This window comes from Culex quinquefasciatus, chromosome 1 (genome assembly GCF_015732765.1).
Source record: "Culex quinquefasciatus strain JHB chromosome 1, VPISU_Cqui_1.0_pri_paternal, whole genome shotgun sequence".
NCBI classification, from domain to species: domain Eukaryota; kingdom Metazoa; phylum Arthropoda; class Insecta; order Diptera; family Culicidae; genus Culex; species Culex quinquefasciatus.
Window position 1 is genome coordinate 109,968,787 of NC_051861.1, and position 60,948 is coordinate 110,029,734.

A 60,948-nucleotide genomic window follows, 5' to 3' on the forward strand; every position below is an offset into this window, starting at 1 on the left:
ACTTTTCAACAAAAAAGGGAAGGAAAGTGTCCTTCTGAGCTCCGTACTTAGCTTATAGAATCATAAAATCTCAAAAATATATATATTTTTTAAATTGAACATTCAGACATTTAAAAATAAAAAAAAAAATCAAATCCAAAAATTAAATTTTCTAAATTATCAAATGTTTCAAATTATAAAAATACTTTTAATTCCAGGATTTGAATAATATAAATTTTCGAGAATTGACACTTCCCCATTTTAATAAAAATAAAAAACCGAAATTCAACAATAAAGATAAACAATAAAAGTTCTACAAATTTCTAAATGTATATTAGGGTGGGTACGGATTTTGAAAAGTTCTCAGATCAAGTTCTGGTGTGGTTTCCCTTGTAGGGCATACCCATATGGACTCTCACAACAAATTTCAGCTCATTTGGTTGAAAACTGACTTGTCTCAAACGAGTTCAAGTTTACAAGGGATTTACTATGGGAAATTTTGAATTTTCGTTCTTTCGCTTCTACAGGCCTGGGGAAAACATGTAGAAACTTCTAGGATGGCCAGAAATGAGCGGAATCGTCTGGAGAACAACTTTCCCTAAGAGACCAGGTCGATTCGGTCAACCCCCATCGAGCTCAACGGCAAAACATCCGGGGTTTTCGGAACCAACGGTTTTCCCCAGAAAAGCATCAAATTTTCCTTAGCATGCTATGAATGTTTGATGAACACCGCGACGCCACATGTCAAACAGCTACCACGTGGTTGTAAAATTTGCACCATAACAGTTTTTTTTTTATTTGGAGATTCAGAATACAGCTAAATAGTATCAGGATCACCATAAATGATAATTGTATAGTTCAAAAAGTAATAAAAAGTTATTCTTTATAGGCGATGTTAGTCCACGTGGTAGCTGTTTGACATGTGGCGTCGCGGTGTTCATCAAACACTCAGCATGCTAAGGAAAATTTGATGCTTTCTGGGGAAAACCGTTGGTTCCGAAAACCCCGGATGTTTTGCCGTTGAGCTCGATGGGGGTTGACCGAATCGACCTGGTCTCTTAGGGAAAGTTGTTCTCCAGACGATTCCGCTCATTTCTGGCCATCCTAGAAGTTTCTACATGTTTTCCCCAGGCCTGTAGAAGCGAATGAACGAAAATTCAAAATTTCCCATAGTAAATCCCATGTAAACTTGAACTAGCTTGAGACAAGTCAGTTTTCAACCAAATGAGCTGAAATTTGGTGTGAGAGTCCATATGGGTATGCCCTACAAGGGGAACCACACCAGAACTTGATCTGAGAACTTTTCAAAATCCGTACCCACCCTAATGTATATGTTTAACAATAAAAAAAAAAACAATTCAAGAATCAAACATTAAGAAATTAAAATTTTCAGAGATTGAGAAATCCAGAAATACCCAAATATTGGTATTTCTGGATTTCTAAAATTTAAATTTCTTAGTTATTGAATCCTGAATTGTTTTTTTTTATGGTAAACATTTACATTTTGAAAATACACTTTGATTTTTTGTATTTTTTTAAATATATTTTTATTATTGAATTCGTTTTACTCTGAATTATTCGAATTAAAATTTGGAATTTTTCAGTTCTAGAAAAAAATATATTTTTCTTATCTTGAAATTGAAAGTATTTTTTAATTTGAGACTTTTGATACTTCAGAAAATTTAATTTTAGAATTTCGAAATTTCTTAATATTAAATCATTCAAATAAATAAATTAAAAAAACACACAAATTGTATAATTTTGAAATTCAAAAAAAAACAAGATTTTCAAACATTTGATAATTGAGAAACTTAAAAATCAAAAATACAAATATTTAGAAAATCGAATTTCAGAATTTATAAAATTCAGAATTTCTAAATTTCTGAAGTTCTACATTTCAGAGCTCACGAAAAGAATGCGCAACTTTTTTCGATCGCTTTCCTTCCGAGCTCCGTACTTAGCTTATTGAATAAAAAAAGACAAGAAACATATTTTTTAACAAAATTAAAACATTATAATTTAATTTTATGGCGAAATAACATCTGATGTAGGGAAAAACTAACATTTTAAAACTTTTAGAAAAATATTGAAAATACGAAAAAAAAAAACGGGAAAAACCTGAGAATTCCTATTAAAAAGGGTTTCGTGGCCACCCTATTGTAAACCAGATCAAATTGCTTCCCTATTACGGACTTCAAATTCAAGATACATACCTAAAGTAGATCAATGGTATAAGATGAGTATCGACATCGACAAAGTAAGTGTTTCCAGAAATAAATTCGTGAAGTGAAAGTGTTTTAGTATGTTGGGCTTCCCGATTACGGACGTATATATAATTAAAACATTTTTTTCAGTCAATTTTCAACACTCTCTTTGAGTTGATCAAAGTCAAAAAATTTGCCTAATTTGACTAAATCGATTTTTTCGACTCGAACTGACATTCTTCAGCCAACCCAACTGTGTAACGTTACACGTTCCTGGACAATTTTTACACCTCTTCCAGCAATCACGTCGGCATCGCCGTTACAATGATCGATAACGTCGAACCGGTATGTTTATTCGAGATTCTTGGCACAGTTAAAATTGAAGTGAAATCCCCCTTAAGTTTTGAGGTTTTCTTTGAACAAACTTTCCAAGATAGACATTTTGATCATGTCCGAAGAAATCGGACGAAGATAATAATTCTCGATTATTTATCTCTTTTTTCAAGAACACCATTCAATATCGCATCAAAAGAAGCCTGTTTATGAGCTAGCTGGTCGTAAAGTTTTATCACGTATTGGCGCGCGCGTATACACTCCAAAAATAAGTTCGCCAAGTTGGACTTGTCCTCCTCCTCCCCGTCTTACGGGACTCCTCGTCCGCCCACATAAACTATAGAATATGGCCCCCGCCCAAGGCAACGGCGATACGATTCTGGGACATGCAAGCCTTAGTGGGACACACGGAAAGTTCTTTCCCCTAGTTTGGGGCGGCTGCTGTCATTCATTAAATTTGAGCTTGGACTTGGAGTTTACTGTATGCAGAGTCGGAGAAGGAAAGAACTGTTTCCGCTTCTGGTACCGTAATCTGGCGACGCGTCGTTAAGTCGTTGGATGACCAATTTGGGATCCTTGATTTGACTCAACTATAATGGTAGAAATAAGTTTGAATGTTTGGATAATGAAGATGAATTTATAGTTTAGAATTATAAATTTACATAATTGATGTCTTCCCAACATGCTATGCTATGCTATGCAAAGTATTATTTATTTATTGGTTCCTTTTTTCAAGTCACCTAAATATGGATTTAACTTGAAAACGGTGCACTTTATCAAAATTTCACTAAAGTACTTTTTGATTGCAAATTTGATTTTACATCAAAAAATAAAGTTGAAAAATTTTTGCGACCAATTTTTCGATTTTTTGAAAAAATCAGTATTGATTCAAAAATTTATAACTTGCTCAAAAATTGTTTGCACAACCTGGAAATTTCTGAAAAGTTGGCATTTTATGTCCTCTAAAACATATCAAAAAATAAAAAAAATTAAAAATAGTGTTTTTTTTGCAAATCAAGTTTTAGTGACAAAAAGTTAAATAAAAAATCACCAAATTTTTTTTTACCGTGTATCATTTTTTTTTTTCAGTGTAGTCCATATCCATGCCTACAACTTTGCCGAAGACACCAAATCGATGAAAAAATTAAATTTTGACAATTTTTGTTTATTTTTCTTGTCAATTCCAACTAATTTAAAGAAAAAAAATCTTCAAAACATTAATAAATAACTTCATCTTAATAGATTAAATCCACCAACTCATCTTATGCACTATAAATTCCAGTCATAGAAGAAAAGAGAAATCGCTCCAACATCTGGACAAGAACAAAGCAGTTTAAAACAGCCTGCCTCTTTTAACGACTTTCGACCGAGACTATCGATGTTTCAGAGTGTCACTCTTAATTTTCAAGATCGCCCTCGACGACCATCAGTGGTGGGTCGACATCCAAAAACGGAAACGGGTTGATGAAAATGGCGCCATTGTAAAAAAAAGGGGCAAATATATAAATAATAACAACGTCGCGCTGTCACTGGGACTGTGGCGGCGAATGACACAATTAATTAGCAATCCGGTGGGGGAGAGTACTTGCCGTTTTAGCAAGGTGCAGTTTGCCCCCGGTGTAATAATGTACTTCCGATAAATGCACAGTAAAATATTGGCAAATGTTGCTGAAATTATTATTAATAAAAAAATACATGTAAACATTTGTCAAACATAAAAGAGATAAATGAAAACAATACAAACAGTATTATTACATGGTTTTGTATGTAACAATACTCTTCATTTATTTACAATGATCAATGAGATATTTCAAAATATTAAAAAAATGTAACTTCCTGGCAAAAATGGCAGTAAAAATTATTAAAAACTAGCTGTTAAAATATACGTAAAAAAAGATGCTAAAATACATGGCAATATATGTAAAATTACATCAAATCAACCGTTGAAAATAAAAAATCTAGATTTATTTTTGAAAAGCTATTGTGTTTCATATGTTTATAGGATCTTTTAAAGCAAACTCTGGAAATATAAATTTCAAATGATAAGCAATGTAGCATTGCGTTTTCTACAAATTTAAAATGATCAAATTAAGTAAAGACTTCGAAAAAATAAGGAATATTCAGAAGAAATTTTTTTCCGGTAATTTCATGAAAAAAATGAATTAAGGATAACGAAAATTACATAAAAATTTTTGTGCGAAACATCAAAAAAAAATTTATACATTTTGCATACGGGACCATCCATAAACCACGTGGACACCTTAGGGGGTTATTGCGATTGTCCACGCTCCATACAAACAAGTTTTTTTTGTATGGATAATTGTCCACGAGGGGGGGGGGGGTTGAGATCTCCATAAAAGTGTCCACGTGGTTTGTGGATGGTCCCTACACTATTATTACATGTTTTTTCTTGTAACATTACGTTTTATTAACAAACATTTTTCACGAGTGCAATGTCAAACACTAGTAGTCCGTCTCCCAAAAACCTGTCAACAAATACTTAGGAAAAGTTACACTAAATTTATTGTAAAAAATATTGTAAAATTAAAATAAAAAAAAAACATAAAAATAAATGAAAGTGTAAGGAAAATAACTACAAATTTTACATACCGTAAAACGGGGTGACTTTGATAGCCGGGGTGACTTTGATAGGTTTGCGATTTTTCCGCAAAATGAAGAGTACAATTAAAATACGTAAGGAATGGTTTAGAAACATACTGACCGTGGTAGAGAAGTGTTCAAAGTATCTCAAGAAGAACTTTTCATAACATTTTAACAAGTTTAAATAGTTAGTTAACTATAGTTAAGAAAATGTTGATGAAAGTCATTATTTTAAACTTCTCAAAGTGTCATGATTTTCTCAATGAACATGATTTTTAATCGGAAAACGGAATGCATTTTCGGATTCTTTGGACAATTTTCCACTAGGAGAAGGTTTAATAAATTTGTAAATAATAAATAATATGTGTTTTTGAAACACCATTTGAAAAAATCTCTAAATTTATAAGCATTTTCAATAAAATAAATTTCATCTAAAATGTGAAAACTTGTGATTCGTGCTTCAAATTCTGTAAAAAATGCAAAATAAATCGATAATTATATAAACAAAACAAGTTTTAACAAATTTCAGGCGAAATTTCGACTTTTAAACAATTTTACCTTAAATTTATATGTATTATGCTTAAAAGCTTATACACTTAGTTAACTAAATATAAACATTGTTTTTTTTTTCTTTAAAACTATATCAGCTACTTTAGTGATGGTACATTTAGGGTACAAATAAAGTTTGAACATCTTAAATATGATTTTAACAAGAAAAACTATGACTATCAAAGTCACCCCGGAATTAAAACTAAGAATTTTTAACGTAACTATTTTTTTTAAACATTATTGAAAAAACTTTTATTCCGAAATAGTGCATGGACTTTGTGTAGTCTACCCCAGTACATGTTTTGAAAATAACAATCTTGAGAAAAACCTCACCTGTTGGAAAATATGCTAAAAACAAATTGAAATCCTATCAAAGTCACCCCGGTTTACGGTACGGTTTCTGCCAATTTTAAATGAGCAAATGAAGACAAAACTTTGTTAAATAAGAAATTTTCATTTTTTTTTTCATTGATGAATTCCTAACCGAAAGGGACAAAAAAATACATCAAAATGTTTGTACAAAATATTAAAACAAATTCCACATAAACTATAACTACATGGTTTAGTATGTAATAATGAAACAAATCCAACAAAAAAAAACATGCTAACACAAGAAACAATTTTAATAGTCTGTCAAGAGATTTTCTAAAAAAAGAATTTAAGCTAATTGCATAAAATTAAGATGGAAACAAAACATGAAAATTTAAATTAAAGATTTTAACAAACTGTCCGTAAAAAAGAAAAAAAACAGGTTAAAAATATCAATTTTATATGCATCATGAAATTTATTATAGATAATACTTTTTCAACAAATTCATACTTACAAAAAAGTAATTTTGAAATTAAATTGTTAAGGTAAATTTAGGGAAAAAATCCTGCGTGAAAATAGACTAGAAAAATTACCTCAACATTTTAGTACAAATGCATGATAAAGGGGGAAAAATAATATATCTATCTTTAATTAGGGGGGCTCAACATGGTTGATTTTTAAAATTTAAACTTCCCAAAATTCGGGAGCGATTGGTTGTTGTATTACATTTCATTTGTCATGGAAATTTTTATGGAAAAATCAACTTTTTCACGTATTGATTTTTTATTTTATATTCCCACTAAATTGTTAAAAACTAATACAATATTGTTTGAATTGAAGGAGAATTTTCTCAGTTTTGAAGTTTTGATTTGAACATTTTTTTTATAAGAAAACTTACAAAAATCGAAACACAAAAATAGCCCAAAAAATCCTTGTTTTAGTTAGAATTGAATGTTCTTAAAGTTTCCATTTAACTACACAGAAAAAAATATGTGAATTTACTCGAAACGGGAAAAATGAATCACATGTAAACTCAGTTGATGTAAACTTGAGATTCGACGTAAACGGTTGAATCAAACGTAAAATCATGTTTTTACGTATAATTTGTCGCAAATTTACATCAAATTTTAAATGTTTAATGACGTGCAAAAGTGTTACATCATAAATGATGTAACATTCGGAAATATTTTTTTGTGTATACGAGCAAGTCTAATTTACACTATTCTTACATGATTGTACATGTAACTTTACGATTTCTATCAATTCAATACCAGCCAAGTGCAATGTCAAAATTTGCAGGGCAGAACCAACGACTAAGCCCTGACGTAATGGAATTATAAGCACATTTTCCTATTTCTTTTTGCCCCTTTTTATATGTGATAAAAAGGGGTGGTGAGCCCAACTTGTCACTTGATTCCACGACACGACGGGGGCAAAGCGGTGACGTCAACCCTTGTCTACACTGGACACACGACTCTGCCTACAAAATGGTCTGAAAGATTTTGAACAGATTACGACGTCGACTTGTTACCCGAATCTTTGAAGGCACAGTCCAAAAATCGCAAGAATTCCGTAGAATTTTCAACATCTCCATCAGAAACCACGAAGTTTGAAACGTCGCACGACCCACTTTGCTCACATTGCGACCGTGACCTCGTGCCGGGTTGACCGGAACCCCTTGCGGACGCCATTGTGGCCAATTGTCGACCTAGACAAAAAACCGTCGTGCGACGTGTCAAACTTCATGGTTTTCAAGTGCGATCTTGATGACGAGCTTGAAATCGAAAGCCAACAAGTATGACACGTTTTTACTGTGATTTTGAGGTCTTTTCAAGCAGGGACAAACCGATGAGTCACATTATGGGGGGATGTGTCGAAAAAAGAATAATCCTATCCGACTTCCAGAAAGTTATGGAAAGCTAACCTTTAAATTAAACAAATTGAACTGCACAAATTTTCAATTTGCTTCAAACTTTAAGGGCACACACTCCGACAATACCATCGATTCAAATACCATTCAATTGATACAACACTAGAATTCCCATTGAATTTCCCCATAATCCACGACCACTTCTTGCTTCTCGTTCGCGGAGCCACTTTCTTCTTCCTCCTCACTATCCAAAATAACAATAACAACCTCGTCCTGGTTTGGAAAAAACACGACCATTGAAACAGATCTGCCTCACCTCCCATCACCCCCTAGTCACAAACAAAACAGAAAAGACGCCGCACATGAATCATCCACTTCTACACAAGCAACACTGCTGAAAACCAAACCCCCAAACCCCGAGCCATAAATCAACCGACGATGGCAGTGCCAAATTTGGTCTTCCAGCTCTTTTCTTTTTTTTTCAGCACGACCAACCGGCGACTGGCTGACTTCAGAGTTCGGTTCAGCTGATTTCTGACTTTTGGCCACAACTTTAACACACACAGAGACCGCGACGACATCACATCACGACTGTGACTTTAACACACGCATGACCTTTTTATTGCATACATTTTACTGGTTTTGTTGTGTTGTTATTGTCTTTCTTCGATTTTTTTATTTCTTTTCTTTTGATTAAGGTATTGAGTTAAAGGTGATGTAACCCTCAAGTGCCACCTTTTTGTTTATCTTTTTGCATTTGAAACTATACCTGAAACAACAAAACAAAAATTTATTTTAAAACAAGCAAAAAATACAAATTGACATAATTTGTGTCTATTAAAATACACAGAAAAAATGTGAATTTACTCGACACGGAAAAAATGAATAACATGTAAATCAGTTGATGTAAAATTAAGATTCCATGTAATCGTCTGCATCACTCTTGGAATTGTGCTTTCACGTATGATTTGTTTCGAATTGAAATTTTAAATGACGTGCAAATTTACATCATCTATGATGTAATATATATTTCATTTTTTTTTCTTTGAAGATTACATCGAAATGTTGTATTTGCCGTAAGACAACCTTCTACTGAACAAATTTGTGTTCAGAAAAGAACTTTGCTTCTTCATTTTTTTCTTGCTTTGAAAATAAAACATTTCTAATATTTTATATTTTGAGTATTTAGAAAATATGGTAGAAAAAAACAAATTTTGCCAAAAAAAAAAGTGTTCCCTTACAAGGGGTCATCCAAGTAGACATTTGTTTTGGAAATTGTACTGTAGCTTAGCTTTAATAATTTGTTTATTATTATAAAATATAAAACAGAAAAAAATAATAGAATTTTTTTAAACATACATTTCAAAAGTGAACCAAACGTACACACAAAAAAAATATTTCCGAATGTTACATCATTTATGATGTAACACTTTTGCACGTCATTAAACATTTAAATTTAAATGCAATTTGATGTAAATTTGCCACAAATTATACGTAAAAACACGATTTTACATGTGATTCAACCGTTTACGTCGAATTTCAAATTTACATCATCTTAGTTTACATGTGATTCTTTTTTTCCGTGTCGAGTAAATTCACATATTTTTTTCTGTGTAGATCACACCCAAACAGACGTACATCTTTTCTTTCTTCTACATTCAACCAGCGATTTAACGGTCAATTTGAGTGATTAGCAGCTCCTTACTGCGCATTTAGGGAGCGTTCATTTGTTACGTAACGCAGTTGGTGAGGTGGTCGACGGCTTTGTTACACAAGAAAAAATATGTGAATTTACTCGACACGGAAAAAATAAATTACATGTAAACTCAGTTGATGTAAATTTGAGATTCGACGTAAACGGTTGAATCACACGTAAAATCGTGTTTTTACGTACACACAAAAAAATATTTCCGAATGTTACATCATTTATGAAATTGCATTTAAATTTAAATGTTCAATGACGTGCAAAAGTGTTACATCATAAATGATGTAACATTCGGAAATATTTTTTTGTGTGTACGTTTGGTTTTTTTTTTATTTGTATGGAAATTTTGTTACGAGGGGCTGGGAAGGGGTCGAAAATATATTATTCGCGTATCGTAATAATAGAACACTCCCTTAGACGCATTTGACAGCTGCATCAAAATCAAAGCTGTCTGCCATCAACAAGTTATTTGCGTTATTTTACTTGTGTACACAGAAAAAAATATGTGAATTTACTCGACACGGGAAAAATGAATTACATGTAAACTCAGTTGATGTAAACGTGAGATTCGACGTAAACGGTTGAATCACACGTAAAATCATGTTTTTACGTATAATTTGTTGCAAATTTACATCAAATTGAATTCAAATTTAAATGTTTAAAAACGTGCAAAAGTGTTACATCATAAATGATGTAACATTCGGAAATATTTTCTTGTGTTTATTTTCAACGATTAACCTTTTACATCAAATAATTGTAATAGTAATATTGTGTTTCTTGATATTTCTGATTTTTTTTGTACACACTAATTTTTTTTATAAATTTTGTAGAATTAAAATTGAGTTAATACATCATAAAAGATGTAATATAACCTCAATTTTGACTTAAAAAGTGGCATTACAACGAACGATTTACACATTTTTAGAGGTAAAATTACACATTTTTTTCTGACATAAAAGATGTACCCATCTCCAGATGTAATATTACCATGATTTCATCTACTGTGCACTTAGAAAAACAAAATCTGAATTTTACAGCATTAATGATGTAATCTTTTGCACGTCATTTAAATGTGATTTGATGTAAATTTGCAATGAATCATACGTAAAAATGTGATTTTACATGTGATTTAGACGATTACATCGATTCATTTTTTACATGTGATTCGTATTTTCCGTGTCAAGTAAATTTACAGTTTTTTCTGCGTAAATTAAAAGTTTCTTTACAGTAACAAAAATTTAAACACAAAATCGAATTGATACGAATCTTGACTATTCTGGGAAGTGTATTATAAACATAAAATGTTAACAATTTGTTCTCAAATTTATAGAAAAAGGATGCAAAATTTAGTTTTTGGTTGGTTTAATTTGATGATTTTTAATCTTTTATTTTTTCGAGTAGCTTTAATTTGTCTCGCGTTAAGGAGGTTATTCAAGTAATTTTTGTTCTACAAAAAGCTAACAAGTATTTTTATTTGTATTAATCTTGTTTTGTTTACGTTTGTTTTCGATAGTTTTGAGCCTATTATACAACCTTCCATCATTATCGTTTGCCTACTCTGTGTAATTTTTTTTTGTTCATAAATTGAACTCACTTATCGATACGAAAGTACTAAAATATAACTTAAGTGCTCATAACATTAGATGGGGTTCTGCTCAAAATGATCTCCTCAACACGGGAAAAATTAAAGCTACTCGAAAAAATAAAAGATTAAAAATCTTCAAATTAAACTAACCAAAAACTAAATTTACATCATATCACCTGTAATTTTACATGTTTTACATAAATTGAAGTAAAATTACATAAAAAAGAGGCAATAATAGACCTTTTTTTTCAAGCCAACAATAAACTTGTTTTTACTGTGTAATTGTTTAAAATTTTAGATCAATGTTGAACAATTTTTTTTATTAATTTATCAAGAAGCTCCATCGCATAAAAATGTAAAAAAAATGATAAAAAAATGATAAAAAAAGTGTATGGAATTTCAAGACAAAAAAAAAGTTCAGTCCCTTCATAAGCATTCTTTGGTTTTTTCGTTCTTTAATTTAATACCTCCTTCTCTCGACGGCCATTTCAATATCGACACAGAGAGAGTCCACTGTAAAATAAATTGGCCACAGTAAATAAAGTTAAATTTTTGGAAGGTTGAAATTTTAATAGTAAAATATTACATTTTTTTACGTAAAATTACACATTTTTTCGGACACAAAAGATGAACCCATTCACAGATGTGAAATTGCCATGATATTTTTTAAACTGTGTCGAAATTAAGTGTCGGTTCAAATTTTAGAAGTTTTTGGAAAAGTTTAACATTTTTTACTAAATTCATGTTGAGAAAACTTCATAAAAATGACATAAAAAGGTTATTTCAACTAAGTTTCACATGACAAACGCCACTATCCTCTTCCGTGAGCCATTCTGCCCGACCTCATGACCTTATAAAGAAAGACCCTTTCTTCCTTCACTGCAGAGAATGAGAAAAAAGGTTTCCAACTTTGTTGGAATTCAATTCGCAATCGTTCGCGTTCTGGCAGCTAAATTACCTGCTTCCAGCAGCACCGAACACCATCTCCCCGGCTGGCCAAACGTCCATTTTGCAGGCCGAAAAACTTTTCCCATAAAACACATAGTGGCAGGGAAAAAAGAAGTTTTCTTCCGTTTTTACTTTTTTTGCTTCTTTTTTCCGAGCAGAGTCGATTTATTTTGCTCACGCAATCACGTTGGTCACTTTTTTAGGCTTTTTTTCCACCTGAATTTAAATAAACTACGGCAGCAATTCACAGCAATAGCGCGTAATAGCAGTAAATATCAGTGCGAGCGCCTGCAAGTTAGGCACCACGCACCACACCGCAAGCCACGCTCCATCTGTCACTTTTTGTTTTATTTTGTTACGAAATCGTAAACGTCACAAATTTGGAAACTCCATTTTCTCCTTTTTCCATCTTGACAGGATAAAAGAGGGGTCACTGAAACAAAGCTTCGAAATAAAAAAAACCTAACCTCACTTGGTCCACATCACAACTGCTGCTACTGTGCTTTGTGGTGTTGCCTACATGGCAGGGGTAATGTTATGATTGCGAAAACGGTTTCCCTTCCGCAGAGATAGAAAGGAAAGGAGAAAAGTTGGGGCGCATGCGCCGCCATTTTTGTTGTTGTTGTTGTTTTTGTACGCGGTTACAACGTTACGGAAGGGCATGTGCTTGCTGGCTGGGATGATACGTAAAAGTGATTTGTGAAATTTAGAAATGTTGCAGATTTTTCGAAATTGGGCTTTTTGCAGTTTTAAATGTATTTAATTGAGATAACATTTTGATGAAATTAGCAAAATGAGAAAAAGCTCCAACATTTTATTTAAAAAATTAGTAATTCTTCCACGAACAAGAATTTTTTTTTTCGTCCATGCAATTTTGGCAGCTATCCATACAAAACGACAATTAAAATATAAAAATCTGTATTTTAAGACAAAACTTTGTGATTGCTTTGGACATTTCAGAAAAAAATGCACTTTGAAAAAATTAAGCAATTTTTTTAAACAAATGCACAATATACTTATTTAGAAAAATGTAATTAATTAATAGGGTATAGAAGCACAGTAAAATTTTTTGTAAATTTGAAAGTTACAATTTTGGAAGGTTGAAAATTACCTCTTTTATAATGTATTTTTAACTCAATTAATACGGAAACAGTAAAATTACACAAGAAAAATTGTAAAATTACACATTTTCAGAGGTAAAATTACATTTTTTTTCCAACATAAATGTACCCCTCCCCAGATGTAAAATAACATCTGGGGTACATGGTAAAATTACAAAAGATGTAATTTTCAAAAAAAAAAACAACATATTTTGAAAAACGTAAAAAACAAATGTAAAACAGCTGTTTTAGTTTTTTTTCTGAATATAAAATCAAGAAATATCCACATAAAATTTATGTATTTTTTGACGATTTCATAAATCGTCTTTTCTTTATTATTTTTTTTTTTGAAACTTTGGTCATACATTCCCTAAGTTAAAAGATGCAATATTGCATCATTTGTTTTTTTCAAGCAAGTCTCCATACAATTTTGCGGGCTGATCATAAAAAATGGGTACTTAAACATATAAAAATGGAATATTCTGTGCACCAGGTCAAGAATTTATTTTTTTTTTTAAATAACACATTTAACCATTTTGCACTAAAAAATTGGATTCCCATAATACGTATTTTTTTATCTTGAAATTTATTGTATCTGCACCATGATAAAAAATCTAGTTATAGAAATATGACTATCTAAAAATAAAAGTTTAAAAAATATATAATTTTTGGAAAAAAGGATTTAAATGGAGAAAGAATTACAAAAAAAATATTTATAAAATGCTAAATCATTTTTTTTACCGATTTGGAGTTAAAGTGACTTTTAGGTTTTAATTTATCCAAATTTAAACATTTTTTTGTAAAGGGAAGCCACCCTTAAAAAAGGTATTTTTGAAAATATGAGAAAATATCCTACAATTTTCTATCTGGAATTCTTTGAAAAATCGGGTAGTTAGTTTTTGAGATACAACCTCATAAAGAATTGAAATCTATGAAAATTAGTTTTCATTAGTGGAAAAAGCTATGTAAATTTACACATTTCTTGCAGGAAACATTACACTTTTTCCAGAAAAAATAACTGCATTCTCAAATATAATATTACCATGACATTTTATACTGTGTACAACATATGAAGAAATTGAATAAAATTACCTTGAATTAATGAAAATGTTATGTTGTTCAGTTTTATGTTATTTTACCTCAATTGATGAAGAACAAGCAAAATTACACGTAAATGACGTAAATTTACATATTTTTAAGAGGTAATATTACGCATTTTTCCTGAATCAAAGTCTGTCAACACTCCTAGATTTAATATTACCATATTTTGTTATTCAGTGTGGTGGAATTACATCTTAGAATGAGTACATCTTTCCTTATGTAATTTGTGTATTTTTACCTATTATAATGCACGGAAAACAGTGTAAATTTACTTGACACGGAATTTATGAATCACATGTAAACCCAGTTGATGTAAACTTTAGGTTCGATGTAATCGTCTGTATCACACGTTAAATCATGTTTTTACATATGATTTGTTGCAAATTTACATCAATTCGCATTTCAATTTAAATGATTAATGACGTGCAAACGTACATCATTAATGATGTAACAACCGAAATATTTTTTTTGTGTGTAATTGATCTGTTTCATCTAGAATCAAAGTAAAATTACATCATAAAAAGGTAATTTTGCGACTTCCTATTCTACACTTTAATTTTTTTGCTTTTCAAGTATTTTTTACACATTATTTAAGGTGAAATCACATAAAAAAGAAGGAAATTTACACCAAAAAATTTAAAATATGTTGTTTTTCAACTTTTTTTTTTAATGTGTACAAGTAAAATTATCGAACAATTCAGTTCCAGCTATAACTGTTTCTCTCTAGTCGGAGACCTTCACCATCACCCCGTAGTGTAGCATTTCAGGTGTGGTGTGCTACCCAATTAATCACTAATTCGTGGGTAATTTCGGCCACGCGCTGGAAGTATTACATCCGGATGACTCCACCGCTTGAAGAAACGCAAGTGCGCGCGACCTTTTGGCTGCGTGAACCCTGTCATTATGAATTTGGCTTCTTTTTTTTTTCGTCAGTAGCCAAGACAAATTGGAAGAAACTTTGCGGCCGAGCAACACTTCAACTTGAGGTTTGACCTATTTTAGTGCGTTCATCGTATCTTGATTTTTGAAGCGTTTCATGGCTGTGTGGTTTCGACTCTAATAGATAGTAGGAATGGCTTGCTGAAGGTGCAGCACGAACTCGATGTGTCAATTACTGGCTGGCTTTGAAGTTCTGGACGTCGAGTCTACAGTCGTTGTTCTCTGTTGATTGATTGTTTCCAATGGCAGCACTTTTTGAAGTCACTTAGAAGGTAGCCACATATGGAAGTACCACCCTGGCCTGGCAACTCATTCAAATTCTTTATTTTCAAAATCAAATAAAAGTTTGTCATACCCTTTCTAAACTCGAGCTCCCCATATCGTAATGCAGAAAAATAAAAACATTCAAAAACAGATTAACCCACTTAAAAGCTGAGGACGACCGGCAAACCAACAGTCGAATTCGGTTACGAAACTTATGGTCGCCAAGAGATTTTTTCGGCTACCTCAACATCATATCTTTTTCTGTACTGTTATTGCCGCTCTTCTGTTTGTTGTGGCAGCAGCTCAGCGAGAAGAAAAAAAGACAACCTAAACTATCTAAAGGTCTGAAATTTGGAAGGCTGAAAAATTGTATGACTAGGATTATCTCTTTAACGTTGCAATTTTACCTCAATTTATGTGGAATAAGTAAAGTTACACATTAAAAGATGTAATTTCACACATTTTTTAAAGCAAAATTACATGTTTTTCTGTCACAAAATCTGTAAAATTTTCCCAGTTGAAATATGACCATGATTTTTCACTAAAAAGTTGCATTCTATTTTATCAAAAATCTCTGCATGTAAACTTGCATAAAATACACTGTAAAATCACTGTCACTGAATTAAAATAAAAATGCCAAAAACCACAAACAAAGTAATTAAAAACTGTTTCTGTCTATGAGTGGCATACCAATTGAGAAATGCTGCGCTGCTTCGGATGAACGAGTTCGGCTCAACCTAGCCAATAGGTGTGTGTGTGTGTGCGCGACTATGTGAGTGAGTTTATGCTTGCGGTTTGAGGAAAGTATCGAGGGCAATGGCTTCGAGGCTCGAGCCCCGCGGCGCTTTGCTGCATTTTTGCAGTTGTAAATGTGACACAAGTTTTTTTTTCAGGATTTGTGACAAAAGTTAAATCTAAACATTTATGTCAAAAAAAGTACTCATTCCCAGGTGTAACTTTATCTCTAAAAATGTGTAAAATTATTGGTTTTTTTTACATCTCATAACTTGTTCACAGAAGAAAAAAAGATGATAATATTCATCAGGGAATGGTTACAGATTTTGTGTGATAAAATGTGTAATATTACATCAGGAACTGGATAATTTTCATAAGATTCACATTTTTATACATATTTTAGGCAAAATGACTCAAAAAGAGGTAAAATTCAACCAACGAAATTTTAAACCATAAAAAAATATTTTTTCTGTATAAAATTGATTTTTTTTCACACCTGAGAATGGTGACTTAAGAAAATGTAGTTTTACATCAGAAACTGATGATATTTTACACCATGAACTTGTAATTTTCATTACATTCTGCTCAATTTCACTTTTTACACATCAGGTAAAATTACAAAAAAAAAAGATAAATCCATAATATTTAACCATCCAAATTTTCAACATTCTTAAATTAAACTATTTCTTCTGTGCTATTAAAACAGCAAAAAAAAAGTTGAATTTAGGACTGTTGAAAATTTGGTTGGTTGAATATTACTCAGTTTTTGAGTAATATTAATCACAAAATATGTAAAAATGTGAACCTGATGTATGTAAAATTAGAAGGTGTAATTTTGGCAGGTTGAATATTACCTCTTTTATGATTCAATTTTAGCTCAATTTAGAATGAAAAAGTGACATTACACCAGAAAAGTGGTAAAATTACACAATCTCAGAGGTAAAATTACACATTTTCCCATTCCTAATTGTAGCTTATGAAAGAGTTGCCAGTTAATAAAATATTTATGAAAAATCAAAAAAAGACTTCCCAAAAGCAACTTCGGAAAAAAAATCAGAACTTGCGTGCGTACCGATTTTCACGTCAGTGTTACCAGATTATATAGTTTTATTGCTCAACGGAAGTGTTTTTCGTATACATGTTGAATGATGTTAAAAAATATGGGGACAAGTAAATTTTATTTAATTGGAAAATTCTCCAAATTTATTAATCACGAAATATCAAGACAGTGTTGCCAGATTGTCAATTTATATGAATAACTGGCAAGATCTTGCATGAAAATTTGCACCATCTAGGCTTGAAATGCAATCTGAATTTCACTCAAGTGCTCATTGCTTTGAACAGTGTTGTCAGATCTGCGATAACTTTTCCTCATTCCAAAGGGAATAGAAATACTTTTGTTAATGACTTTTTCCAAAAAAAAACTATAATTTCAAATTTCCAGTTTAAAAGTAACCCAGAAATCATCGCAGATTTTTTATTTAATCATTGTGTCGTCAATTTTTTATGAAATTGACTCAACATCAATTTTTGGAGACATTTTTGGAAACTATACAAATTTTCTAGATTCTTGGTTGTTTTCACTCATTTTAACAGACATCGAGGAAACTGTTGAACATTTTGTGGGAATTTAAAACAAAACACTCAAAAAAAAAATTTAAGAAGCTTACCGGAGACTTTACCATTATCGACAAAATGGTTATCGTTAAATGGTTTCGTAACGAAATTTAGAGTCATTTGTCACATATTATTCTGCCCTTAGAGTGACTTTGGAGACTTTTATAGAGAACTCTACAACAAATTTGTAGAGATTTTTTGCTTTTTTGGAGAGTTTTAAGACATTTATTTTAATTTTTTTAATGTTAATTTTTTGAGAGAAAATACTTTTTGGAGACCTTTTACAACCAAACAATATCATTTAGAGACATAAGAAAATTGACTTTTAAGACTTTTTAGAAAACTCTACAACAAATTTGCAGAGATTTAATATTTAATGGAGAGTTTTAAGATATTTTTTCAAATTTTTATTTTATTTTTTCGAAAGGAAATATTTTTTGAAGACTGGAAATAAATGAAAAGTTGTTGAGAAAATTAGAACTAGAGCTTCATCGATTTCCATTACATCCCAGCCGGATATTACGCAACACGCATCACCCTCTCGTCAGCTGGAGGGTGGCTGCATCAATGTCAGTCATTCTTCGAAGCTAGGTAAATTGATTTACCTGCACCTCAACTGAAAAAGAAGAGAAGAAACAAAACAGATTCTAACTAGGCTCAATAGTCGCTGCAGTCTCTGCACCTGTGCCAATTGCTGATGCTCTGCTGCAATGTAATAGACAATAATACCTAAATTGGCACTCGAAGTGAACAATAACCATGGTGAGAGTTGTTGCACCTATTTTCGACCCATCCGTTTTTTTCGTACCAACCCAACTCAAGTCCCTCTTACTGCAGTCACGCTTCGTGGGCTCCGATTGATTGATCTTCCATCTTGATTGTCGAAGAGCTGTTTCGTCACACAGCCTTAAGCTCAGCTCACCTGTTCGAGATTCGACTATAGAGGTACTCTGCCTATTTGCCGCTCGAAAAAAGGCAATTTTCGGTGCGAGCGCATCTTTAAATTGCAAATTGATTGAGCCGAAGCTGGATTGAGGGGTAATTTGGCGTTGTTTGGAATGTCTCGACTGCACAGTAAAAAAAAAGTGTAACTTTGAATGGTTTCAAATAAGATTGAAAAAACACCATACTGGAAAAGTTACACAATTTCAAATGTAAAATTACATTTTTTTTCTGACATAAAAGTAGTTCCATATTCTCAGATGTAATATTACCATGATTTGTTTTACTGTGTTCCGGAGACTGAATCGTGAACGCGGTGTGTTGCAGAGTGCAAGTGTTTATTGGTTTATTCTATTAAAGTTTGTTTGCCGTCTTTTTCTGTATTGTTCAGACTTTGAGCGTAAGATTGCTTCCCGCGTGCGACCTTACATTTTGGAGGTTATGCGCACAGTAAAATGCGGATTCAGCGAGCATTTTGAAGATGGACTAAGATTTAAAAAGTTTAGTTCTTCATCTGCAGTGCACCCAAAAGGCGAGATTTGTATAATTATTTATTATTTTATTTAAAATTAAATCATTCGTTTTAACAGATTTGGCAACCCTGTCTAATGTTTTGAATACATAAGGAAATTTTACAGAGCGTTTGAAAGTAAATTACTTTCTTAACCATCTTACTGCATATCATTGGTATTTGAATAATCTATCCGATGAGTCAGACCTTGAAGATCTGGCAACCCTGCAATGAAGTATCGCAACTTAGGATTAAACAGTCTTAGAATTAAACTTTGAAAATTTGGCAACCCTGTCAAAACAAACCGCCACATAAGCCGAATTAGATTTGATTAAATTTACAGCTAGGCATGAGGGCCTGTTAGAAAATTGATAACTCAACAGTCTGCAGGGTGACCACCTAAATCCTATTTGCGAATTCCCGACCGGAATTTTTCGGACAAAATTTAACTTTGAATGGCTATATTTGAGCAATTCTCGGAGATTTCGGTCATTCGATTTTTTTGTATTTTTTAATCCGGCTGAAACTTTTTTGGTGCCTTCGGTATGCCCAAAGAAGCCATTTTGCATCATTAGTTTGTCCATATAATTTTCCATACAAATTTGGCAGCTGTCCATACAAAAATGATATATGAAAATTCAAAAATCTGTATCTCTTGGAGGAATTTTTTGATCGATTTGGTGTCTTCGGCAAAGTTGTAGGTATGGATATGGACTACACTGAAAAAAATTATACACGGTAAAAAAATTGGTGATTTTTTTTATATAACTTTTTGTCACTAAAACTTGATTTGCAAAAAACACTATTTTTAATTGTTTTTATTTTTTATATGTTTTAGAGGACATAAAATGCCAACTTTTCAGAAATTTCCAGAATGGGCAAAAAATCTTTGACCGAGTTATGATTTTTTGAATCAATACAATTTTTTTCAAAAAATCGAAATATCGGTCGCAAAAAATTTTCAACTTCATTTTTCGATGGAAAATCGAATTTGCAATCAAAAAGTACTCTAGTGAATTTTTGATAAAGTGCACCGTTTTCAAGTTATAACCATTTTTAGGTAACTTTTTTGAAAATAGTCGCAGTTTTTCATTTTTTAAAATTAGTGCCCATGTTTGCCCACCTTTGAAAAAAATATTTTTGAAAAGCTGAGAAAATTCTCTATATTTTGCTTTTCCGGACTTTGTTGATACGACCCTTAGTTGCTGAGATATTGCCATGCAAAGGTTAAAAAACAGGAAAATTGATGTTTTCTAAGTCTCACCCAAACAACTCACCATTTTCTAATGTCGATATTTCAGCAACTAATGGTCCGATTTACAATGTTAAAACATGAAACTTTCATAAAATTTTCCGATCTTTTCAAAAAAAAATATTTTCAAAAATTTAATATCAAGACTAACATTTCAAACGGGCCAAACATTCAATATTACGCCCATTTGAAATGTTAGTCTTGATTTTAAATTTTTGAAAATATTTTTTTCGAAAAGATCGGAAAATTTCACGAATGTTTCATGTTTTAACATTGTAAATCAAGTTGCTGAGATATCGACATTAGAAAATGGTGAGACTTAGAAAACATCAATTTTCCTGTTTTTTAACCTTTGCATGGCAATATCTCAGCAACTAAGGGTCGTATCAACAAAGTCCGGAAAAGCAAAATATAGAGAATTTTCTCAGCTTTTCAAAAATATTTTTTTCAAAGGTGGGCAAACATGGGCACTAATTTTAAAAAATGAAAAACTGCGACTATTTTCAAAAAAGTTACCTAAAAATGGCTATAACTTGAAAACGGTGCACTTTATCAAAAAATCACTAGAGTACTTTTTGATTGCAAATTCTATTTTACATCGAAAAATGAAGTTGAAAAATTTTTGCGACCAATATTTCGATTTTTTTAAAAAAATCTGTATTGATTCAAAAAATCATAACAAGGTCAAAGATTTTTTGCCCATTCTGGAAATTTCTGAAAAGTTGGCATTTTATGTCCTCTAAAACATATCAAAAAATAAAAAAAAATAAAGATAGTGTTTTTTTTTTGCAAATCAAGTTTTAGCGACAAAAAGTTAAATAAAAAATCACCAAATTTATTTTTACCGTGTATAATTTTTTTAAGTGTAGTCCATATCCATACCTACAACTTTGCCGAAGACACCAAATCGATCAAAAAATTCCTTCAAAAGATACAGGTTTTGAATTTTCACATATCATTTTTGTATGGACAGCTGCCAAATTTGTATGGAAAATTATATGGACAAACTAATGATGCAAAATGGCTTCTTTGGGCATACCGAAGGCACCAAAAAAGTTTCAGCCGGATTAAAAAATACAAAAATTAAAATTAAAGAAAAAGGACCGATTCCGTAGAGAACTGCTCATTTTGAAAACGGTGCACTTAATAAAAAAAATTTTTTTGATTGCAAATTCACATAAAAAATTAGGTCAACAAATTTTAAGCACAAGATTTTAATTATTTACAAAAATCACTATTCAAAAATTCATTACTCGTTGGCAAAATGTTGGTCCATACTTCTGATTGGCTTATAAAATGCGGGGTTTTGTCCTCTAAAACACATTTTTTAAAATCAAAAATTCAAAAATACAGATTTTTGGCAATTGATTTTTTGTGAAAAAAAGTCAATCAAATAGATCAAAAAATTCCTGGAAAAGTTACAGATTTTAGAATATTTACGTACCATTTTTGTATGAACAGCTGCCACAATTGTATGGAGATTGGTATGGGTGAACCAATAACACAAAATGGCTTTTTTGGTGATAGGGAAAGCCCCCACAAAAGTTTGAGCCAAATTTTAAAAAAATACAAAAAATAAGGTCGAAATCGGTCGCAGCCAGTCCGGTGAAAGCATGCTGGAAAAACTTAGGTTTGAGGAGGTATTAGACTATGGCAAACAAACAAACAAACTAGAAAAACTTTGAATAATTTGTGCATTGGCCTAAGCATTCTTTAATTATTTTTAATTTTAAAAACTCTAAACAATTTTTGAAAATTCTAAAAAAAATCTTGAAAAATTCCTCAAAATTCTTGAAATTTCTTCAATTTTTTTTAAACTCTTAAAAAAAAACTTTAAAAACTCTTAGAAACTCCTCTTAGAAGCGCTTTAAAAACAATTTGTGATTTTTTATTAAAATCTAAAAAACCCTTAAAAATAAATTCATTGATGGGTTAAAATCTTGGTAAAAACTCTTTTGAGCTTTTCGAAACAAAATCATTGTTCTTGGAAATTACATTCTTTAACCCTTTCAGGCCTGATGGATATATGACCCAAAAATGAAAATTTTGAAAAGTAGCCTATAATTTTCGTATGGTCATAGATATCATTTTCCCATAAATAACTCAAAATATATTTTTTTCAAAATTCAGGCTCGAAAGGGTTAAAAAAACATTTCAAAAGCTGTTCGACCAATTCTCATCATATTTGCCGTTTTTTCGCTGTTAAATCACCATTTTTACATACATCAACAATGAAGAGTGGCTTGCTCACTTTTACTTGAGCGATTTGTTACTGTAATTCATGATCAAAGTGCTGATAGGCCAATAATAGAAATAGGCTGAGAAATGGTATATTTCCCCTACATTACACTCAAAAATTAATTTTATTAAAATTGTTAAACTTCCTAAAAATTCATATTTTTCATATTTTTTTAATTTTTTTTCAGACGTATTAAATTTTTCATAATTATTATTAAAATTTCTTTAAAAAGACGGAAGACAAAAAGTTCTTTAGTCCGTTACTAAAAAAGCATATGAATTCTGTTAGCTTCGATAATTTTCAATTGCTTTAGAAAAATGTTTGCCTAAAACATTTTTCAAAAATATCCATATTTTGTTGAAAGTTTAAAGAAGCTATTTTTATTTTTCTTATTTTAAAATTCTTTAACTTCAACTTTAAAAATTGTAAAAGTTGATCATTCTTTTACATTATCGAAAACTTCAAAAACAACTTAATGATTTACAGAGATTTTTTAATAAAAGGTGTAGGATTTCCTATGTTTATAGGACTTTTTCAAATAAAACTCTTGATTGTTTTAAAACTCTGCAAAATTCTTGCAAATTCTTTATAAAAAAAATTAAAAAAAATTCTAGAGTTTTTTTAGTAGGTCCTATAAACATACAGGGTTGTTACGGGTGAATCGAAAAAAAAATCCGCGCCAAATCCGCGCCGACCTAAAATCTGAAACCGCGCAAAATCCACGCCATTTAAAAAATATCGCGAAATTTTATTTTTAATGAAGAAAAACTAATTCAGAAAGTATTTGATAAAAAAACTCGTTTTAAAATTAAAGGCTCCAAAAGAATGAAAGCTATAAATCCATTTAAAAAAATCCTTAAGAGACGGTCAAGGCAAGGGACATGAAAAAAATATCTTCAAAATAGAAAATAAAATATTTAAAAACCTAAAAATTCAACTTCAAAATTATAACCTCAAAATTAAATCAAAATCTTAAATTATAGTATGATAAAATTTTAAATTTCGAAGGTCTAAATATTCAAAATCTAAGAATTTTTCTACAGTTTGTAATCCAAAATCCTCCCTAAAATTTCAGAATTCATTTAGAATTTTAGAATTTTAGAATTTTAGTATTTTAAAATTTTAGAATTTTAGAATTTTAGAATTTTAGAATTTTAGAATTTTAGAATTTTAGAATTTTAGAATTTTAGAATTTTAGAATTTTAAAATTTTAGAATTTTAGAATTTAAGAATTTTAGAATTTTAGAATTTATAAGCATAAGGATACTAAAATCATATCAGATTTGAGAATTTTTTTCTATATTGTTTTGAATTTGATATTTTTTAGTTTTTAAATTTTGACTTTTTAATTTTGATTATTTTTAATCTTCAAATTTTCGATTACCCAAATTTTTGGCGAAAATTTTGAATTTCGAAATTTCTGATTTTTTAAATTACAATTTTGGAAATTTCGAAAAAAAAATAATATTAATTTTGATTTTTTTTGTTATTATAAAAAACTATGAAAACAATTGTATTTCGAATTTTTGAATTTCTGAAGCTTTGAATTTGGAATGTTCTGATCTTTTCATTTTCGCCAAGAATGTTTAAATTTAGAAAAAAATTCTGCCGATTAAATTCCATTCAAAAATTCGAAAGTGGAGGCCAGCTTCTGTTACGTCGAATCAAGCTCATATTTGGCGCCCACCAGAACAAGCCCCAATAATAGTTTTTATTACACATTCTAATGTCTATATTTTAGGGAAAAGTTTGTAAAATTTGATTTACAAAATGAAAAATTGAATAAATCCAGTATAAAATTTAAAATAAATAAGGTTAAAAATCATTACTCATCATCATTACATCATAACATATAAAAAATAATTTTCTACATAATCATTATCTTCATTTTTCGACGTTTCGTACTAAGAAAATACAAACAAACATTTTCAAAATTGCCATCCGCGCGAAATCCGCGCCTGAGCAAAAATAGCCATCAAATCCGCGCCAGATCCGCGCTATCCGCGCGAAACGCGCCATCCGCGCGATCCGCGCCGTCCGTAACAACCCTGAACATAGGAAGCACAATAGTTTATAGGACCTTTTCAAAAAAACCTCTAGAATTCTTTAAAAAAATAATTCCGCAAAAATTCTATAAAATTCGCTTTAAAGATTTAATATTTTTTTAAACTCCCAAAAAATATAGATTTTTTCAATTTAGAAAAGTTTTTGAAAATTCTGTTTTTTTTTTAAATCTCCCTAATTTTTTTTTAAATTAAAAAAAATACTAAAAATACTTTTTTTAAATGCAGGTTTTTTTTTTAAATTCCCTAAATAAATTCTTATTTTTTTCTTAATTTCTTCCACTCTATAAAATTTTTTTTTATCTGTGAAAATTGTTTATAGGTTTCGAAACATTTGAAAAAAATACTAAAAAAATCAAATAGTCTAATACCGCCTTTAGATTTCGCCCCAAGCACTTTTCGTGTCAATATTAGTGATAAGGTTTCAATTTAAAATTACGAAAAATTCTAAAAAAATCGCTTTAACTATTTATCATATTTTAAAAATCCTAAAAATTCTTGTATTTTTTTTTTCAATTATAAAAAGTTCGTGACAATTTTGAAAAAATCTTTTTGCAATTCCGTCGTGAAACTACTTACTTTTCCTGTCATTCTTGAACGACGAAATAGCCTACTTTTCTGTATCAAAAATAACAGAATCGAATAGCAACACTTTTCAAAATAAATGCTGAAAAGTTGTTGTATGGAACTCGTTGCAAAACTTGATTTTTTCAGCACTCTTCGTATTTATCCAACTCGGTGAACCTCGTTGGATAAATGTACGACTCGTGCTGAAAAAATCCTCTTTTTGCAACTTGTTGCATAAACTACTATTAAAAAAAAATTCAAAAAGTTTTCAAGATTGATAGCTTTAAAATCCTTCTTAAAAAATATGTTGTTCAATTCCTTGAACAAAAAGCTTTTTTCTTAATTTCTACTATTCTTAAGTTGTTTTAACAATCTGCGAATATTGTTAAAAAATTTCGAAACATTTTGAAAAATATTACAAATTTTCAAAAATAATTTTGAAGAATTCAAATAAATTGTATGTTTTTTTAATAAAGCTGTATTAAATTAAATAATGAAAATGAATTTCAACCGAACGGTTTAGTTGTTTGCGAAGCGTTTTTGCTTTGTGTTTTGTCTAGTTTGATTGTTGCCATAGTCTAATACCTCCTTAAGTTTTCGCTCTAAGCACTTTTTTAATATTAATTATTAGTAATCAATTTAAAATTCAGTAAAATTCTATAAAATTCGCTATAATTATTTATAATATTTAAAAAATCCGAAAAAATCTTGTATTTTTTCAACTTTGAAAAGTTCTTGAAAATTCTGAAAAAAAATCTAGCATATCTTCCTAAGCAATATGGAGGTTCAAGACAATCCTTTTTTTATATTTTTTAAATTTTTTAATAAAACTTTGTTTTGTTTTCTTAATTTCTCCCATTCTTAAATAGTTTTTTTGTTTTGAAGAATTTGAACAAATTTACTAAAATTTTAATAACTTTGTTGAATTTAAATAAATGGTGAAGAATTTTAATAAAGTTTTAAATTCAATAATCAAAAAGAATTTTCAAAAAAAAAATTAAAATAAATCAAATATAAAAAAAAGATTCCTCCGGAATTTTTAATATAACAAATAGAAAGTTAAAAATTTGCCTAAAAAATTCCTTTTTTTAAATACAAAAGAACATTAGAGCAATTCTCTACGAAATCGGTCTTTTTTCTTCAATTTTAATTTTTGTATTTTTTAATCCGGCTGAAACTTTTTTGGTGCCTTTGGTATGCCCAAAGAAGCCATTTTGCATCATTAGTTTGTCCATATAATTTTCCATACAAATTCGGCAGCTGTCCATACAAAAATGATGTATGAAAATTCAAAATCTGTATCTTTTGAAGGAATTTTTGATCGATTTGGTGTCTTCGGCAAAGTTGTAGGTATGGATACGGACTACACTGGAAAAATAATACACGGTAAAAAAATTTGGTGATTTTTTATTTAACTTTTATCACTAAAACTTGATTTACAAAAAACACTATTTTTAATTTTTTTATTTTTGATATGTTTTAGAAGACATAAAATGCCAACTTTTCAGAAATTTCAGGTTGTGCAAAAATCACTGACCGAGTTATGAATTTTTAATCAATACTGATTTTTCAAAAAATCGAAATTTTGGTCGTAAAATTTTCAACTTCATTTTGGATGTAAAATCAAATTTGCAATCAAAAGTACTTTACTAAAATTTTGATAAAGTGCACCGTTTTCAAGTTATAGCCATATTTAAGTGACTTTTTGAAAATAGTCGCAGTTTTCATTTTTAAATTAGTGCACATGTTTGCCCAGTTTTGAAAAAATATTTTGAAAAGCTGAGAAAATTCTCTATATTTTGCTTATTCGGACTATGTTGATACGACCTTTAGTTGCTGAGATATTGCAATGCAAAGGTTTAAAAACAGGAAAATTGATGTTTTCTAAGTTTCACCCAAACAACCCACCATTTTCTATCGTCAATATCTCAGCAACTAATGGTCCGATTTTCAATGTTAATATATGAAACAATTGTGAAATTTTCCGATCTTTTCGAAAAAAATATTTTTGGAATTTTCAAATCAAGACAAACATTTTAAAAGGGCGTAATATTGAATGTTTGGCCTTTGTGAAATGTTAGTCTTGATTTGAAAATTCCAAAAATATTTTTTTCGAAGAGATCGGAAAATTTCACAAATGTTTCATATATTAACATTGAAAATCGGACCATTAGTTGCTGAGATATTGACGATAGAAAATGGTGGGTTGTTTGGGTGAAACTTAGAAAACATCAATTTTCCTGTTTTTAAACCTTTGCATTGCAATATCTCAGCAACTAAAGGTCGTATCAACAAAGTCCAAATAAGCAAAATATAGAGAATTTTCTCAGCTTTTCAAAAATATTTTTCAAAACTGGGCAAACATGTGCACTAATTTAAAAATGAAAACTGCGACTATTTTCAAAAAGTCACTTAAATATGGCTATAACTTGAAAACGGTGCACTTTATCAAAATTTCAGTAAAGTACTTTTGATTGCAAATTTGATTTTACATCCAAAATGAAGTTGAAAATTTTACGACCAAAATTTCGATTTTTGAAAATCAGTATTGATTAAAAATTCATAACTCGGTCAGTGATTTTGCACAACCTGAAATTTCTGAAAAGTTGGCATTTTATGCCTTCTAAAACATATCAAAAAATAAAAAAATAAAAATAGTGTTTTTTTGTAAATCAAGTTTTAGTGATAAAGTTAAATAAAAATCACCAAATTTTTTTACCGTGTATTATTTTTTCCAGTGTAGTCCGTATCCATACCTACAACTTTGCCGAAGACACCAAATCGATCAAAAATTCCTTCAAAAGATACAGATTTTTGAATTTTCATACATCATTTTTGTATGGACAGCTGCCGAATTTGTATGGAAAATTATATGGACAAACTAATGATGCAAAATGGCTTCTTTGGGCATACCGAAGGCACCAAAAAAGTTTCAGTCGGATTAAAAAATACAAAAAAAATCGAATGACCGAAATCCTAGAGAACTGCTCATTAACAAAAATGTCTAAAACGAAGGATTTTGGTTTGTGTTTTATCTAGTTTGTTTGTTTGTCATAGTCTAATACCTCCTTTAGATTACCCCTCAAAGCACTATTCTTGTCAATATCTGGAGTTTTTTTTTTTTTTTTTGAAAAGTTCCAATAAACCAAATTTTCAGTTTTTTGCTATTTGGGTGTTTTTCAATAACCCTGACTCAAGGCGGTTTCAAAAACACCCAAAAAGCAAAAAAACTGTAAATTTGGTTTATTGGACCTTTTAAAAAAAAACTCCGGATATGAATGATTGCAAAGCGGCCAGCCCCACTGCGTTGTGTTTACTGCAGAGAAGAGTAGCGTTTTAGTACGCTCCGATTTTGTATTGTTTTTGGCTGAATCCTTCAAAGGAAAAAATATTAAAATTTGCTTTCCAAATTGTCCTGGAGAGCCGGATTTGACCACTGTGCGAATGTCAGGGTCAGGTGACCTACCGGTTCCGGAAATCTGGAACATCCGGAAAGTACATTTTCAACGGGTTTTCACATATCTGAACTACAAACTACTCCATTAATCTCAGCCAAAAAATAACACACGATTGACAGAACCACTTTTGAGGTCATATTGGTCACTTCCGGTAAACCCGGAACCGGGTTCCGGAGACCAGAAAAAACTACCAGCTTGACTAAATTGATGATACTCAAACATGATGCAAATCAAACTTCATGGAATTGAACGATGACTGTTTATAGTCATGCTATTGTTACAAGGTGGCCACTCCGGAACCGGCTACGAGTGACCCCTGGGGAGGACACTTCTGAATTTCTGCAAGAAACCATGTCATGCGACATGTCAAACTTCGTCAAATTGAAAGATATGCCTAACTGTGGCCATGCCTCCGATCAAATCTTCAAAAAATTGTTTAATTTGGGCGAACTTTGACCTAGTGTGATTATTGACGCACTTGTCGTCGTGGTACGTCATACTCATAGATTTACTATCTGTTTCAAACCTTCAAACCGATGATGCTATGAGACGCGGGTTCGATTCCCGCCTTATCCACTGAGCTTCTTTCGGATGGTGAAGTAAAACGTCGGTCCCGGTTTCTCCTGTCTCGTCAGAGGCGCTGGAGCAGAAATCCCACGTTAGAGGAAGGCCATGCCCCGGGGGGCGTAGTGCCAATAGTTTCGTTTCGTTTTTTTTCAAACCTTCTGGCTCATTACTCAAACATCCAACGAGCAGGTTAATTAGTATTGTTGTGGGTAATTTACTACCCACAACTGACTGAAGGTGGGTGACTCATCTTGAGCTTCGTTTTCAAACAAAACAAAATTCTTTTGATTTTTTCCTTAAACAAAATTAGGTCAATTCCCTCACCTCTCTCTCTCGTTCGCTCCCGAAAACTCCTCTTTCTCGATACTCCTTCCAACGGTGCGCTGCACTTCCGGCCAAGGTCTCCTGCTCCTGCTCCTTCAAACTGGTTCCCTCTGCAAGTGGGCGGGACGCGTCCTTGTGGTGAACGAATCCAAAGATCTGCGTCTGCTTCGCTGACTGAGAAATCCACTTCCGGAAGCCACTTCACTTCCGCCGGAACGGAATTTCCCGGATTTTTTTTCCGATTTGCACTAAATTTGCATTTTCTTTTCTTTTTCGCACTTTTCACACTCTCACTGCTTGCGAGTGGATGGTGGTGGTGGGGGGAAAGGTTCCCCCCGCTCTTCGCGATCACTTCACACTGACCCCGCACTTGGCCACCCGCTCTCTTCCGCCCAAGAGGGCGCAAGGAAAAAATTGATTTTCCACAGCTCCCAACTGCTGGAAAAATCGCGCACTCCCCGTTTTATTCCGCCACTTGTCAGCGCAATCCACCACAATTCCACGGCGGACCTCGTTCCGACTAGACGGCGTTCGAGAAATGCCACCACCGAAAAGCGCGTTCCGAAATTACACACCCCGAGCGGAGAGACTTTGGAAGTCAAAAGTGGCCACTTTTCGCGACGAAGGTTGTTTATCGATTGCTGATTTTTTTTCTTCTCTCTCCTTTTGCTTCTTCGCGAGCCACGGCTCTCGCTCTTCGTTTGGCTGTCAAACGAAATCAACTGTGGCATATTTGGCTGTCAGTGTTTGACGGTTGGGAGGAAGGTTTCGTTTGGTTATTTTGCATGAGGGGACTGGCCTGGACGCGGAGAAATAGAGGGTTTGGTATTCCGGGAATTAAAAAAAAAAAAAAAAACAAAACAAGAGTTTTTTTTCCAATGAGCAATTCTCTACGCAATAAACTTAAGTCTCCTTACAATTTTGGCAGCTGTTCACACAAAATGGTATACGTAAATATTTCAAAATCTGTAACTTTTCAAGGATTTTTTCGGTTGCGTATACAAAAATAAATATAATTTTTTAACTTTTTTTTCACAAAAAATCAATTGGGTCCTAAAATGAAGCTTAGATTGCTGATATTATTGTTTACAGCGATAAAGCTTATTTTTCTGAGTACAATGACCCTTTGTACGACGATAAAAAGTTTAAAATGGATTTTTAAATCAATTTTGAAAAAATAACCTCGCGGTCCTTCTTGACAGAAAAGCTCCTACTTGACAGCTCGTTCCAAGGGGACCATAGTTGATCCATCGAAAAAATGTTGTCTTGTCAAAAAAAAATTGCATTAAAATGAAAAAAAGTGATCAGAAATGGTTTTTAATCGTGTTTTTTAACATTGTACATAAATATTGACATAGGGCTTTAGTCAAAGCTTTAGTACCCAATTTCCCGAAATCCGTATTTTTGCCTTCCTCACCTTACTGAGGAAAGGCTATAAAATCACTCGAAAAATGAACTTCTTAATTTGACCTCGTAGACCCACCTTCACGTATACCTATCGACTCAGAATCAAATTCTGAGCAAATGTCTGTGTGTGTGTGTGTGTGTGTGTGTGTGTGTGTGTGTGTGTGTGTGTGTGTGTGTGTGTGTGTGTGTGTGTGTGTGTGTGTGTGTGTGTGTGTGTGTGTAGGGATGTGGGTCTGTGCACCAAAAAATATGCACTCGATTATCTCAGCACTGGCTTAACCGATTTGGACCGTTTTGGTCTCATTCGATTCGTCTTGGGGTCCCATAAGTCCCTATTGAAAATTATGAAGTTTAGTAAAGTACTTATGCTAAAAAAACGATTTTGGCGTAAGTCCGGAAGATTGTAAAAAGGGTGGTTTTTGTAAGAAACCCTGTCATGTTATACATTTTCAGAAAGGTATTAAAAAGACCTTTCCAATGAGCCTAAAACATCAAGGATCTGACAATCCTATCAAAAGTTATTAGCACTTAAGTGTTATTTATACACTTTTTGGAGGCCGGATCTCAGATATTTCAATGACAATGATGTCCGGGTCCATCATGCGACCCATCGTTAGTTAGATAATCGAAAGACCTTTCAAATGAGCCTAAAACATCAAGGATCTGACAATCCTATCAAAAGTTATTGGCACTTAAATGTTATTTATACACTTTTCGGAGGCCGGATCTCAGATATTTCAGTAAAAATGATGTCCGGGTCTATCATGCGACCCATCGTTAGTTAGATAATCGAAAGACCTTTCAAATGAGCCTAAAACATCAAGGATCTGACCAGTGTTGCGTTCCTCACGCGCTCGTGAGCGCTCACTTTTCGTTCATTCGTGAGGAGGAGCGCTGCGCGAGCTAGCTCACGTTTGCCCGCGCTCACGTTTGCTCCGATTTTTTCAGCTCACGTTTGCTCCACGCTCGCACTCGCGCTCATATTTCGCTCACGGAGCGCTCATTTTGGACGTGTCGCTAATCATTTAACGTTTTTGAGAAAGTTTTTTTTCAATTCTTGATGGATTTTTTGCTTAAGGTGCAGTAGGGCTGAGGAAATATGACTTTGTGAACAAATTTTATGATATATGAATTGGAATAGCTTATTTTCATCAACCATGTTTTAAAATAAAAAGTTGGAACCAAACCTCTGAAAATATTCAGTTACAAGTTATATATGATTTTTTGAACATGAATAATTGTAACTGTTTTAAAGATAATTTAAAAAATTAAAATATACATAAATTGTCATTTTTTTGTACATAACAACAATTCAATATGGTCCAATATGAATGTTTACATTATGAATTTAGTTTTTGTTAATTGTTCGAAAAATGTTTAGATTTTAAATAAAACGTAAATTTCGGTTCGCTGACCAAATCTATTTCATTGCTTACTTTTGTTTGTTCGACCACTTTCTTGTTTGTTTTTGCTGTCTGTGCTGAGATAGTTCTGGAAACTTCGTTTCAAACAGGCAGATACTTCAACAGGAAAAAACAACTACCTACTTTGGCTCACCAGCTCACGTGAGCGCAAAACGCTCCGGTGAGCGTGAGCGAGCACGAGCTACCTGATAAAAACTCACGCTCCAGCTGGAGCGAGCAAGCCTTCCGTGAGCGCTTGCTCATTCGCAACCCTGGATCTGACAATCCTATCAAAAGTTATTAGCACTTAAGTGTTATTTATACACTTTTTGGAGGCCGGATCTCAGATATTTCAGTAAAAATTATGTCCGGGTCTATCATGCGACCCATCGTTAGTTAGATAATCGAAAGACCTTTCAAATGAGCCTAAAACATCAAGGATCTGACAACCCTATTAAAAGTTATTGGCACTTAAGTGTTATTTATACACTTTTTAGAGGTTTGATTTCAGATATTGTGATAAAAATATTGTCTGAATCTTCCATGCGAACTATCGTTGGATAGGTATTTTTATCAGACCTTGCCGATGAGCCAGAAATATTGATGGTCTGCGAACCATATCAAAAGAAATGAGTAATAAAGTTGATTTGTTAAACATGTTAAGGGGGAATGTTGCTATTTTTACTGAATGTATTGACTTTATGAATATGAGGAAGGCACCAACCACCTAAAGGTGGATTAAGTAACGTTTTTTTATTTTAAGCCATTCAGAAGTATTAACCAAACATTCTGTAAAAAAAACATTTTTTGTGCTTAACATTTGTTCACCTCATTTTTTATGTAAAATATAATTGGCAATCGGAAAGTACTATACAAATAATTTGATTAAGTGCACTAGTGGATCCACTCTGTACCTGATTTACGAGAACTATTTTTTCCCGGAATTCATCTGTATTTTTTCCCCGGTATCAATGCAAGTTGCATTTCCCGCAACACTGGCCCAAACGTCAACAAAACAAAAAAAACATCAATCATCAACAAAGAAGGAAAAAAGCGAAAGAGAGAAGAAAAAAAAACTTTGACGTGTCGTCGCGCAAGAGAAAAACCAGAAAAACACCCTCCGCAACAGAAAAAGGAAGATTGTCCTTCTCCAAAACAACCCTTTTTTCTTCAAGTGTGGCCGCCGCGTTGGAGTTGGAGGCACCGCCGTACGTCGAGGACGCCGCCGCCGCCGCCGCCGGGATGAGCTGGTTCGACACGACCGGAATCGCGAACCTTGCCAAGACGGCCCTGAAGGAGGCCCAAAAGCAGATCGACAAGGCGCTGGACATCAAGGACGATGAGGAGGATGGTTCGGGTTCGGGCGGGGTTGTTGTGGCCACTGGTGCTAGCGCACCGGAGGAAGGGGAGCGGCAGCAGCAGCAGAAGGGGGGTGGAAGTAAGACGGAACCGAGCACTCCGGTGCAGGGTGGAGGCGCGAAGGGAGGGGGGAACGTTGGGAAGGGGCAGGCGGACAGCATTTGGGGCTCGTTTACGGGGTCGTTCTTTGAGCAGCCGGTTACGGCGGCCAATGTGACCGTAACGAAGGCGCCTTCGAGCTTGAAGCGGAAGAGCTTTGAGGATTCGGGGATTGCGGAGGTTCCGGCCAAGGGCGGCTCGCCGGAGAATAGTTCGGAATCGATTGAGCTGCTGAGTCCGGTTACGACGCCGGGGTCGGCGTTGACCTCGCCCAGTTCGGCGCCCACACTCGGACAGGAATCGGACTCGGTGGAGGTCATCCGGCCGCTGGGGACGCCGTCCAGTGTTTCGTCGCCGGAGTCGATTACGAGCACGGCCACGGAACGAAGCCCGGCCGAGGGCGAGGAAGAGATGCGGTTCACTTCGGTCGAACTCGGCGACGACGATATCAGCGTGGAGGAAGATTCCGTGTCGTACACCCTGTCGGAACAACCGATTACGGTGATGGAAACGGGCGAATCAACGACGATCCCCATAACGGTGGCCCCCAGCCGTAGCTCGCTCCATCTTACCCTGGACAAAACCTCCCGCCAGATGACCTTCTCCGAGGTCTCCGTCTGCGACACGGAAGAATCCAACGATTCCGAAACCACGGTCACGTCCAAACCCGAAGAATCGCTAATCGAAAAGTCGTACGAAAACGTCGAAATCCAAACCCAAATCTCCGACTCCACCCACAGCTTCGAGGAGATCCCGCCCCAACACCCCTCGGACGAGCCAACTCCGTCGCACCTGCTCAACAAACCGGAACCGACCTCGTCCGGGGACGAGATCGAAACGGCCACCTCGTCCGACATCGAAATCATCTCCAGCCCGGGCAACGGCGGCGACTCCAGCAGCACCAACTCGTGCGGGGCGGCGTACGTGAAGATCCCCGACGGCAAGTCGTCGTCCAACATCGACAGCATGATGGGCAAGAAGCGCGGCCACACGCGCGAACCGTCGGAGATTTCCGTGCAGAGCGCCAACAGCGACGACCTGAGCGAGAGTGAGAAGCTGACGCGCCGGCTGGCGGAGGTGTCCGAGCTGTTGGAGTGAGTAGATGCTTATTTTATTAGAGATTATTAAAATAATCATGAAAAATCATGAAGTTTGAGCCGTCGAACGGTAGCTTTTGCTCGGGAAACTGCGTTTGGCATAGTTCTGGAACCTGTGCCGACGATCCCAGGTTCAATCCGTTTGTTGCAATTTAGGCCATGACTCCGAATCCGGCTTCCTGAGTTAAGCCGACTCCGACTCCAAATTTTTTTTTTCATATAATAGTAGCTTATGCAACAAGTTGCAAAAAGAGGATTTTTTCAGCACGAGTCGTACATTTATCCAACGAGGTTCACCGAGTTAAATAAATACGAAGAGTGCTGAAAAAATCAAGTTTTGCAACGAGTTCCATACAAAATTTTTTGCAATTTCAAAAAACACACTGAGTTAAATTTTAAGTCAAATTTTCATGTATTTTAAATCGTTTAAATCAAAAAGTGTTACTTTTCGAAACAAGTGCTGAAAAGTTCAACTTTTCAGCACCCATTTGAGTGCTGAAAAGTAGAACTTTTCAACATTTATTTTGAAAAGTGTTGCTATTCGATTCTGTTATTTTTGGTACAGAAAAGTAGGCTATTTCGTCGTTCAAGAATGACAGGAAAAGTGAGTAGTTTCACGACGGAATTGCAAAAATGTATTTTTATGCACCTCAAACTTTTTTCCTCTGAAAAAAAAATAAGCAGAAAAATATTTTTTCAGAATTGCTTTTAATTTTTTTTAAACTTGTTAAAATTTTTGTTGAAGAAATTTATATTTTAGAATATATACAAATTTAAGATTGTTTTTTTTTAACTGTTGAGAGTTATTTAAGAATATTTGCAACCGTCTAAATACTTTTGAAAAAAATCCTCGATTGGGACCAGAATTTCGGATTCACCGGAACTAGCCAAAGTGGCCAGATGACCAGCTACTGAGTTTCTGACTTTTTTATTGAAGTTATAAAAACATTTACAAGTGTTTTGACACGCCGCTTGACATATTTGAACATTTGGGAAAAATCCTCAACTGGGACCGGAATTCCGGATTCACCGGAACTGGCCAAAATGGACAGTTACTGAGTTTCTTACATCTTCATAGAATCTATAAAACCTATTACAAGTTTTTTGACATGCCGCTTGACATATTTTTGCACCAACGTATCAACATTGGGTCATCAGCAGATGATGGCCACTTGGAACCGGAACCAGGGTCCCCGGAGGCCTTGACCATATCAAAGTAATTGCACTGAAATATGTTAAAAGGCATGTTATAAAACAAAATGATAAAATTAGGCATTGTTTCATGTAAAATATATATATATATATTGCCCAAAAACCCAAATCCCCGAAAAAACCAACCCCAGTTCAATCCGGAAGATCTCCGGTAATCCTGGACCATATGTTTGGCCCTTTTGTCAGTGTAAACCAGAAGGAATTTTGGATCTTTTGCAACCGGAAGCGTCCAATTTGGTCGGTTCTATCAAAAGTTACAAGATTTTTAAGATAATAAACTACCTGAAATTTTTTTCATGGTTTTTAAAGTTAAAAAAAACTGTATTAGTTTTTATAATTGTGATGTTTGAATTTCTAGAATTTTGAATATTTTTGAATAAAAAAAAATATTTTTTTTTTAATATTGTAACGAGTACATATGGAGTAAAAGTACAGTCGGTATGATTGGGAAGTAGAAATACCTAAACTGTATTAAACGTACACGCCGCAGAGTAGAGCTTTCTTACTGAGTGACCTTTGCTCATTCCTTTGGTCACTCAAATGCCGAGTACCTTTTGCGCCAGTTATCCCAAAAGCTTTCCGTTCAACCAGATGGCCGAGTGGTTTAATCTCCGCTCTTGAGGTGAGCCAGCACAGGAGATCGGGGAGAGCCAGCTGTACGAATCTCGCGAAGAGTTTCGCGTTTTCGCGGTTCGGGGTGATGAGATCGTGGAGGTGATAAAGCTGTCTAGGGGAATGACAAGCTATTGTCCAGGGTTGGTAACCGGGAGAGGGAACGGAATTCGGAACTGAAGCCTCTCATAAGTCTCGGCGTTCTGATGACGCGCCCAACGGTTCACTTTTAACAGTTCCGCGGAAGAGGCACCAGTGGCCCTCGATTGTGCGCGTCTCGTGATTAAATTGTAGGTTCTAGCTTTCCATGAGTTTGTCTTTTTAGGTTATCTCTAGTGTAATGTGTTTCTCTGTCCTTTCCCTGTTAGCTAGTTTAGCGAGATTAGTAGATTGTGCGAGTGCCGTGTCGTGTGCGTGTGTGTAAGCCTGCGTGCATGTGCGTTCCAGAATTCCTGGTAAGTCCGGAACCCGACCACCTTGTGGCTTAACGTGCGCTAACCCGTGATTCCGTGTCCCGTGCCAGTTCTGCGACACCGCCACGCTCGTCAAAGACGGCCACGATCTACCGGGGACCAGCTACCGCTTCGAACCGGCCGCAACGCCCACGCCGCCGAAGGCCAGCGCTCGCCAAACCGCGCTCGGCAGCGGAACTGTACGGCCACGCCGTAACAGGACAGCAGCAACCGTCACCGCAGCGTCCTTGAACTAACCGCCATCGCGATCAGCATCCGCCATCGCGATCGCCAACCGCCATCAACCTAACCTGGAAGGTTAGGAAACCACGTGAGTGAAGAGGGAGAGAAGTCCGGCCTCGAAGGCGGACACGCGAACCGGCAACCAACAACCAGCTAACCAGCGTTCCAGCCGAGCAGCAGCAGCAGATCTTCAAAAGTAGGTCGTCGCGGTTCCCTCGCAGGTGCGACCAACCACGTGCTCGAGTCCCGTCCGGTTCTAACCGGAGAGCAGCAATAGCAGCAGCAGCAAGTGATGACGTCGTAGACGCCGTCCACAGCGACCGCCAAAACACCGAGTTTCTTCGAAACCGTCGATCAGCAGCAGCAGAACAGGTAGAGACGATCACGTGATCGTCGACAGCGAACGCAAACCGTGAGTAAAGCATGCACTAGTGGTAAGACCATGGCCCACACCTTTTCGCCCGCTACCAACCTTACCAACTAAGTAGCGCGGCGCTGCGCGTCGAGATTGTTCCGACACGTCAAATATGAATACATAAAACGCACATAGCACACACACCTAAACCGGAAGAAGAAGAGAGAAGAAGGAAGACAAGCACACGGTAGATTTTTGGATGAAGTAACAGGTTCTCAGGGAAAGGAAGAGGGAGGATCGCCGGCAAACACAAACGTACGTACGAAAACATGAATGACTCACTGTAAATAAACGAACACAAAACACTACAAATGTTTTTCCTGCTGCACTTAACCTAAACACACAGTAGCTATAGAACACTTATGCTAGGGTGACCGAGAGAGTCGACTCATGTTTTGGTCGCGACCGTTTAAATAAATGTAGATTTTCTTTCAATATTCTATTTTACTTTATTTTTCTACTGGAGACAGGGCTCCGAATCCCTTGGACCATTGGCTATTTTTCTTGCAGATCTGGTTCAGGTAGACTGTTGAAGGCCGCAGGTGATGAATCACGCCCTGAGGTCTCCAGTCCGTTTCCGGTTTCTTTTTCAGCTACCCTTCCTGGGTAGTGGCTTGGGTACGCTAGTCGGAGTACCTCCGACGCGTTTTACACCCCCACAGAACTCCCTGTCCCGAAACGGGATTACTGAACCCCCCTCGAGAGGTCTCTACGGCTGGGCAAACCGACAAACAGGTGGATGGTCTCCTTCGGGAGTGGCGCTTAAGCCATCTCACTTAACCATAGGGGAGTCCGACAGGCTGGCGGGCCATCGCGATCAGCATCCGCCATCGCGATCGCCAACCGCCATCAACCTAACCTGGAAGGTTAGGAAACCACGTGAGTGAAGAGGGAGAGAAGTCCGGCCTCGAAGGCGGACACGCAAAGCCGGCAACCAGAACGTCACGCCGCCCATGGGACCCCAAAAACCGGTCCAATACCCGTGGCAGTTCATCACGCTCGACTACGTCGGTCCGCTACCCGCCTCGGGCAAGAACAGGAACACATGCCTGCTCGTCGTGACCGATGTGTTCAGCAAGTTTGTTCTCGTGCAACCGTTCCGCGAGGCGAAAGCACACTCGCTCACAGAGTTTGTCGAAAACAACGTGTTTCGTCTGTTTGGAGTCCCGGAGATAGTCCTGACGGACAACGGAACTCAGTTTTTATCCAAGCAGTTCAAAACCCTTCTCGAGTCGTACCACGTCCAGCACTGGCTGACCCCGGCGTATCACCCTCAGGTGAACAACACCGAGCGGGTGAACCGAGTGATCACCACGGCCATCAGGGCGACGTTGAAGAAAGACCACAAACATTGGGCCGACAACCTCCAGGATATCGCGGACGCCATCCGCAACGCTGTACACGATTCGACACACTACAGCCCATACTTCGTGGTCTTCGGCCGGAACAAAGTATCCGACGGCCGGGAGTACAGCTGGATCAGAGACAACTACGAGCCGAGCGACGACGACAAGGACGTTCCAGAGCAGAAGAAGAAGCTGTTCGAAGAGATCAAAAAGAACTTGACCGCCGCCTACCAGAGACACGCCAAGACGTACAACCTCCGTACGAACGCCAACTGTCCCAAGTACACCGTGGGGGAGAAAGTGCTGAAGCAGACCTTTGACCTATCCGACAAGGGGAAGGGCTTCTGCAAGAAGCTCGCGCCGAAGTACGAACCTGCGGTCATACGAAAGGTGCTGGGAAAGAACACGTACGAGCTGGAGGATCTGGACGGAAAACGTTTTGGGGTCTACTTCACCAATCGGCTGAAAAAGTGGCACACAACTCAGCCAGCGGCAAGCGGATCGTGATGAGATCTTTTCGAAGAACAAATTGGATTTTTTTTAGCTATGTCCCTCCTAATCCCATCAGGAGCAACCATTTCCGTTTAGGGAACAAAACACCCTCGGGGTAATTACCTCATTAGGGCACTCGACGGACTCGTGTTAGGGAAAACCAGAATAAACAAACCAGCACTGAGGGTACCGAGTTGTACCACGCGCGATCGCGACCTGGGAGAATCGGTTCGATCTGGGGTGATTTGTCAGTTGCGTTCCAAACTTAAGTACGGGAAGATGAAGCAAAGAAGGAGCAACTTAGTTGCCATGACTTCCAAAACGCCCGAGGACTGTCGAGAGCCAGTAGTCACTTGTACTAAGATTGCACGAAGCTATGAATGAGCAAGTGATGACCTGTGTTAGTAGCCACCGAAAGGTGTGAACGAAGAAAGCGAGCCTGCGATGACTTCGACAGCGATCGATGATTGTCGAAAGCTAGTAGTGCATCTTTGGACAACGCCCACAAATCATCTCATGATCGATTCCGACGATCCAATTTTAGACGATTTAGAACCCAACGAGCTATGAATAGACTTCAACCGAAGAAGTGACCAAGGGTAGAACCGGTTCTACCACGCGAAAATACCAAATTTTGGGCCGAGTAGACACCACAAACCAAGACTAGCCTGACCGAGTCACAGCTAGCACGCGTAAAACGAAGAGGAGGAGGAAGATACGCAAAACCGAACGCGACGCGAAGAAGTTAGTGGTTAGTAGGGCCTAACGCCTAACCCTTAAACTAAGTTAGTACTAAACTAGGTTAATCTTAGATCTATAAAAACTCACAATCCGCTAGTCCAGTTGGGGGTGGATCATCCTTCCTTCCGTCGAGTGTGGGTGGAGTCCAAACTTCCGTCAGTCGGGGCGAGTCATCCTTCCGGCGAAGTGGGGTGAGGGTGGCCGAACATCGTCAGCTGGCCGAGCAAGATCGTCGTCACCTGTTTGCGTGGGAGGACGACATTGTAATATGATCACTTTCATTATTAGTTTTCTTCTTATACTTACCTGAATTGTTGATAATTTTTCTACGATGGAGTCGTATTTTCCAGTTTTTTTCCCTCATTTTCCGATGATTAACGATCCTTTCCTAATGTAAATAGTAGTTATAGTTTCCCCCCCCCTTGTAAATAGTAGTTTAGTTAGTAAACAATCGAAACACAGCTGGCGTTTCGCTGGTTTGTTTACAATCGGTTTCCAAACATAGTAGTTTTTGCACCATAGTTTTTTTTTTCCCAAAGTAGATTTACCATACCAATTTTTGCACAGATTTCCCACCCAGTTTTCCATTTTTTTGATAAATTTTCCCAAGTAGTTTCAGTTTGATTGATTAGTCACAATTTCTGCAGTTTTTTTTCCCGAGCGCTTATCAATCGCTAACGACAGGTCGCGATTTCCACGCCGCAGTAGACATGCCGCTGCGCTGAAAATAAACAAACAAAAAAACCAACTTAAAACCGATAGCTGGAACGATATCTCAGCTCGACTTTCCTCGTTTCCGTTGGGGACGGTCCTTCCGACCATCCCAGTCGTCTTTTCTGGCCATTTCACCTTTTTTTTTCACCAAACTTTTTCCTCCAAAAATTTTCACTCGCGGTTCTTTTTTTTTTTTTTTCCTTTGCTATGTCAGAGCACTGACGGCTAAGACCATAGTTGGTCCATCTTGCCACCGTAGCCTTCGCTATTGTTGTTGTTGGTTGTTTCGGGCGGTGTTTGCTTTCAGACTTGGATGTTGGCTTCTTTGATGAATCTCACTACTTCTTTCATGCTTTGCTCACAGTCTTCTTCGAAGATTTGTGCAAGTGGTTTCATGTATTCCAGCGCGTTGTATTTTGATCTTATGTTGTTGTACTTGGGGCAATCGTACAGCACATGCTTCAGATTTTCTACTTCCTCGCAGAATTCGCAGAGTTCGTCTTCTTCCAGAGCCCAAAGCTTCCTTCTTTCCTTGGTGAGTGTGTGGCCGCTCCTGACTCGGTTGAGGATCCTTATTTGTTCCGGGTTTAGGTTCAGGTTGCTGGTCCAAATTTGACGTCCAGGGTTCTTCTGGAATACGTAGTGCCATTTTCCCTTTTCTTTTGACTCTTCTTTGTACTTCGCTGTCCATTCGCACCAGATTTCCTTTTGCTCAAGATGATACAGTCTCCAAGTGTGATCCCGGTTGGGAATGTTTGTGGGCCTACCGTTTTTTGTTTTGCTGCCAAGTCAGCTGTTTCGTTTCCAGGTATGCCGCAGTGACTTGGAATCCATTGGATTTTAATGTTTTGTCCTGCTGCACTTTTGAGTTCTTTGTAGATTTCCCAGGCCACGTAATTCTCCTCGAGGTTCTTCTTGTTCAGCAGAAGCAGGCAGGCACTTCGGCTGTCGGTGAGGATCACCGCTTTCTTGTACTTCTTTCTCTTAATCATTTCCAAGGCCTTGAGAAGCCCCAGAAGTTCCGCGTTGGAGATGCACGAGTTGTCGTTAATCTTTTCTGCTAGGATCTCTTCATCTTGTTGGTCGTAAACTGCTATTGCTGTCCCCGTCGATGTTTTGGAAGCGTCCGTGTATATTTTTACGAAATATTTGTATCGGTTGTTCAACTCCTCTGCACAAATTGCTCTCCAAACCGCAGGATTGATCTTTTCCTTCTTATCGCTTTTCCCTCCCAGTTCCGGTCTGACGATGTGCTCAAACTCAACACCTGCAGATAGGTACATTTCCCGCGCTCGGTTCTTGTCCGAGGGGGTGCACCAAGTACACCAGGTCCGCATGCTTGTCCGCGATCTCGGTGATGTATGAGCCGTTCGGGATTTCCTTGTCCAGCGAGCTGCTTATGAACTTCAACAACGGTGTTCTAAAGTACACACTGCGTACGAGCTCCCTCTTTGCCAGCGCCTCAAACCTCAGACACATAGGGATTTGCCCGCTGTCTGCCAAGATGATCTGGATTGGTGTGCTGCGTAGATAGTTCATGGCAATCCGGATGTAGGAGTTTTGTAGTGTTTGGAGCTTCGAGAGGTTCGTCTTGGCGGCGTTTCCGTATATTGTACATCCGTATTCCATCCTGCTACGGATAATAGCATTCCCAATTTTGATGATCGTGGCTGGATGTGCACGTCCAGACTTCCTGGCCAGCATCTTGACTAGACCGAGCTTCTCACTCGCTTTGTGCCTCACGTTCATGATGTGCTTTCTGTGGCTCAGCACTCGATCCAGCGTGTACCCTAAGTACATGTGAGTGTTGACCATCTCAATCAAGTTCCCTTTTACTTTGATCTTGATGTGGTCCACTCTTTTCCTAGTAAATGGGATTACCGCTGATTTCTGGCTACTCACTCGTAGATTCAGCTCACCAAGTTTGTCGACCAGCACGTTGAGAAAGGACGCGAGATTTTCTGCGGCTTCTTCCACGGAACGACCGGAGGCGATCACCGCAAAGTCATCCGCGTACTGAACCAGTTCACATCGCTCGTTGGAGAGTTCGTGAAGCGGTGCCGTATAGTAGTTGAAACAAGTTGGCGCTGCTGGACATCCTTGGGGCAGCCCTTCACTAACCTCTACCGTGATTTCCCCCTCAGTCGTGTTGAGTGTGATGGTCCTTTTCCGTAGATACTCGTGTAGCCACGTCAGAATCTGCTGCGGGACTTTATAGCGGGCTAGCGTCTCCAGCAGCAGATCGGTTCTTACAGAGTCATAGGCCATGCTTACGTCCAAGAATGCGACCATCACCTCCCGCCCGCTATCCTGCACCTCTTTGATCGCGTTCACCACGTAGTTGACGCATGTAGTAGATGACATCCGTTTCCTGAATCCGAAAGAGCGATCCGGGATGATCTTCTTGGCCTCAGCAATTTGGTTGAGACGATCCTTCACTACGGCGTTGATCAGCTTGAGCTCCACGTTCATCAGCGCTATCGGTCTTCTGGAGTTTGGCCTGTCCGGATCCGCACCCTTCTTCGGAATCGGTCTGACTTCCGTCAGCCTCCATGTGTCGGGCAACACCTTCGCCTGGTATACCTTGGACAGCATCTCACAGATTTTCACTTGGAAGTTGAAGTCCATTTTTTGCAGCAGTTTGTACGAGATCCGGTTAACACCAGGTGCGGAATACGATTTTTTCTTGTGTAGGTTTTCGAGCAGTTCATCGACCGAAAGCGGGGCATCGAAGAGTTCCATTTCTGGATCCGCGATCGCGATCGGGAGAGGGACCTCCTGGAGTTTGTTGTCGTAGTAGTAGCTCATGAACTGTTTACCTTTCTCCAGTGAGATGGATGTCCGCTTGCGGCAGTTATCAGTTAGGGCGGTGTCTATGCCCCGAACAATGTTCCAGAGCTGCCTCGCCGGAGTCCCTTCGTCGATCTTCTCGGACAGTTCCAGATTATACTCCCTCTTCGCCCGTCTGGCATGTCCCTTGAAGATGGCCCGTTCCTTTTGGAGGAGAATGTAGTTCGACCTAGACTTGACCTGGTTGTACATTTTGAGCGCGGCCTTCTTCCTTTCGTACAGCTTGTCAATTTCTTCCGTCCACCACGGCTTAAGGAAGTTCGCTTTCTTGTTCCTCACGATGAAAGAAGCGTGCTCGATTGCTTGTTCAAGAACATCTTGCATTTCTTGGGGGTCGTAGATGTACTGCGGCGTGATTCCTCTGAAGAACTCTAAAAACCTTTCCTCGCTGATCCTTTTTGTTGTGATTTCCGCTACAGGTATCGCTGAATTGATGTCTATCCAGATCGCCAGGTGTTTGCTTCCAAATTCTTCGTCCTGAACTCTCCAGCTGACCTTCGGAGCTAGGTCCGCAGATACCAAGGTCAGGTCAATGGCCGAGTCTCGTTCATCAGGTAGGGCGATGGTCGTTGATTCTCCTTTGTTCATCAGACAGAACTTGGAGTCCGCGATCAGCTCACTCAAATGGGCACCTCTGGGACAGGACTTGGAAAGCGGACTCCATTCCGGGTGATGTGCGTTGAAGTCTCCACCGATTACAACTTTTCCTGTGAGCTGGTTTAGTTCCCCGAAGAGGTCCGTCAGCTCTGTTCTTACCTGCTGAACCGGGAGCCTTCCCGGAGGGACATAGATGGAGACCAGCTTGACAGGATCCCCGTAAGACAAAACCTCCACGCCCACGACCTCCACGTGGGTGTACTCGGCGAATTCCAGCTGTTTGTACTCCGCTTCGCTTTTGAGCAGCACTCCTACACCGCCCCACCCTTCTTTCCGTCTTTTTGAGATTAGTTTAAAGCTCTTAAAGCAGAAACTTTCACCTTCCTTCAACCAAATCTCCTGGAGAATTGCGGCACTGATCATATTTTTCGTGAAACTAGTGTACAGAGATTCTCGCGTATCGATTGGCCTAATGCTCTGTATGTTGTTCTGGAGAATCCTTAAGGGTTTATTGGCCATTGTCGCTACTAGGGTTTATTCTGCTTGGGACGTGTCCTTGTTCGGCGCCTTCTATAATGTTCGTTAGATCAGTGCACACTCCAATCAGAATTTGATCTGTTTCGATGTCCGTCCGGTCCTGCTTCAGGCGATCTACAAGTTTGTTCCGAAGGTTCTTGATTGGGCCCAGCCACCCGAAACTTTGTAGCTGGTTACGAAAGAGGATCCGCATTTGTGCCATGAACGCCTCGAAGTCCGTAGCCCTGTAGGTATTTCCTTCGAATTGCGAGCCCATCGCGGTCGCCGAATCTGCAGGCATGCGATTCCTCTCCCGTTGGTTTGGCACCCACTCCTCCTGCGACGCACCCGTTTCAGCACTATTTCTCCTGTCTGCCCGCCGTTGCCTTGCCACTTTCGCGTAGCTGAAACCAGAACCGGAAGTTCCTCTCCTGTGCCATCATCCTCCTCCAGCAGACCAAATCTGTTGGACTCTTTGGGATGATCCTTCTCCGCTTCTGCGTACGGAACGTTTTTCTTCGCCATTGTCCTGAAGATGTCTGCTCGTCGTTTGCGTTCCGGACAGTTCTTATCCGAGGCTTCATGGTTACCCCGACAGTTTCTGCAGCAGACCTTCTCCTTGCATTCTCCGGCCGTGACATGAACCCTGCCGCAAACTTGACATCTGGGATTCCCGAAACACACTTTGCTCGAATGCCCGAACCTCCAGCATGTTCTGCATTGCTTGACGGGAAAAATATACTGCTCCGCTCTGAAACTGACTCCGAAGATTCGGACCATTCTCGGTACGGCGGTTCCTTGCACCGTTACCTTGAGGTTGGGTGTGTCCACCAGCTCTTCCCCCTCTCCTCTACGCTTGATACGTTCGACCTTGACAACCTGTGCCTCACACTGAATCTCCTGGATTTCGTCTTCGGAGAAATCCAACGGAACTCCTCGGATGAAACATATCATCTGCTTCTTTGCTGTTGGTGTGAAAAGTTTCAGATTGAGGGAGGACAGGTTGATTCTTGACAGGTCCAGCCGGTCTTTGGCTTCGTGCAGCTCGACCTTGTACCGGAACCTTCCAACCTTCGTCAGCTCCTTGCTCCTGATAAATCCCGCGGCGTGCAAAGCTTTTCCCAGCTCTAGCGCATGCTTCGGAAAGGGCTTCTCGTAGTCGCACACCTCCAGGAACACAAACTTCCCTTCTTCCACCGGGGCTTGTTCCGGTACCGCCGTAATCGCCGTCACGCATGACTGAGATCCCTCTCCTTCTTCCAGCAACGCACACGTCTGTGAACCCGCTTCGCTTGTTTGAGAACCCGCTGCTCCTGTCTGAGCCGAACTTGACCGAGCCGTCCCATCCACCTTCTTCTTTCCGCCCGAGTTTGCTGTCGGACTTTCAACAACCGCTGGTTTTTTCTTCCCGGTAGGTTTCTCCACCACCTTCTCCGCTCCTTTTTTCACCGTACTTGCAACCTTCTTTGGAGGCATCACAGCACCTTTTACTCTTCTTCTTTTTTCTTTTTTACTTCTTCTTTGTAATTTTACTCTTCTTCCACTCTAATGATTCTCCCGCAACGCCATGCCGTGGCCAGACCGAACCGTAACGACACTTTTCCGGCACCCCGGCCGTCGCCGACCGCACTGCTTAACAGCCCGCAACGCGTAAATGCCGGGTACTCCCTCTTCTTTTCGCTCCAATTCTCCGCCCGCGAGTCACTCCACCCACGCCCGTTAACGATCTCCCTCGAAACGGAACCGCCGTCGGACGGACGCCACCTCACTCTACGCGCGGGCACTCCGACGAAACTTCCGACACGCAACGGCGTACCAAGTCGTCAAAAAAACACCCAAAAAAAATCGAAATCCCAAGACGCGAAAACACGTGCAACGACTTTCGACAACGCAACTCGAATGCACTCGCGGTTCAAAACTTGCGCCTGGCATTTTTTCCACTTTCGCTTTCACACATGTTTACTCCGTTGACAGTTCGATGACGTTTTTTTTGTTTGTGTGCGTAGCACCGGTAAAATGCGCAGGGTGAATGAGGTGACAGATCCAGACCTTGGAGATGGATTCTGCATGGGTGATTTTTTCTTGAATGCGAGGGGTGAGCGAATGTTTTTTTGTATAGTTTGTAATTATGTGTTGATTCTTCAAGAATTTCGTTATCGGATTTGATCCTGGTGTTAGAAGTTCTTGTGAGGAGGAATATTTTGCGTTCCAAATCATAATGAGTGTTAAATCGCGGAAATATATTTCCGTGGCGGCGAATTATGAGGAGAAACAGACCCCTTTTCTGTCAGTGAAGTTTGTTCCCACAGACTCGTCTTAGTATTGGGCCGGGATTGCAAACTAAACTGACTAGTTCTTTTCGTGAACGTTGTCTTCGCCTATCGGCTTTGTCCTGGTGTAGAAGACACGTTTCGTCTACTGTGCTAGCTCGCGTAGGGTTATGCGCAAACTCTATGTCGATGCTATATTTTTTCCGTAGCTTGTTTTAATGTTTTTATTTTGTAATTTTGAGTATGAATGAGTCGTCGTCATCAATGAACTGGTCAGTAATTTTCTGGGTTACAAATTTCTTTATTGCCTCTTCTTCTTAATTTTTTCTCAATATTTTCATTAGAATTAGTTGTACATATTTAAACATTCAGCATAAATTTCTTTATTAAAGGTCATTTTTTTTCCATGAATATTTTTTTTTCAAAAGCCTTTGCCGTAATTGAGCCGGTTGATTAGAGTTAGGAACATTTGTAAATTGAATATTTTTTTGGTTGGAATTACTCGTTTTTTTGCATTTTCTCGAGGCTTTATTGTTGTTATTGATGATTTGAGTAGTAATTCGCTGGAGACCGGAGACTTTAGTCATTGATGGTTAGTAGCAGACTTACAACATCGTCGCTGACACTGTGATGTTGTCTGATCTGGAAAGTGAGACGGAGCTGACTGTTAGCAAGGACCTAACTTGTTAGTGAGTTGACAGTTCAGTGATGAACGTATATGACCCCGAAGAGAAACCCAATCATCAGTAGCACTTCTGTTTGACCTACGAAAATTTGTTTGGTCGTTTTTCACCGCCGTGTTAACGCCAAACAAATTTTCGTACTTTTAGTGGGGAATGATGTAACGAGTACATATGGAGTAAAAGTACAGTCGGTATGATTGGGAAGTAGAAATACCTAAACTGTATTAAACGTACACGCCGCAGAGTAGAGCTTTCTTACTGAGTGACCTTTGCTCATTCCTTTGGTCACTCAAATGCCGAGTACCTTTTGCGCCAGTTATCCCAAAAGCTTTCCGTTCAACCAGATGGCCGAGTGGTTTAATCTCCGCTCTTGAGGTGAGCCAGCACAGGAGATCGGGGAGAGCCAGCTGTACGAATCTCGCGAAGAGTTTCGCGTTTTCGCGGTTCGGGGGTGATGAGATCGTGGAGGTGATAAAGCTGTCTAGGGGAATGACAAGCTATTGTCCAGGGTTGGTAACCGGGAGAGGGAACGGAATTCGGAACTGAAGCCTCTCATAAGTCTCGGCGTTCTGATGACGCGCCCAACGGTTCACTTTTAACAGTTCCGCGGAAGAGGCACCAGTGGCCCTCGATTGTGCGCGTCTCGTGATTAAATTGTAGGTTCTAGCTTTCCATGAGTTTGTCTTTTTAGGTTATCTCTAGTGTAATGTGTTTCTCTGTCCTTTCCCTGTTAGCTAGTTTAGCGAGATTAGTAGATTGTGCGAGTGCCGTGTCGTGTGCGTGTGTGTAAGCCTGCGTGCATGTGCGTTCCAGAATTCCTGGTAAGTCCGGAACCCGACCACCTTGTGGCTTAACGTGCGCTAACCCGTGATTCCGTGTCCCGTGCCAGTTCTGCGACACCGCCACGCTCGTCAAAGACGGCCACGATCTACCGGGGACCAGCTACCGCTTCGAACCGGCCGCAACGCCCACGCCGCCGAAGGCCAGCGCTCGCCAAACCGCGCTCGGCAGCGGAACTGTACGGCCACGCCGTAACAGGACAGCAGCAACCGTCACCGCAGCGTCCTTGAACTAACCGCCATCGCGATCAGCATCCGCCATCGCGATCGCCAACCGCCATCAACCTAACCTGGAAGGTTAGGAAACCACGTGAGTGAAGAGGAGAGAAGTCCGGCCTCGAAGGCGGACACGCGAACCGGCAACCAACAACCAGCTAACCAGCGTTCCAGCCGAGCAGCAGCAGCAGATCTTCAAAGTAGGTCGTCGCGGTTCCTCGCAGGTGCGACCAACCACGTGCTCGAGTCCCGTCCGGTTCTAACCGGAGAGCAGCAATAGCAGCAGCAGCAAGTGATGACGTCGTAGACGCCGTCCACAGCGACCGCCAAAACACCGAGTTTCTTCGAAACCGTCGATCAGCAGCAGCAGAACAGGTAGAGACGATCACGTGATCGTCGACAGCGAACGCAAACCGTGAGTAAAGCATGCACTAGTGGTAAGACCATGGCCCACACCTTTTCGCCCGCTACCAACCTTACCAACTAAGTAGCGCGGCGCTGCGCGTCGAGATTGTTCCGACACGTCAAATATGAATACATAAAACGCACATAGCACACACACCTAAACCGGAAGAAGAAGAGAGAAGAAGGAAGACAAGCACACGGTAGATTTTTGGATGAAGTAACAGGTTCTCAGGGAAAGGAAGAGGGGAGGATCGCCGGCAAACACAAACGTACGTACGAAAACATGAATGACTCACTGTAAATAAACGAACACAAAACACTACAAATGTTTTTCCTGCTGCACTTAACCTAAACACACAGTAGCTATAGAACACTTATGCTAGGGTGACCGAGAGAGTCGACTCATGTTTTGGTCGCGACCGTTTAAATAAATGTAGATTTTCTTTCAATATTCTATTTTACTTTATTTTTCTACTGGAGACAGGGCTCCGAATCCCTTGGACCATTGGCTATTTTTCTTGCAGATCTGGTTCAGGTAGACTGTTGAAGGCCGCAGGTGATGAATCACGCCCTGAGGTCTCCAGTCCGTTTCCGGTTTCTTTTTCAGCTACCCTTCCTGGGTAGTGGCTTATACGCTAGTCGGAGTACCTCCGACGCGTTTTACACCCCCACAGAACTCCCTGTCCCGAAACGGGATTACTGAACCCCCCTCGAGAGGTCTCTACGGCTGGGCAAACCGACAAACAGGTGGATGGTCTCCTTCGGGAGTGGCGCTTAAGCCATCTCACTTAACCATAGGGGAGTCCGACAGGCTGGCGGGCTATAATATTTCAAGAGGATTGTTTTTTTAAGAATATTACGGTTTTTTAAAGTTTTTCAAACTGCCGGAATAAACAAATATTTTCAAATGGTATTTTTTTAAATGTTAAAATTGAAAAAAAACTCCTCTTCTTTTTATTTTTAGATTTTTGCCTTCCTCACCTCACTGAGGCAAGGCTATAAAATCACTCAAAAATTGAACTTTTTAAATAAGCCTCCCAGATATACCTTTACGTATACATATCGACTCAGAATCAAATTCTGAGCAAATGTCTGTGCGTGTGGATGGACGTAGAATTTTTTTTCTCACTCACTTTTCTCGGAACTGGCTCGACCGATTTTGTCCGGATCTTTGTTTTTGGATTTGCCTTCAGGTTCTTTAAGTCTTTTTTAAATTTCATCCGGCTTGGTGCAGTACTTTAAAAGATATGTTCGAAAAACTGTTTTGGTTGATACTAAAAAGGGTCATTATTTACATAATTTGAAAGCTCCGGCGGATAGCTGTCGGAACTTTACGCTCAGTGCACGCACACAAACACTGCAGTGCTTTCAAATGGTTCATTAAATTTATCATACCTAGATGGCAGCACTCAGATGTATAGTGTCTTTACTAAGTAAGCGTTAGCCAAAGCTTTCGTAGTGTGTGGTTGCAAGGCTTTTAGGAGGAAGGCAGCAACCACCTTCCGGTGGATTAAGTAACGTTTTTTTGTAATATTTAAGACGAGTTTGAAATATTTTAGAATAAACATAAAATAGAATTAAAAAAAAAGATTTTTATAATAATAGTAATAGTAATATTTTTATTGAAAAAAATCGAAAAAAAACTTATTATTCAAAACTTGCCATAAATAATAAAAAAATTTCATAGAAATTTTAAAAAACAAAAATAAAAAAAATTCAAAACATTAAAAAAATTCAGATAATTTTATAATTCTTAAAATTTAAATTTATTCATGTCTTAAGTTCGCTTTATTTATTTATTTTTTTTGTTTAAAAAAAGCAGATTTTAAAATTTTTAATTACGTGCAAAATATTGAAACCTCTGAAATTCAAAAAAAAAATTATTTATTCCGGAATTCCTCAATACCAACAATTTAAAAAAAACGAAATATATAATTCTTAAGTTCTGAAATTTCTAAATGCTAAGATTCCTAATTTAGGCTATAACAACTCTGTTTTTATTTTATTTTACGTAACGTAACTGTATTTTTTGTCACTTCCCCTACCCCAATTTTAGTAACATTTCGTAACAGTATTTAAAAAAAAATACTCAAATTTCAGTATGGGTATCAAACGAAACAAAATTTTGTATGCTTTTTTTCACATTATTAGAGTTTTTTTTATGAAAGTAGTTCAATTTTTTTTTTCAAAAATACTCAAATTTATAAAAATTGCAAAATGGGTATCAAACGAAGCGAAATTTTTTGTGCTTTCTCAATTTATAATGGGTTTTTAATTTTTGAGAATACTGAAATTTTCACAAAATACTGTATTTTTTCGAAAATACTAAAAATTTTATTATGGCTATCAAATGAAATAAAATTTTGTAAGCCTTTTAACATTCTTGAAGTTTTTTTTTTTGAAAGTAATAAAATTTTCACAGAGACGGTATTGTTAAAAAAAATACTCCAATTCTGGAGTTTTTTTTGAAAAGGTCCAATAAACCAAATTTCCAGTTTTTGCTTTTTGGGTGTTTTAGAAACCGCCTTGAGTCAGGGGTGTTAAAAAACACCCAAAAGCAAAAATTTAAAATTTGGTTTATTGGGCCTTATAAAAAAAAACTCCAGAATTTTAAAAATTACAAAATGGGCATCAAACGAAGCGAAATTGTGTTTGCTTTTTCAATTTATTAGTTACTTTTTTGAAAATACCTACTGAAATTTTCACAAAACATCATATTTTTTTGAAATTACAAAAACAAAATTTAATATGGGTAGTGAAATGAAACGAAATTTGGTTTACTTTTTCACCTTATTAGAGATTTTTTGAAATACTGAGATATTCACAAAGTTTCCGTGGTTGGCCACTTTTTCGTTTGACACTTTTTAGTTTGTGGTTAGCTTGACAGAATGCGTATCGTGATTTTCGAATGCTCCCCACTGCTCCCCACTAATACATCTGCACTACAGCTGTAAACATAAACAAAGTGGCAGGCTATGTTCAAGCTCAAGCGTGACCTATTTTTTGCTGATGAAATGACTTTTTTTTATCTTTTTGAATCTCTGGAGTTTTTTTTTTTTTTTTTTGAAAAGGTCCAATAAACCAAATTTCCAGTTTTTGCTTTTTGGGTATTTTTGAAACCGCCTTGAGTCAGGGGTGAAAAAACACCCAAACACCCAAAAAGCAAAAATTCCAAATTTGGTTTATTGGACCTATTCAAAAAAAAAACTCCAGATCTCTTCATGTTTAAATTTTTGTTGAAAAATTAAGTGCTTCGACCTTTTTAGTTCGTAGACTAATCGATGGGCGGCCAATAGAGGCCTTTTTGGATTTCCACGTGACGAAATATTGCGACAGAAGTGGGTGGAATTTTGTGAATCAGAAAAACAACCGAATCGAAGTTCCGAGATTGTGTATCTTCGAAGCGCAGTGATAATGTTGGAGTGAGATTATTCAATATTATTTGGCATGTGTCATTCATAGTAATTGATAATTCATCGCTAACAATTCCAAAAGCGTCATAAACGTAAGTTTTGCGTGAGCCAAAGCGCTCATTGAAATGTTAGCAACGAATTTACCCAATCTCGATTTCTACCCTCTTCTCAAGGTTTTGTTTACTTCGAATACCTCAAAAGCTCGACGCCACCGACAGAATAAATTATAGATCGATTACATACCTGCCACCAGACATGCATCCGCTCTAACTCCTCTTTTAGAAGAACTTGTTTGGCATTTCACGTAGAAGATACCCAGCATGTTGTGCCAGTGATTAGAATACGCTAATTACGCTTGTCTTTTAGGCTCCCGAAGACCCTGAGAGATTATTTTGAAACCCAACCGAGATATAGGTTAAGAATTCTTAATTGCACTCAAAGAGCTTTTAAGAAGTTCTTCTTGAGAGCTTAAGAGAACATTTACATGAAAATATAGCTAAAATGGGGTTTTCCAATGAACCAATGTTTTCTACACATTATTCAAGCCAAAACCAAGAGATTTTTACCTAGCAACAAGCATAACATTGCTTTAAACGAAAATGCCATCTAGAACAAGCTGAGTGCCGTTAAAAGAGCTCATAGTGCCGATGCATGTCTGCCTGCCACTCCTTGGTATCATTTTGCGAACAGTAAATTGGTTCCGCTTTGACAGTTCTAAATTGAGGCCGCTTTGCGAACCACTTTTCCGCACCCAGGGCTTGACAAAATCAAACTAAAGCAGGTATTAGACTATGACAAACAAACAAACTCGCACTTTTTCGTGTTTGACAGTTTGCGGCAAACTCGCAAATAACTCTAAGCGGCATGTAGGCTGACGTTTCTGCAAACAGATGCAGGCAAACAAACAAAGCAGGCAAACTACCAAACTGTTCTAAAAGTTCTAGTTTGTTTGTTTGCGTAGTCTAAAAAAGTAGTCTAATACCTGCTAAAAAGGTGACGAACTGTCACTTTTTGCACAGGACTCACAAACAAAATGTTTGGTAGTAAAGGAGTTATTAGACTACGACAAACAAACAAACAAACTTAAAGACAGAGTTTCCAGAAACGTCAGCCAGCGGAGTCGGAAACCCTTTTCAGCGAATCCGTCTCCAGCTCTTCGCAAAATTTGTCGACTCCACATCCCTGCTTAACCCTAAATCAATTTCTAACCTCACCCCTTTCATCTCTTCCCCTCTCCAACCGCCCACAGACAGCGCGAGTTCCGCCTGCTCGAGCTGGGCCGCCAGAACGCCGAACTGCACGAGCAGAACCTCACGCTGACCGAGCAGCTGGCGTCCAAGCAGAAGCGGGCCGAAAGCTGCGAATCCGAAGAGTACACCCAGCGGCTGTCCGCCCTGGAGCGGAAGTTCCAGCAGGCGATCCGCGAGCGGGAAGCGTTCAAGCGTCAGCTGGAGACGTGCCGGTCGGAAGCGCAGGGCAAGCTGAACCGCGGCGAGGTGGACAAGCTGCTCGCGGAGAAGGACTTTCTGGTGGAGGAGCTGAAGAAGGAGGGCGAGAGCCTGTCCAAGCAGGTGCTGAACCATTCCAATATCATTAAGAAGCTGCGCGCGAAGGAGAAGGAGAGCGAGGGCACGGTGAGGAAGCTGCGGGAGGAGATTGGGGACTTGACGGACGAGACGGAACGGTTGAACCGGTCGCTGTCGGCCAAGGAGGAGGTCGAGCGGAGCCAGATCGATGCCGTGCACAAGCTGTCGTCGGAGAAGCGGAAGCTGGAGAAGGAGTGTGGGGCGTTGCGGGGACAGCTGGACGATCAGGGCCAGAAGCTGGAGACGCTGAAGAAGAGCTTTGACTTTGCGAAGCGGGAGCTGACGGAGAAGACGGAAGCGTTCCAGGAGATGGCGCGGAAGTCGTCGCTGCTGGCCACGATGGAGACGGAACACAGCGGGATTCTGCGGGCGAACGAGCAGATCAGTACGGAGCTGGAGGATTTGCGGGAGAAGCTGAGACGGAGTGAGGCGGAACATGCCCAGAGGATGCAGCGGCTGAAGAACGAGAACGCCGAGCTGTTGCAGCGAGTGGAGGAGACGGAAACGCGAGCCGAGGAGGAGAAGAACGCTACGGCGATGGTGACGGTGCCGCTGATGAAGCAGATCGAGTCGTTGCAGAATGCCACCAGGAACAAGGAACGACTGTGGGAGCAGCGGGAAGCGGAGTTGGCCAGGAAGCTAGACGAAGTGGTCGAGAAGGGCCGGAACTTTGGAGACAACGAGCGAACGCTGAAGGAGCAGATCTTCGCGATGAACGGAAGGATCTCCAACCTGGAGGAGCGTCTCACGGCGGCACTGTTCCGATCGGAAGAACTGACAAACAACCTGCAGCAGAAGCAGATCGAGCTGGATCTGTTCGAGAGTGACCACAAGCTCAAGCTGAAGTCACTGGAAGACGAACGGAAGTCGTTAAAAGCTAAGCTAGCCGACCTGGAGTCACACTCAGCTGAACAAGACCGTCAGCTAGCCCAGCAAAAAGAGCAGCTACACGCACTCAAAGAACAACAACAAAAACAACCAAAACCCCAAGATACCACCCGCCAATCCCCACCCTCGCCCAACTCGCGAACATCCTCACCCACCCCGAGCATGGGCAACCTCTCGCTCCCCGAGTCCATCGGAAGCATCCCGTGGAACCGTGAGCCGGAAGACGACGTCGGCTCCAACAGCGGCGGCCGGCAAACCATCGGCCCGCTGCTGCACACCACTTCCCTCCTCGAGAACCTGCAGGCCACGCTGAAGCAACGCGACGGCGAAGTGTACCAGCTGCAGTGGGAGCTGTCCCGCTTCCAGCAGGAACGGAACGTCCTCAACACGGAGATCTCAAGCCTGACGGCGGAACTGGACGGGGTAAGTGACCACAAATTAAAGGCAGAAAGTTGCAGTCGGTTGAATGCCAGGAAAAGTTATTTGGCAGAATTTCGAAAGGAAGTTTGACAGAAAGGATCGACAGGCAGAAAATTAAAAGGCAGAACGAAGAATGGCAGTAAAATATAAAAGCATATAAATAATGCCCCAAACATTAATACAGCAATTGGAGTGGCTGAATAGTTGTGGCAAAATAATGAAGCAGAATAACAAAAAGAGGCAGAAAAGGTCATTCGGCAGAATGACACAAAGGCTTTCTGCAAGACGGAAAAAATTTATTATGCAAAACGATACTTTTCTGCCTCTCAAATTATGAACAATTCAATTTTTGTCAAACTAACCTACTGCCTTTCAATTTTCTGTAAGTTGATTCTTTCTGCCCTTTGCGAAGAATTTAAATAACTTGACTGCTTTTAGTTATGCTGCCTTCATTATGTGGTCAGTTAGGTTTTCTTATGTATTTATTATCTGCTTTAATTGTTTTTCTCATTGAATCATTCTGCCTTTATTTACTAGACTATTCTGTCTTTGAAATTTCTTTCTGCTCTTAATTTTCTGCCTTCCGCAATATTTTTCTGTGATCATTTTCTGCCTTTTAATTTTTGTGCCGTTGAATCATTCATGTCAATTTTATCTCTCTTAATCTTATTTATTTTTGGAAAGATTCTGTCATGACTACTCAATCACTCAAATGAATATTTTTCTGCCATTACTAGAGTTTTATTTGAAAAGGTCCAATAAAAATATAAAACACTATAGCTTATAGGACCTCTAGATTTGATCTTTTTTCTACTGAAATATTCTGACATTTTACTTTTCTGCCGATCTATTTTGAGCAGATTAATTTTCTGTCAAATCGATATTTCTTCCGTCAAGTCTTTTAATTATCTGCATAACGGTTGTTCCTGCCTTTGGAAATTCTGCCAAGTAACATCAACTGCCTTTTGCCATCAACTGTTCTGTCTTTTAATTTTCCTGCCTTCTTTCTGATTATTGACTTTTCTGCCTTTTAAAGTTCTGCAGAATAACTTATTCTGCCGTTAAGTGTTCTGTCTTCATTGTTGGGCCAACAACGAGATGTAAACAAACAGTGTTTACATTAGAGACGAGCAGGGTAGACTGTGTGTTTGCCCTTTGAAATGACAGCGTAGTTTAGTTGGTCGAACAATGAAGGCAGAAAGCTGAGCGGCAGAATTATTTAACAAGCAGAAAAAGTGAGTTTACAGAACGTCAAAAGGCAGAAAAAGTCGAACAGGCAGAACTTGAAAAGACAGAAAAGTTGATGCCTAAAATAACTTTGTGGCCTAAAATGAAGGCAGTAAACTAAATGCAGAATGACAAAAGGCAGGAAAAAAATGGCAGCAAAGTCAATAGGCAGAAAAATCAATATGCTGCAAATGGAAAGACAGAATGATCAAACAAGTATTTAAAAAAATATATTTATTTGGCAGTTGATTGATCAGGCAAATAAATAGTCTTTCTGAAATTCCAATCCAGTTTAAGGGCTGCAAATTGTAAAGTAAGTCAATTGGCAGAAATAACCAACAGGCAGAAAATTTCAAGACAGAAAAGTTGAATTCCAGAATAGTTAAGTGGCCAACAAAACAATTGTCAGAATAAGTTATTTGGCAGCACAGGGCAGCATTTCAAGGGGCAGAAAAAGTCAAAATGCAGAAAATTTAAACACAGAATGATCAAACGGGTATTTGAAGGCTCAATACTTGATAAACATTCAGAAAGGTTAAAAGGCAAAATTCAATAGCAGAAAAAAAATCAATTAATAAAAAGCAGAAAAAAATAACAGCGGAATAGTGAAATGTCAAAATAGTTTAGTTGTCAAAATATTAAGGCAGAAAGGTTCCGTGGCAGTTTCATTACAAAACGTGGAAGCAGTAACTGGAATAAAAATACATAAAATTGAAAATCAGAATGAAAATGGCAGAACATTTATTTGGCAAACAAATGAGCTGAACGAAAATTAAACGACAGAAGGGCAGAAAAATGTTCGGTTGTGTGGCTGAATTGTTTGTCAATTTCATATGGCAGAAGTGAGAGTTGGAAGCATTTTAAAGTGCAGAAAAAAAGTCAATCGGAAATATGCAGAAAATTGAAAGGCAGAATGACTGAAAGGAAGCAAAACGCATAGATGGCTACGGAACGGCAGAAAATTGCAAATGGCACAATTGTTTAGTGGCAGATCAGTGAAATTTGCAGAAAGTTCAAATGTCTTGAAAATGTAAGGTTGAGTGGCTGAATTGTCATGATTTTTTCTAAACGCATAGAATCATTGGCAGGAAATTTAAAGGTAGAACTAAAATACGGCAGAAAATTTAAACGAATGGCTAAACTATAGAAAATGCATACAAGATAAAATTTATTTGACAAAAATGAACTTCCAAAACACAGCGAAAAATTTAAATGTCAGATTAGTTTGAAGGCAGAAACACATTGGCAAAAAAAAAAAAAAACAAAAAGTAGACAAAGTGATTTGGCAGTATTTCATCGCAGAAAGGATCGTTATGCAGAGAATTGAAAGACTAAACGGTAGAAATATTGATTTGACAAGAAATTGATCTGCCCAAAAAAAGGGCAGAAAAATATTCGACTGAGTGCCTGAAATGATAAGCCAAAATGTATTAACAAAATAAAAAAGGGTTAATAATACGAAGAATAGTTTGGTGACCGAACAATAAAGGCAGAATAACAAAAAGCAGTTAATTTTTTTTGACAGCATTTTTAAATAGAGAAAGTTTTTTTTTTTGTCAAAAATCAGTTAAAAACAATCGGCAAAAATAATCAGTGTGCAGAAAATTTAAAGGCAGAATTCAGTTTGACAAACAATTGATCTTGTCCAAATTTAAACGGCAGAATAGTTCAATGATAGAAATATTAAAAGGCAAAATTATTAAACGACAAAAAAAAAATAAAAGCAGATAATTAAAACAGAAGAATCGTTTAGAGACCGAATAATGAAGGCAGAATAACCAAAGGGAGTATAGTTATTTGCAAACGGGAGCAAGAATCAGCACGCCGAAAAATGAGAGGCAGTAAGTTAGTCTGACGAAATATATATGACTAATAGGCAGTAAATTAAATGGCAGAATTCTTTTCAAAGATTTGATATTGAATTTTGATGACCATAAATTAAGGCAGAATTGCAAAAGGCAGTTAAGTTATTTAATTGTATAACAAAAAGCAGAAAAAAAATCAAAAAGCAGAAAGAATCATTTGGCAAAAAATCAAAAGGCAGAAGTTCGACTGAAAATTGATCTGGATGACAGATAAAGCGTAAAAAGGCGGAGGTCAAATGTAGGTCATTCTGCAATTTCTGCCATTTAACAGTCTATTCTGCCCATAAAAATTTTTTGCCGCGTGACCTACCCCAATCCAAACACATCAATCGCTAACCGACCACTTCTTCATCCCCCCCAGATCCGGGAAAAGTTCGAACAAACCGTCAAGCTGGAGGAAGACTTTGGCGCGCTCCAAACCCGGTACGACGCACTTCTGCAGCTGTACGGCGAAGCCGTCGAAAAGATCGAGGAGCTGAAGTTGGACCTGGTGGACGTGAAGGAGATGTACAAGGTCCAAATTGACGATCTGCTGCGGCAGGTTAACGCGCTGAATGCCGCTGCGAGCAAACCCTAGCCGGTTGGAGGAGGAGGAAGAGGAGGACGATGTGCCAGCCAGTAGCTGCTGAACGAACTACGATGTGATAGTGTTGTGTGCGGCGTGGTGTGCAATAGCTTTCCGGCTGGTTTTGGAAAGTTGTGGGTGTGGCGCCTTCGCAGTGTTTGTACATAGCTCTGCGCAATTTGTTTTGTTTTTTTGGTTTTTGTTTTTCCCCCTATTAAGTAGAATAAAGTTGGTCGGAATCGGAGGAGGAATCCCCAGGAAAGAAGGGGAAGTTGCGCCATTTTGCCAGTAGCGTTTGTTGAAGCTTCGGAGATTGGTCATTGAAGGAAGACTTGTGTACCGTACTATGGAACGAATACTTTGAAAAATCCTCTAAGAAAATACTATAAATTAACGTTTAAAGTGAGCGTCACACAAACGACACACAATGATTAAGAGAAAAAAAAATCTCTCATCTGACGTCTATGCGCATCGTAATTTTATAATCCTACAAACATATAGAATAATATATTTATCTTCAAAAATCAGTCAATGGACAACGTGCGATGCTTCGAAATTCCTGTGATTTTTTCTTTCTTTTACAGCTAACATTTTAAGCCGAAATCATCAACCCCTCTTTGCAGTGCAACCAGATTTAGCGAACAAATTTAAGAGTGTAGTTTGACAGCGATCCCATTTCAGGCGCAGGAGAGTCGGGTTTGGCACTTTTTGGAGAAATTGAAGAAACCGAAGAAACTCAATCCTCTTCAACGAGCGTAAATTTAGGGAGCGTTCTTTTAATACGTATCGCAACAAAAAAAAAACGATTTTTTGACAAGCTCCTCCCCTCTTGTAACCTGGTCGGTCAACGTTCCCGTGGATGAATCGCTCTCACCGCTCGAGTCAGTTTCAGACTGCTCCTCCTCGTCTTCATCGTCCGATCTGGGGTCGATCGGGGCGTCCGGTACAGCTTCGACCGGAACAGGCTCCGCCGGAGCCGGCTGCAACCTCGTCTCTCCGAAGTCCAAAACGTCCAGTGTTACCACCGGGACCGGCTTGACCTGCAGCACTGCTACCTCGCCGCGTACACTGCGGTCGACACAGCTTCAGCCCAGAAGCCTTTCGGCAGCTTCGCCTCGAACAGAAGACACCGAGACTTCTCCACGATAGTCCGGTTGGTTCGTTCCGCCATCCCATTCTGCTCGGGGGTATAATCGTTCGTCGTCTCGTGCCGGATCCCTGCGGTCCGCAGGTAACCTTGGATGCCTTTGTTG

General features: G+C 38.0%; 1 protein-coding gene across 1 annotated transcript; it reads left to right on the forward strand.

Annotated features, from left to right (window-relative positions):
• Positions 1–33,621: 33,621 nt before the first annotated feature.
• LOC6044374 (TATA element modulatory factor) lies at positions 33,622–60,222 on the forward strand. Its single transcript, XM_038248862.1, has 3 exons — positions 33,622–35,125; positions 54,394–56,041; positions 59,492–60,222. Exons 1-3 carry the CDS (start codon positions 33,816–33,818, stop codon positions 59,705–59,707), a joined length of 3,174 nt encoding a protein of 1,057 aa, XP_038104790.1. The 5' UTR covers positions 33,622–33,815; the 3' UTR covers positions 59,708–60,222.
• The last annotated feature ends 726 nt before the right edge of the window (positions 60,223–60,948 follow it).

Excerpts from the sequence above, each read along its gene's own strand:
- LOC6044374 (XM_038248862.1), top strand. The coding sequence starts at position 33,816 with ATGAGCTGGTTCGACACGACCGGAATCGCGAACCTTGCCAAGACGGCC. Across the intron at positions 35,126-54,393 it reads GAGGTGTCCGAGCTGTTGGA|ACAGCGCGAGTTCCGCCTGC; the intron begins GTGAGTAGATGC and ends AACCGCCCACAG. Across the intron at positions 56,042-59,491 it reads TGACGGCGGAACTGGACGGG|ATCCGGGAAAAGTTCGAACA; the intron begins GTAAGTGACCAC and ends CATCCCCCCCAG.